Below are 68872 nucleotides of genomic sequence, written 5' to 3' on the forward strand. Positions count from 1 at the left end.
AGCCAGGCTTCTGGTTGTGACTCAGTGCTAGCCCTGCTGATTTACACCAGCAGTGGTGGCACTGGGACAGGGCACCCATATTTAAGGGATGGCAGTACTGCTGCCAGCAGCTCCCAGCCTTGAGCTTGGAAGAGGAGAAAGCAATTTGCCATTGGTGTCCCTGGGAGTTTCTCAGCTTGCAAACCAGGATGCTTTGGAGATAGATTGTTTGATGTTGCCTAAAGACAGGAAGCTGAACATGAGCCAGCAGTGTGCCCAGGTAGCCAAGAAGGCCAATGGCATCCTGGCCTGGATCAGGAACAATGTGGCCAGCAGGTCCAGGGAAGTGATTCTGCCCCTGTGCTCAGCCCTGGTGAGGCCACAGCTTGAGTCCTGTGTCCAGTTCTGGGCCCCTCAATTCAGGAAGGAGACTGAGGTGCTGGAGCAGGTCCAAAGGAGGCAACTGGGCTGGTGAAGGGACTCGAGCACAGATCCTATGAGGAGAGGCTGAGGGAACTGGAGGTGTTCAGGCTGGAGAAGAGGAGGCTCAGGGGAGACCTCATCACTCTCTCCAACTCCCTGAAAGGAGGTTGGAGCCAGGGGGGGGTTGGGCTCTTTTCCCAGGCAACTCTCAGCAAGACAAGAGGGCAGGGTCTCAAGTTGTGCCAGGGGAGGTTTAGGTTGGAGATTAGAAAGAATTTCTTTCTGGAGAGGGTGATCAGCCATTGGAATGGGCTGCCCAGGGAAGTAGTGGATTCTCCGTGTCTGGAGATATTTCAAAAGAGACTGGATGTGGCACTGAGTGCCATGGGCTGGGGACTGCAGCAGTAGTGGATCAAGGGTTGGACTTGGTGATCTCTGAGGTCCCTTCCAACCCAGTCGATTCTATGATTCTATGAAAGAGATCTTTGGGTTCTTCTTGAGAGCTGGGAGCAGCTCGGGGGCACTCAAGGAAATCAAGGGCTGGTGCTGGCAGAGGGTGGGTGCTGATGGGTGAGCAGGATTATGGTTTTCCATCTCTCTTAAGGTGGAGTTAGTGACAAGGAAAGAAGGGAGGTAAGGAACTGGGTTGAGCCATCCCAGGTCCTCACTAAGCTCCTCTGAGGGACACAGGAGGTTGGCTGGGACCTGTCCTGGGTGCCTGGGCTGGCAGCATCCTCCTCCTGCCTCCTTACTGCCAGCTTCTTCTTAACTTCCCCTGCTTCTTTGGAGGCCACAGCAGGAGGGTGAGGAAGAGGAGGGCGGAAGCAGAGGAAGAAGCGGAGGTCGTCATCATTTCAAGAGCCTGTTAATCATCCCCCCAGGGGCCCTCAGAAGTGGCCATTTACCACAGGGCCCTGTAAATCCTCTCCGGAGAGGGAACCCCAGGGAGTTCGGCCTGGGGAGGATGAGAACCCTTGATGGCTTTGAAAGAGACAGCAGAGAGCTGTAGCAGAGAGGAAAAATCCAGCCCCACCGTCAGTGAGAGGAGAAAATAGACCGAAACAGAGACAGTGAAAATGTGCTGAAGCAGCTGATGACAACCCAAACAGCAGGAGAAGGTTCCTGCCTGCCAATTAATGAGGCTCTGGTGCTAATTTGCCACCTTGACTGCACTTCTGAGCTTGTCAGGAGAAGGCAGTGAGGGGGGTGGGGGAAGACAAAGCTAAAAAGGAAAAAAAGACAGTGAGGTTTTGGCTATGCAAATGTCTCTGGGCTTCAGAGAGACAGGGAGAAGTGAGGGGGATCAGTGGCAGCACCCATCCCCCCAAAAAAACCCCAGACAAACAAAAAATGGGAATGGAAAGAATATATCAAGTCTCCTGGGCTTGTGTTGGCAAAGCAGCATGGTACTCCCCAACCTGGTTTCCCAGGGCTCACATTCCATGGACTGCTTGGTTAGTTGGGAGAGTAAATGGTGATGGAGAAGTGCCCAGGAGCAACACTGGTACCCCTGGTGAAACCGTGGTGTAAGGAAGGAGCCAGAGCAGCCCCATGCTGGTGCTGAGACATCTGCAGGCATCTTGCCATCACCTTCCTCCCCCAGAAATGCTGTCAAACAGCAAACCAGCTCTGCTGGCAGCTGCCTGGTGGTTAGGTGCAGCTAATGAAGCCGGAGAAGCCCTGAGCAAAACGCTCGGTGTGAAAATGCTTGCCAAGTGAAACATCTGATTTCCACTTCTTGTCTGTCCTGCAGCCTGAGCCATGAGGGCAGGGACCCACAGGGATAAATTTCAAACAGGAAAATCTGCACCAGCATGCTGCTTGCATGCAATGATGAGGAGTATCTGCCAGCAAAGCAGATACCTGGAACCCCTCCAGCCTTCCTCCTCCCCTGGGGATGTTTTCCCTTCTCCCCTGTGTATCCTCTAGTCCTTTCCTGAGCTGACACAGCATCATTTGAGGGGGGGAACAGGCAGGCTGAAGCAGGGATGCAGACTTAGCCTCACGGTCTCTCTCCATCCTGGTTCTTCACAGCAAAACTGTCTGTGCTATTTTTGCACAGCCTGATGGGGAGATGTGGTGGCCATGAGGCAAAAGGCATCCCTGTTCTGGGTTGACACGGTGCAGGGAAAGGGTCCCCTCTTCCAAGGATGGCTCATGTAAGTATCTTGAATAGCTCTCCCTGCTCCAAGGTGCCTGGCCTGGCTTAGGACATCAGTGAGCAAAAAAGGTGCACTTCTGCCATTAATGTATTCAAGAAGGAGAGATAGATGGTGGTTAAGAGCAGGGCAGAGGAGAAAGGGGAGGTGAGAGAAAGCAACACTTGGAGAAGGAGAGAGAGAGAGAACAGCACCAGAGGAGAGCAATGCTGGAGCAGAGAGACCAAGAGTGGTGAGGAAGGAGAGGGTGAAGGTTCCTGAAGAGATTTTTCTCCACATCCCATGGTGAGATGACAGCCTGACCCCTGCACACAGGGAGAATCCCCGTGGAGCAGACCCTGAAGGACCACGGTGGAGCAGACGTTATGGAGCTGCCCCCCATGTGGAATCCTGGTGGAAAAGCTGTGGACCTGCAGCCTGGGGAGGATCATGGAGCAGATGCCATGGAGCTGCAGGCATGGAGGGGATTGTTCCCAACACTCTGTGGCTCTGTGGGCTCTGTGTGCTGGAGCAGTTTGCTCCTGAGGAGCTGTGCCTGTCGGGAGGGACTCACATTGGAGGGGTTCCTGAAGGACTTTCTCCCATGGGAGGGACCTCACATTGGAGTGAGGAATCCTTCTCCCTGAGGAGGAAGGAGCAGCAGAGAACAATCTGTGATGTCTGGACTGTAAACCCCACTCCCTGTGCCCCTGTGCCCTGGGAGGTCAGAAGGGAGATTGGGAACAAAGAACTTTGGACTCAGGAAGAAGGGAGGGGTGGGGAGAAGTATTTATATAATCTGGTTTGTGTTTTCTCTTTGCCTGGTTTTGATTTGGTTAATGATGATCTGATTTTTCCCCAGGTTGAGTCTGGTTTGCTCGTGAACATAATTAATGAGTGAAAAATTCATAGCCCTTGTCTTGACCCATGAGGTTCCAGGTGGATTTCCTCCTCACCATCCCATAATGTCACAGAGGGTAAGAGCAGCCACGTGGTTCTTTGTTATCAGCCAGGATCAAACCACGATAACCCCCTCCTGTTATGGAGGGCTTGGAGGCTCAGACAGTGCTGTGGAAAAGGAGTGGAAACATAGGAGAGAAGAGGAGTGTAGGTCAGATAGCTGGAGCTGTGAGCTGCTGGGTTCCAGTGCTCAGCCCATCACCTTCTGTCTCAGTGCTACAAGATGGAGCTGTAACCAACCCCCACCTGGGAGCAGGGCTGCTGGGGGGAGCACTGTGGATGATAGCATCCTGCTGAGAGGGCTTGGGCCAAACCAGCCTGGCCTTTCCCCAGCCTCCTTCTCCCTGGCAGAGCTGCTGAAGAAATCTGACCGGAGCAAACCAAAGTGTCTGCAATCAAGTGAGTGAGCTCAGCTCCTTATTTAAGAGGCAGCTTTCTGGCTTTAGTGCTGTGGAGAATCTTCTATAAACTTCTCTTCTCCCTTGCAAACCAGAGTCCAGATAAACCCTAAAGTACCACTTTTTACAACCTAGCAGGGTTTGAAATCCTGGCTCAGGTGGCACACTAGGTTTTTGCATCCAGAGGCTGGGTACTGCCAGCACCAGGTGTGGTGGTGACTCTCCAGCCAGCCCCGTGTCTCTATTGAGGTTTTTTTCAGGGAAAAACACTGCAAGGTAATAAAATGCTGACCTCTGGTTATTTATTCTCTTCTTCTTAATCACCTCCACTGAGTGCTTTAATTGCTGAACAGGGATGGGATGAGTGGCTGCTTCCACCCCACGTGCAGCCTGGCATTGCCCTCCTGGGGGACAATGCTGTTGCTGCTCTTCCTTTAATTCATCCACTTACCCCCCTCCACCTCCCAAAAGGTAGAAGTGGTTCTTTCCCCAAAATACAGAAATTTAGCAGCAAAATTCAGGTAACTACCCCTGTCTTTTCCTCCACTCTGTTAAGAGGTGGTGTAGCCCTGCAGCAGGATTGCTGTTGATCACTGTCTGCCAGCTCCTGCTTTACTCCATGGGGTGTTTAGCCAAGAAGGCTCTGTGTCCACCTGCCCCTTTTACCTTTTTGTTTTGGCATAAAATTGAAATTAAACAACCATTAACTGCCTCTGTCACCACACAGGGGACTGTTCCTCTCAGGACCTCTGGAGCCAGCACTGTGATGGAGAAGCCTTGGGGTGAGTCCTCAGCTGGGTGGATGCTGCTCCATGTCTTGGGGACAAGTAGTTTGGTGGCCCAGCAAGATGTGTAGCAGGAAATAAGACAGAAACTAAGATGCTCTTTCTAGCTGGGAAGGCTCAGGAGCAGGCAGCATTGCTGGTCTTCCTGCCTACACCCCCCTAATCTCTGGGCAGATGTCTTCTGGCTTCCCCTGAGGAGCCCAGATGATGGCTTTGATTTCTCATTTCCTCCCAGTGTGTTTAATTGTCTGATTGATTTTTTTTTTTTAATTTATCTTTTTTTTTCCCTTCAGTAAAGGGAGAGAAGGGAGGAGATCTGTGCAAAGGAAGACAGATGCATGAAGACATCCAGGTGAGAGATTGAGAGCTGCTATAACCATAATAGCTGGCCTGATGGATTGATAGATTAGACAGGGAATATAAATAGCAAGCTAAGTTTATCTGCCTCCATTTTATTTTCCTCTCGTTTATCTCTTTATCTCTCCTGGTGTTATCTTCTTTCTCCTTATCTCTTTATCTGTCCAGCCTGTGGATGAGGAGAGCAGGGAACAGGTGGGTGACAGAAGCAGGACTGATGAGTTTGGGTTTCCAGTGTTTTCGCAGCACCCAGGCAGGCAAGTTTTGCCAGCCAAGGAGGGTTAGGAAGCAGACTTGGACATGCACACCAATACACATTTTTTCCCCCCTCATTTTTTCTTCCCCCCTCTCTGTCTCTTCCTTGCACACTGCCCATCCCTTCTGCCTGTACCTCCTCCTTTGAGGTGCTCCAAAGGGAGAGTGGGCTCCTTCCCCTCTCTATCCTGTCCTTGGCCAAGGAATGAGAGCTGGCACTCAGAGAGCTCTGCTTGTCCAGAGTTCCCACCTGACTGCAGGGCAGTGCTGCTCCTTGGCATCCCAGGCAGGTACTGAGCATGGTGGCAGCACCAACATCAGGGAAGGAAGGAAAGAAAGAAGGAGGGATGCCCAGCTCTTGGCTGAGCCATCAGCTGCCAGCTCACCTCTCCCTGCCAGCTCCTCACCAGACTGGGCTGAGCAGGCACTAAAGGTGCCACCAGCTCCCCAGTGGTGGGGCTACTGGACATGCAGGGTCTTGAGAAAATCTTCTACCCCTTGATGCCTGCGCTCAGGGTAGCAGAGTGAGGTGTCTGGGATGGGTTGTGCCTGGTTTGGGGCTGTTTCCAAAGAGGTGATGAATGAGAAAGCCTTGAGGAGGTCAATGGAGATATCAGAAGTATGGAGCATCTTATGCATAGGGACCAAGCCATGAAGCTGGGACACAGAGGTGACTGTCCTACTTGTCTGAACAATTGTAACCATATGGAAAGGGGGGCTGGGGTCAGTTGTCCCCCATCTCTTCCCCTACCAGAGCTAAGGGTCATCAAGTGATGCTCCCCAGGGTCTCATTTGACATGCCCAGAGAGGTGACATGTGCTACCAGCAGTCAGCCAAGCCCACCCTATGCTTACATAGGATAAGATGGGGGCTGGACATGAGATGTGGCTGATGCCACGTGGGTCCTTGTCCCCAGCTCAGGGGCCATCTGCTCCAGGCACCTTGCTGGGACCAAAGGTAAGAGCCAGGGGGGAGTGGGTAGGAACTGCCAGCTTCAGTGTCCCTCCCTGCCTCCAGGAATGTCTGATGGTCTTTAATGGGCCACCTCAGAGCCCATCACTCCAAGTTAACAAAGATGTGGACAGGAGACAAACGGCCAGCCCCTGTGGTGGCATCTCCCCTCCTTGGGAGGTTGCAGGACAGTGTGGAGACACACAGGGACATGGGAGCTGGACACACATGGGACCCTCTTGCAATCCCCTTCTGTCACACAGCATGGGAAAAGCCAGGGCCAGAGATAACAGTAATTGTTCTATTTTCTTTTTTTAATCTCAGTTGGATTTAGTTGCTGTTTTGCTCAAAAAAGGCATTTTTTAAAAAAATATATTAAACAGATACATTTTACTAAGTTGTCTCTTGGCTAGAGCCACTGACAAGAAATGACACTCCCCAAATAAATAGGCTTAAAAAAACCCCTCCCGAACAAAACAAACAAATAAATACATAAATAAAACATCTTTCTCCTTTTTCTTTCTTTCCTTTGTTTTAGGTTGCTTTCTTTTTCTTTTGCAGCCCAGAGGTGTCCGCTGGTCTCCGCGATGGCAGTGTCCACATGGCAGGTGCCAGGTCCTTTCCACCTAAGGGGTGCCAATGCCTTGGGACCAGCTCTAGTGTGAGATGCTTTGTGGAGAGGCCCCAGGGAAGATCTACCCAGTCTCAGGGGCTTGCACTGTGGTGCCCCCCACGCTGTCACCATATGTGAGGGCACAGCTGCAGTAAGGATGAGGAGGGATGAGAAAGCAAAGGCGCTGGTAGAAACCTCTCTTAAAAAGACTACAAAAGTTAGGGTGCTGAAGTGGCCACCACTAGATAGAAATCATAGCCAGTTGGTCATCTGCTCTGGTAGAACCAGCAGCTGTCTCTGGTCAGGAAACATCTCCCTGGCCATCAGCAAGTCCTCCAGGCCACAAAGGAGGTGGCCACGCTGACACCGTCCTTGCACTCAAAGCTGCTCTGTGCTGCATGAGCCATCCCTCCTCCACAGTCCCACTGGTGTTCTCCTTCTCCTCCAGCCCCGTGTCTCTTTGGCCAGTCGCTGGATGTACCATGAAAGCCTGTGGTTGGCACTAAGGTAAGGCCTTGATTTAGTTTTTTAGGGTGGTTCTTTGTTTTCCCCCCAAAGGGTCCTTTCTCCCAGCCCCCTTGCTCTGAGATCCGAGCAGCCCCAGCGTTAGCTGCACAACTTGCCTGTCTCCTGCTCCACTGTGTTGGGCAGCCTGGCACTGAAGGCCCTCAAGGAGGATTGGATCCTTGCCACCTCGTTGTTGGCCAACTTGAGCCTGTGGTGGAGCAAGCAAGTGAAGAGGTCAAGGCGGGTTTTGCCAGGGGGGGACAACCTGTTCACCCGGTCCCTGATCTCCAACAGCTGGAGCATGGCTGAGTCCTGGGAGCCCTGGGTGTAGGGATAGTCCAGCTGAAGGATCAGGTCACGAATAGCATCGGGTTCAAAGGGCAGGCTGTAGCCAAAGACTTGCAAACTGTTGATTTTCATGTAGCCCAGGTTCTTGGAGGGATCTGACATCTCCAGAGGTTCGTAGTAGATCGTCTCGTTGGAGCTGTCATCCAGAGACTTGATGCGGCTCCGCAAGTAGACGTGGACAGTTTCAAAGAACGTCTTCCACTTGTTCCCCAAGGTGAGCGTCCAGTTTTGGCACTGGGCAGAGGCATCTATGTTAGTCCTCTCCCAGTCTGGGAAGCTGCCTTCATTGACAGGCATGAACCAGCTCTCTGAGTGACTTCCCCCGAACGGGTTGACATAAATGGCCATGACGGGCTCCAGCGTGCTGTTCTTGGTGAGGCAGATCTGCAGGGAGAGGGCCAACATCACGTGAACCAACCCAGGCTTGTACTTGTTGCTTTTCAGGGTCAAGAGCATGCGTTTCCTCCAGGAGGGGTCAAACCAGCTCCCCAGGCGCAGGTCGTTGCTGATGAAGATGGAGTGCACCTCGATGCGGCTGTCCCGTTTCTGCAGGAGGTACTTGAGCTCCAAGTCCTGCAGGTCAGTCTCCAAACCCAGGTAGTGCTCCAGGGAATCGGCCACCTTGGGGCGGCAGAAGCCCTGGCTGAGGACAAAGCCGTGGTTGCAGGTCCCGCAGCGGGTGCTGTTGTCCTCGGCACAGCTGGCGCAGGCTGTCCCCTCACCCAAGGCACAGGGGATGGAGCCCTGGCAGGAGGGCTGCTCAGAGGGACACGTGCAGCTGTGGCTTTCCTCCAGGAAGGTCCCAGGCACGGCCGTCTCGCTGCAGTACAGCAGCGACTGTGCACGGCTCCACCAGTGAGGGAGGGACCTGGTGGGGAGAGATGGTTACAGAGCATCCTTAGCGCTATGACCAACCACCCTAAAAAACCTATGACCAACCACCCCTAAAACCAACCATCCCACAGGATCGAAAAGCTGCCACAACTTGTGTTTGGTTTCCTGCCCTGCCACCCATGAACCAACCCCCGTTTTCCACCTCCAGGCTCAGACCCAACCTCTCAGGGCCACATCCTTCCTGCCTGCTCACCCTCCAGCTCCTTCAAATTTCTCCAGTCCCAACCCTGGAGAGGCAGGGCCATGGGTCTGAGCTCTGAGAATCCAAGAGGCAGGGCCATAGGTCTGAGCTCTTGAGGCTCCAAGAGGTGCCCCAGAGTGGGAAGGGGTGCCATGGGACCCTACCTCTCCTTTGGCAGTTTGAAGCGAGGTTGGCGGTGGCAGCGCTTGCTGAGGTTGAAGAGCCTCTGGATGAGTCTGTGGGTTTTCCTGGAGAGCAGCTTCAGGCTGGTGCCCAGCTGCTGGTAGCGATGCTGGACATCCAGATCCATGGCCCAGAAGTGGGAGATGGCAGTTCTGTTCAGGAAACGGTCCCCAGGGAGCCTCTTCACCAGGGCCTGAAACTCCTCTGGGGTGGGAGAGACATGGCATCAGCAGACCCAAAAGAGGTAAAGGGAGGGTTGGAGGCAACCTTCCTCCACCCAGACTCTCAGTCCTTCATGGTGTGATGACCACCCTGCTCCCAAAGAAGGGGTTGCAGAGGAGGAGATGCTTTGTGGGTCTGCTGAAGGGTCAGAAGAAGAGCAGCTGAGAGAACTGGGGGTGTTCAGTCTGGAGAGGAAGAGAGTGAGGGGAGACCTTCTCACTCTCTACAAAGGGTGGTGGGAGGTGGGTGCTGGTCTCCCAAGTAACATGTGACTGGAAAAGAGGAAATGGCTCAAGTCTGTCAGGGGAGGTTTGGTTATTAGGAAAAATTTCTTTACTGAAAAAGTGGTGAAGCATTGAAACAGACTGCCCAGGGCAATGGTGGACTAACCATTCCTGAAGATATTGAAAAAACATGTAGATGTGGCACTTTGGGACATAGTTTAGTTGGCATGGTGGCACTGGGTTGATGGTTGGACTTGATGATCTTAGAGGTGTTTGACAATCTCAGTGATTCTATGATCTCACCTGACTCCTCAAACTGGTTGTGGTGGCTCTCCCAGGTTCTGCGGAGCTGGGCCAGGCTGTTCTCCAGTGCCTGGACATCAGCCTCAGGGCAGTTGCAGGAGGGAAAGTTGGGCTGGCACTGGCAGTGGCAGTCACTCTGGTGGCACACCAGCTCCCCGGCCGAGCTGCAGGCGATGTAGCTGAGGGCAGCTGCCACAAACCTCTCCCGCAGGTAGGAGGGGAGCACAGTCTGCAGGCCTGCGGGCAGGAGGCAGCCCCGAGCACTTCAGGGCATGTGGAGAGCCCCTCAAAAATATCCCCCCCCTCTCTTGGTGAGGAGGGAGTGGGTTTTTCCCCTCCCCAGGCTCCCACATTCACCTGACTTTCATATCAATTTGCTGGGGAGCCGCTTGTCTGGGCTCTGCATTGATCTCAGCTCCTCTTGGCAGGCAAGCAACAACCTCATCCTGCACAGCTTTGATTATTTTCATCCCTCCCCCCTCCATCCCAGCCCTTAAATCAAATGCAGCATCTCCAGGCAGCATCCTCCCCTGCAGCAAGCATCCCGGGGTGGCACAGCATCCACCACCATGTCCCCACTAGCCCAGCCCTACCTTGGAGCTGCACTTTGTTCTCTGGGCTCTGCACCAGGACAGAGCTCACCGAGTCCAGGTTGTCATAGTTGCTGCAGCCAAGTGGCCCTGTCCGTGTTTCAGTCACCTAGGGAGGGGTGACCCACAGGCAGTCAGGGCACAAAAAGTGCTGCAGATAACCCCCACCCAGCCAGGCTTGCCCTGTCCCACACCTAGTGGCAAGTGATGCTCAGCAACCTGCCTGCTAATTGGCTTGTGGACAGTTTGCAGCCCTGCCTGCAGCCCACTGAAAAAACTCACCCTCATTGGTGTGCCCAATTTCCCATAAATAATGTGGCTGTGACAACTCTGCCTTCTCCATCCCCCCTTTCCCAGGGCCTGATGCTGCTTTAGGGTCCCAGCCAGCCCTGAGGGGCTGATTTCTCCTCCTCCCACATCCCCCTCTCCCTCCCACTTACCTTGATGGCAGAGGTGGCAATCTGGATGTGGTGGAGGCGGCGCAGGGTGCTCTCCCTGTCGATGAAGTAGGATGCTGCCAGCTGGTGCAGGGTCTCCAGTGAGACCCCTGAGCTGTTCCCAGCACCCCCACTGGGCTCTGCCCTCCGGCTCAGCTTGCGCTTGTCCACAAAAATGGTCAAAGACTCCTCTCCTAAAGGAAAGGGGGGGGGATATATAGTGCTTTCAGCCCCCGTTCCTCTTCTTGGCTGTATTTTTTCCTCATTTTCCTTTCCTTCCCTCGTGTGAGGGGAAGGGAGCACCCAGCAGCACTCACCTCCCAGCGTTGCAGCCAACAAGAAGTGGGTGCCGTACTTCTTGATGAGGCTGTTGGTGATCTGCTGGGGGCTGGGCCGGCGTCCCAGCAGGCGGATGTTGCGGATGAATTCGGGGGCCAGGGGAAGGGGCAGGCTGAAGAAATCTTTCCTCTCCAAGGCCAAATTGTTTACTTTCCAACGAGCAAACTCCCTGCGGGAGGAAAGGGTTTTTCCAAGGTAGTGTGGCCATACCCCGCGCATCCCGTCCCCTTTTCTGTTCCCGATTTCCACCTCAGAGCAGGGAATCAGTAGGGGAAAAAGCTCCCACTGGAACCAGAAGCAGAGTGGGTGCTGCCTCTCCTCTTGCCTGTGTGCTCCTTGGGTGCTGGGATCCTAAGGTTGGGGGACCAGGAGCCCTGCACTGGGTTCCTCCACCCTGTCCCACAGACAAAGCAAGGCTTGGAGGAGGGACAAATCAGCTGCTGTGCCTATGGCTGCTCCTTCCAGTCCCACCACTGTCACCAGGAGCACCCCTGGAGCATGTGGGTCCCTCATTGTGGCAGTGCCAGCACACAGGATGGGGAGGAAGGAGGAGAAGAGCTCTCTGGGGGTGCTGGGCTGCCTAACAAGGTCCCCACATCATATCCCCTGGGAGGCAGCAGCCAGGCTGTTCTCTGGGGGCTTGGCACCATCAAAGGGAGGAAGGGAAAAGTCCTCATTAGCAGGAGGAGACAGCACCAATTAGTGCTGGAGGTGGTGGAGTGGGTTTCCTGTGCTGGCCCTTTGCTGGGGTCATGGCTGCCAAGCCTGGTTCTCCACCAGCAAGGAACTCCTCCACCCTTGTCCCCTACTCACGTAATGTCCCTCTGCTGTGGTTTGTGGGGTGACATCACTGGGGACCCTGGGACACTGCAGGGGGTTGGTCAGGAGGATATTTTGTGAGCTCCAGCAGCATCTCAGCTGGGGAGGGCTGGCAGTCCAGGCAGGCTCAGTAATCTGTCACCGAGATGTCTTTGTGCATAGCAGAAGGACAAAGAAGTGCCCATTTCGCTGTGCCTCCCACCATAAGTGCTGATCCCATGCCAGCCTATGCACCAAATCCCTCCTGGCTTAGGACAGATCCTGCCTGGAGCCCATTTTGGCCATGCCAGGAGCATCTTGTGGGGCTGCTGTTACATCCCCTGGGAGCGGTCACCTCTCTCCATGGGCAGCCTCCTCTCATGTAGTCTACTCCTGTAGACTAAAGCGAGTTCATCTCCCTTCTGCCATGTCCCCTGAAGCCCCCCCCACCCACCCATCCATCCCAGCTCACTCCCAGGGTGCCCATGGCCTCTCACCTGTAGATCCTGTACCTGGTGGTGAAACCCTGCCGGTAGCGCTCCATGAAATCCACATACTCTTGGGCACGGTAGAAGGGTCCCCGGTCAGTGAGGAGCCAGTCGAGGGGTGCCCGGCCAGAAGATGAGGATGAGGATGTTGAAGGGGTCGCAGGGGCAGCATGCTGCTGGGGCACAGTGCCCCCGGCCACCCCCCAGCAGCAGCAGACGCTCAGGGTCAGGAGGGCCAATGGCCACGGGAGCATCGGTGGGGGTCTGTCAGGGCGCGGGAGGTCCTGCCACCCCATCCTGCTGCTGCCCAGCCAGCTGCTTCATTCTCTCACCCTGGGGGGATCCTCTGCGATGGCCCTGCCCTGCAACAGCACCGTGGGGAGTGTGTGAGGCCAGCAGGACCAGGCAAGGTGGCAGGGTGGGGACGATTCCACGTGGGTGTAACCCAGGTGCACACACAAAGTAAAGGGAAGCGGGGTTTGCCTTGGGAGGGGGGAAACTGCTGGGATACTGGTGAAGAGAATCATTTGGGGAAAGCTTTAGGAAGGGGATTCTCCTCCCCTACTCTGCTTTGCAGTGCTGGGTGTAGTTCTGGGGTCCCTAACACAGGAAGTGAGTCCAGAGGGAGCCACAAAGATGCTCAGAGGGATGGAGCACCTGCTATGGAGACAGGCTGAGAGTTGGAGTTGTTCAGCCTGGAGCTCCAAGGAGACCTTAAGAGCACCTTCCAGTATCTGAGGGGGCTAAAGAAAATCTGGGGAGGGACTTCGTGGTTTTAAACTGAAAGAGAGAAGGTTTAGGTTAGGCATTAGGAAGAAATTGTTGACTGTAAGGGTGGTAAGACCCTGGCCCAGGTTGCCCAGCGAAGCTGTGGCTGCCCCATCCCTGGCTGTTTTCAAGGCCAGGTGGGATGGGGCTGGGAGCAACCTGGTCTAGTGGAGGCACCTCTGTCCATGCAGAGGTGTTGGAACTAGAGTGTCACTGAGGTCCCTTCCAACCCAAACCACTCTGTGCTTCTATGAGAGCCACATGTCCACATGCAGTTGATGTTAGGCTTCCCTTTTTGTCCTGCTGAATTGGTGGGTGGTTGGATATCTATCCCCAGGCTGGCTGGGCTAATCACAGTGATGTTTTGAATGCAATCAGCATTTATCTCAAGACCTTCCTGCTCTCATTCCAGTCTGGCACTATCTGTGGTAGCACCGAGGCAGCTTTGCTGGGAGCAACAGCCCTGGAGCCAGAGCCTGAATTTGCAAATGAAGACAGGAGACACAGAACTGCAAGGTACAGCAGAGCTGAGGAGAGATGTCCTGCCTGAGAGATGTTTGCCTGAAAATCAGGACCCCATCAGCTGCAGTGCTTCCAGGGGAGGTGATTTTTATTCTGGGAAGGTGTCTGGCAGGGCTGGGAGCCCAAACACTCGCCCCTGCCAGGCACACGCCAGCCTTGCACTCTCCCAGACAGGGCTTTGCCAGATGAATCATTATGCTTTAACACATTATTTTATTTTTTTTTCCTCCCTTTCTTCTATTTTTAAGCCCTGAGGGATACACTTTGATTACACTTTCTCACCTTCTTGCTTAGCCCTTGAGGCTGGGGCCCTTTTCATTTTAAAGAAAAGCTGAGATTTTTGCATCACCAGATTAGGGGTGCCTGGGCAGTGGAACAGGCAGGAGCAGCAGACAGGGTCTTTCTCTGTCCTCCCTCACTCTATCTTTCCAGTTGTCACCCTGGTTTCTCCCAGCCTTGCAAGCAGCTGCATAACTCCCTGGTCATTGTCCCCTCCTCCTCCCAGCACATGGTGTCCTCCTTGCCTGTGATGAGCTCAAATCCTGGCCCCAGCAAACAGTTCAGTTTGTTCTGGTGGGTCTCCTGAGGTGAGAACACTCCTTTGAGGAGCATCTGTTTAAATCTTGCTTGTGAAAATGCTCTGCTTTTAGCATTAAATATGTGCCAACAAAACACCTTGCTTAAATCTCTGGCTTGCAAGGTAACCTGACCACTGCCCCACAAAACAGGCTTAGCACTGCCACTCTCCTTGGCCTTTGTCCTTGTCTGTGGCTCTTAGCTGGTTCCTGAGCACTCCAGCCAAAGGAGGACTTTCATGGTATAAGCCAGGAGGATGAAGGAACATCCTTCCTTTGATCTGAAAGAACAGAAGGGATTTTTTTTCAGGGGATGGGGGGGTGTACCAGGCAGAGCAGTGGCTTTTCCATCAAACTATCCTGGATGCTAACAGCATTCCCCCAGCACTGACCAGCCCCTTGCCACCATCACCATGTGCCTTCTCTAAGAGGAGTTCCCCTTTCCCTTCACATCTCCTCTCCACCTCCTTTCCCAGAACAGAAACTCAAGGTTAAACCTCTTCTGGGTGACCACCATGGGGACAGATATTAAGGAAGGAGCAACCTGGGGCCACCTCTTCCCTTGGGCTGCTGTTCCCAGACCAGCTAGAAACCATTTCAACCTTCTCTGCCTTCCCCCAGGGAGCTCAAGGCTGGGCTTGGGATGTTTCCCTGTGGCTATCTGATGTTTTACTGCAGAGTAGCAAAATTTACTCAGAACTGGGTATTCCCAGGGCTTGGCTAGTGCAAATCCAGCACAAATCCCCTCCTGATGCTCAGAGTCCCTTCAAGCAACACACTTTCTTTCCATCCTTGCTAAATGAGCTGTTATTTACACCCTCACTGCTGGCACCTGGGGACAGGTGCTGACGCACACCAGCATCCTTGCCAACAGAAACTTGAAGCTTCAGGTCAGGAAGGCTCAGGGAACTCACAGTGGGCAGAAAAAACCTGCACTGGGACTGAGTTACCCAGAAAGCAGCTTTTGGTTACCAGGGCCATTTGCTCATATCAATCAGGGGCTGTGGAAAACATGTATGGACAGAAGTTGCTACAGCTCCATGTAGTTCTTAGCCCACGCAGATGGGGGTGGGTGGTTCTGGTTTGTGTTCAGTGTTGGGGGCAGTGCTTAGTGGGGAGGTGTGGAGCACCTTCACTTGCTCACACCAGCATCCTCCAGTGACCCTGGGAAGAGCAATGCTCTCTGGAAATGAGTACACCCCTTGGCCTTACTACTAGAACTGAAAATAGATTTCTATTCCCTTTCTGTTGATCCAAAAGAATGAAGATTTGATGAGAAGTATCTGACTACCTTTTTTTTTTTTTTTTTTAGGCTTTGCATCACAAAAGCTGGAAAACTTCCAGCTCGCTAATATATTTTTTCCCTTCCCCTTTCTGTAAAAACCCTAAAGTCAGGGGAGAACAAGAGTGCCAATGCAAATATTCTTGGCAAATTATGCCAGGTAGAGCTGTAGCTGCTGGTGACAGAGATGTGGGATGTGCCCAGCCACTGGGGCTGGTCCCTGAGGCACAGTGGGAGCAAAGGTGCATTCATGTGGGAACAGGGAGCAATGGGGATGGGTCTCAAGCTGCCTGCAGATGCTTTTTAGTGAGAATGGATGGCAACCAAGTCACCTTCTTGTTAAACAGAGGAAAGCTTTATCAAATTATGGTCATGTAAGAGGGTCCAGGCATAGGCTAAATGCAGTTTAGTTCCTGAAGAGGATTGACTCAGCTGAGCCACCCGTGCCCATGAGAATTCACTTTTTTTTTTCTTTTCATTCCTAGGGAGAGATAACTCCAAAGGGCTCAATCCCACAGGATGCTCAGCTCCTTACTCCAGAGCCACTAACCTCCTCTGGGGCTTCGTGGACCTCTCAAACACAGCTCTAGCTGCTTCCTCTGCCCTCCCTGCCCTGTGACAAACATCTCTGAGCAGCACCCGGCCACGCTGGGCTGGCATCCTCACACTCCCAAGGAAGCACCGGGGCCTCATTGATCTGCTGGGGTAATTAAGGGAGCGAGCCAGGCACTGCCGGAGCTCCAGCAGCACCGTAATCACCGGCAAAGAGGGCACGGCAGGGAGCTGTCAGCCGCCTGGCACACAGCCTGCAAACACAGAGCTCCAAGCATGAGGACAGCCACCTCGGAGCCTGCCCGTGCAGAGATGTTAACCGTGGCAATGGGGTTCTTGCTGAGCTCTTGCAAACCCCCCCAGTAGCCCATTATAAATAACTTTTAAAGGCAGACCTCAGGCTGATGAGGCTGGCTTAAAAACTGGTGAGGCTTGATGAACTGGGGACCCTTTATTAGCTTTTCTTCACATCCTTAAGAGCAGGGTACTTGAAAATGAGAGTAAAGGAAAATAGCAGAAAATCCCAGGGCTCGAGGAGCTAAGGCTTTGCATAAGACATCAAATGAGATGAAGACTGGGCTGCCATGGGAGGAGGCAGCAGCTGCCTGCACCGTGTCACACCAGTGCCATGTGTTCTGCCCTCCAGCTTTGCTCACCCGAGACTCTCACACCCACGGGCAGAAAGCCTCTTAAAAGAGCAATGTGCCAAATACACACACCCCACCACCACCCCAGAGGGGGGACAGCAGTGATGGATTCCCCCCCCTCCCCCCTTCCTTTGCCTCGTACAGAGCTCTCAGCTCAAAGCATCCCTGCGGATGGGTCTCTGGGACCGAGGAAGAACATCCCTGCACATGGGAGCCAGAGAACAGCCACACGAGAGCCAGGGAAGAGCTTCCTGCAGCCCCTTCTCTGGAGATGACAGCCCACCCGTCCCGATGGACCCTGCTGTCAGAGGGAGCCGAGCATCAGCCTTATGCAGCAACTGGAGGCAGCGTAAGGTAAGGATTCCTCCTTTGCCATCACACAGGTGACAAGTGTCACGGGTGGACAGTGATGTGGGGTGGCAGCTCAGTGTTAGTGGCACGGGGTAAATAAAATGCTAGGCAAAGAGAGGGAGGAGAGCTGGGATGTCAGAGTGGGGCCAACCCCCCTGGATCTCCAAACTGTCCCTGAGCTCCTGACCAAAGCAAGCTCCTCTTGGAGGAAAAAAAAAAAAAGTGCTGAGGGCTCTCTGCCACATCCCCGGCGCTGGCAGCGACCCTCCTGGCTCTGACAGCGAGGGGACACTGACACCTGCTGGCAGGTACCCCCGGCCCCGCAGAACCCGGAGCTCCCCCGCCCGGCCCCGGGACCCACCGGCCTTGTTGGCGGCAGCTCCGGGGTGCGGGTCAGCGGGTTTCCCCAGAGAAGGGGCAGGACAAGGAAGGCATCACTGCCAAGAGATGATGCTCCCAGACCCGGGGCTTTAAATATCCAGAGTTCTGGTTTCTACTGAAAAAATTACAGTTTAGTGAAGGGGATTGAGCCCCGCATCTTGGGGGGAAGGGAGGAGGAAGTGAAGTGGAGGGAATGAGGTGGAGGAGAGGTCTGCAGCCGGGACACCGCTCCCTCAGCGATGGAAGGGAGCAAACATCTTCCGACCTGTCACCCCTCGCCTCGGGCCGGTGCTCCCCGGGAGAATCGGTGTCCCCGGGGCCCTGCATGGCATCACGGGGGACAGAAGACCTCTGCTGTGGATTCACAGCCACCTGACGGTGAAGGAGGTACCCGAGTATCTCGGGGAGCATCTCCCTTACCTCTGCGGTCCCAGAGCATCTCCCTCCGGGACCCTCTCGGAGGAGGCAGAAGGTCTCCGGCCTCAGGGGCAGTACGGTTACCACGGTGTCCCCGAACCGACGGCAGCCCCGGGATTCCCTGGGTCCCATCCGGGGGTGGCTCTCTCCCGGGAAAGGCTCGGTACCTTCTTCTGCTCTCCTCCTCACCGGGAGAGCCGAGAAGCCAGCCCGGTGGCAGCTTGACCAAGGTCACCGAGGGAGCCGGCTGCGACCGAGCCGCGTCTCCGCGACGGTACCCGGGATTTCCGCGCCGGTACCGGGGATCTCCGGGGGCTCAGATCCATCCCACTGCCGAGGTCCTCCCACCCCCCAACCTCGCAGACTTACCCTAGGCTCAACGTCGGATGGGCACCGGCCGCCTCTCTACCCCATCCCGATCCTCCTCAGCTCTCCCGGCAGGGACCCCTCCGCCATCCCCCGGCCACTCCATAGCCCGGCGGGCACAGCTCGGTCCCGCCGCGATCCGATCGGTTCCGATCCCTTCCCGGCTGCCGCGGGCCGCCGCGCTCCGTCTCTGCCGCCGACCGATAATATATGCAGCGGGAGCAGCCAATCAGAAGCGCCGCCGGCCTCTCAGCGCCTTCCCATTGGTGGGCTTGGGTAGAGGGGGCGGGGCGGCCTTGGCCTCTGGGTCCCGGTGGTCCCGCGGAGGGACCGAGGGAGCGGCCGTGGGACCGAGGGGTGTCCCCGGGTGTCCCCCCTGCTCCTCCCCGAACCCCAGAGCTGCGGAGACCCCCGGAAGGGCCTGGTGGGATCCCCACGGTGGTAGTACCGGGGTGTGGGGGGGGGAGTGTGGGGGTAGTCGCGGCCTCAAAGCCCCGATGGGGCACGGGCATCAGTTCCGTCCAACATAGCCCTGATTATGTCCGATTACAGCGTAAATCGTTAACGGGGTTCGGTAGGGCGTGTGTGGGGTGACACCGGGATGTCATGCGTGGGGTTTTACTAAGATGTCGTATATGGGGTGCTAGTAGTGATGAGGATGCTATCAGTGACACCATGGGTGATGCCATTAGCTGACCCCGGATTTACCGTTTTCTGTTGTTTTCTTTTAAAAGCTTTTGCTTATCTTAGTTGCTCTCCCCCGGTGAAAGAATAGGAGGAAGAGGGCCTGGTAGGGACCCTCCAAAGTGATTCCCTTTGCCCCTCAAAGGCAGGGTCATGTCCTGGGCTACAGAACACCCAGTGCCCATTGTTTTCTGATTGTTTTCCTGAAAACACCTGCAGTGATAGTGCTCAGCTGCAATCGTTAATGAGGCTGCTGTGGAAACTGGGAAATTTCTGGTGAGCCTGGTTTTAGCTCTTCCAAATGTGATGGATAACTGGGAGGGTTGTTATAAAGCAGAGACAGGGATGGAGAAAGATTGCAGCTCCTCTGCTTGGTATCTTTGGTGTCCCCACATGAAGCCCATGCTTGGGGACTTCACAGGTGGCACTTGAGGAATCTGGGGATACCTCTGCACCCCTCGGCTTTCCTCCTGGTGGAAAATCAAACAGGTGTGGCCGTGTGTTCCTCCTGGGATGTGGCCATACTGGGAGAGAACAGAGAATTTTGGCTGCAGAACCTGGTGCCAAAAGAACCAGCAGTTTTGGGTCTGAGGTTTTGCAGGTTCATGACTTATGAGATTTTTGAGATCTGGGGTTTTGGAGGTTCTGGGGCTTTGGAGGTGCACGAGTTCTGTTAGGATTTCGGAAGTCCGTGACTCTGGGGGTTTTGGAAGTCTGGGGTTTTGAAGGTCTGTGACTTCTGCTGAGATTTTTGAGATCTTGCACTTCAAAGGTCCCTGATTTCTCCCGAGGGGGTACTTGTAAGTTTTGTAGAGAAGGAGGCAAAGGCAGCCGAGCCGGGCCAGGCAGCATCAGCACCAGCACCTTTCCTGCTCCGGCAGCCCTCCCGTTTTTCCCTGGATGCGTGAAAAAATGGGAAAAGCGAAAAGCTTGGGGGGAACGGGGATGCGGGGCCGTAAAAACCGATCCGATCCGAGTGGAGCCGAATGGAGCCGAGCAATGCCGAACCTCGCCGAGCGGAGCCGAGTGGGCCGAGCGAACGGCGTCGAACCCAGGCGAGCGTTCCCTGCCGGCTCCTCACGGGGAGGTGCCGGGCCCCGTCCCCACCCCTCGCCGCCGCCACCCCCCTCCTGCCCGCCCGCCCGCCCGGCGCTGGGAGCGGGGAGCGGGGGCTCCAAGATGGCCTTGGCCGGGCTGTGCGCCCTGCTCGCCGGCTGCTGCCTGGCAGCGGGGAGCGGCCCCGCCGAGGCGGCGGCGGAGTCGGCGGCCAAGGAGCTGGAGTGCAAGCTGAAGAGCATCACGGTGTCGGCGCTGCCCTTCCTGCGGGAGAACGACCTCAGCATCATGCACGGCCCCTCGGCCGCCGAGCCCAAGCTGCTCTTCTCCGTCCGCAACGATTTCCCCGGAGAGATGGTGGTGGTGGATGACCTGGAGAATACGGAGCTGCCTTACTTCGTGCTGGGTGAGGCTGCGGATGGGCCCGCGGGCAGCGGCGGGGCGCGGCGGGTCCCCCCCTCCCCTCCTTATCAGCCGGTCCCGAGCATCCCCGGCCGCGGGGCTCCTCCCTGCGGCACCGGCGTGAGGCTGCCCTGCAGCATCCCGGTACCGGGGCATCCCCTGCAGCATCCCGGCACCGGTTCACCCCCCTTCAGCATCCCGGTACTGGGGCATCCCCTGCAGCATCCCGGTACCGGGGTATCCCTTCAGAATCTCGGCACCGGGGCATCTCCTGCGGCATCCCGGGACCGGTTCACCCCCCTCCAGCGTATGGTCCCGGTGCTGGGTCACCCCGGGCAGCATCCCTGCACATCCGGCTCACCCCTCGCATGCTCTGGGCCCCGGTGCTGGTCCGTCCCCCCCCGCCGTGTATTATCTCGGTACCGGCTGCAGCTGGATGCTGTGGAGATGCTGCAGGCCTGGGGTGCTCGTTGCATACCTGGGGTTGTCATCCAGCTCGGTACATGGTCACTGGTGGGAGGCCCACGGTCTGCTTCCAGAGTGGCTGCCTGGAGGTGTGGGTTTCTGCTTTGCCTGCCCCCCAAACATCTTCACCTTTCCTGCAGCCTGATGGAAAAAGACTTCAGAGCCCAGCATTTCCCATCCTACCCACTGCTCCTGCCCTCAGGTTCTAGGTTTTGGCCTGCTCACATGGTGGAGGTTGTTCCCACCAGATTCACTCACTGAGTGAGACACATCTGCCCCAACCTGATGGATTTCTTCAGTTTTCATCCACTGCAAAAGCCAGCAGTTTGCTTCTTTGATCATGCTGGGATAAGAGTAAGACCTGTGCCACTTATGTGTAGGGACCTGTTTCCCTCCACATCACCTGGAATAATTAATCAAAATTATTAATGATCAGCAATATTTGTGCAGAATACTGATTTCTTATCACCCTAGAAGCCCATAGGAGCTGTGCCCACCTTTTGCAAGCCTTGTCCCTCCATCACTACTTCAGTAGCACCATGAAGTTTTTAAAATGCCACCCTTCTCTGTTGTCCCAAAAATGAGGCACTGGCTTGTCCCTTTGCCTGGCATTGCCCCTCTGTGCCACCAGTGCATGGTGGCACCCATATCTTGTTTTTTTCCCCCATCTTTTCCTCACCTCCCTTGCACGCATCTGTGCTGCAAAAAAAAGCCCCTGGTTCTGGGTGCTGTGGGGCTTGGGGGCTACATGGGCATCCCCCTTTCTGCCATGACAAGGGTGGGGGCCGTGGATGCCATGCTGGGGGTTCTGTAGGGACACCCACAGGTTGTTTGCTCCAGGCTGGGGGGGGCTGTTTGGGATTGGGGCAGTCAGCTGTGCTGATCCTCTCCTGTCTGAGCTCTGTGCTGCGGGATGCTGAGCTCTGGATGCTGCAGCAGAGGCCGGAGAGCGTTGCTGTGGCAACAGGGCGACGGTGCAGCTGATGCTGAGGGATGTACAGGCATGGCTGCCAGCCCCACGTCACCTTGACACCCCAAAGGCCACCCAGGGTGGGCACTTGTCCTCTCCTTCCCCTTGGACCTGCTGCTGGGCGAGCCAGACCCTGCTGCACCATGGGGGCTGGGGTGCTGCCAGCCCCCCCTCCCATCTAGCTGGGGATGTGGGTGCTGCTGGGGCAGAAGTCCTCTGGGGTTTGATTTTCTTTCCTGTTTACTGTCACCAAGGCCAGGATGCTGGGAATAGGGCTGGCTGGAAGGGGCAGCTCACAGCCCCCCTCCTTGTCAGGGTTTGAGCTTGGTGACTCCTGGGAAATGGCACATTCCATCTCCCTCTCTCCCTCCTGGGAGAAGGACTTGCTTGGAAGGTGGCAGAGCCACTTTGCCCTGCGTCGGTATTATACAGAATTATTGCTGTTGCTGCTTTGCCATGTGTGGGTGTTGTTATTTTTATTAATTTTTATAGTTTTAGTATTTTAAATACTCTTAGCCTGGCCCTGTTTTTGCATGGCAGAAGCCCTGAAGTGCACAAAGTTCTTGCAAGACCCAAATTTGGTAACTTAGAGGTTGCATCCTCTGGAGCTGGAGACCCCCTAGCTCAAGGCATCTCACTTCTTGGGAATGCTCTTACCTTGGGTTGTTGTGTAGAGCTGGTGTGGGTGGCTGTTTGTATCTCCATGAGCCCTGGAGGGTGTTTTTGAGCATCCTTCCAGGAATCAGGCATCATGCAGAGCTGGTTGCACCATCCCTAGCAAACCCCAGATCCATGACTTGTGCCCAAACTTGCTGGGTATGGAGGGACAGAAAGGTGCTGGAGTGGTGGGTTACCCCCACAGCCACAGCTGTGGTTCTTAGCCAGGTCTGGTTTGGGGGATCTCTACAGGGAAAGGAGCTGGGTGGGTGCTTTTGCTCCTCTTAGTGGTTTTTAGATCCAAGGCCTGTACAAGGAAGGGGTCCTCGAGGGGAGGGGGCCTGGTCTGCTGGTTCCCAGGGGCTTAGGTAGAACCCCTGGGTCAGGGAGGGCCTGGGTTTGGAGCTCCATGAAGGGCAGAGGGCATTGCATGGCTGCTGCTGGCACATGGACTCTTAGAACAACTCTCTTAAGGTTATACCGTGCCTCAGTTTCCCCAGGAAGAGAATCAGAGCACACAGGGAGGTGGCTGCAGCAGGCTGGGACTGCAGGGATGGTGTCCCAAGGTGTCCCAAGTCCCAGGGGACAGGTTTGAGTAGCTCACAGCTCTCTGGTGGGTGTCATTACCAATGGGTACATAGGTGAAGGTTTCTCCCCCAGCTGAGGTTTTTGGAGAGCCATGTGTGTCCCTTGCCAAAAAACTAAGGTTGCAGGGGTATGTGTGGAACTGTGTGTCCCCAAACTGTGTGTCCCCAAGCTGACTGTCACTCCCAGCCACTGAGGAGATGCTTTGTTAACATCATCAACTTCAGGAGGAGTGTGGAGGTTGTGGGCATCCTCTTGCTGCTGCTCAGTGGTGTGGCACTTGGATGGACCCCTGGTTTAGTTTCATCTCCACCTGAGAGGAGATGTCATCCCTGTTTCCTGTCTGCTTTCCAGGGAACATTTTGGGGTCCCACCCCCCTCCGTGGCCATCCTGGTGGGTTTGTTCAGTGCTCAGCCTTCCCCAAACCAAGACTCTGATTTCTCACACGTTCCTCTGAGAGCAGAGGGATCGTTCATGGGATGATTACCCCTGCTTTATGGTGTGGAGAGCTAGGATGCAGGGCTGTCGGATGCTTCCTAGCACCCTTTGCTAATGAACAGAGTGTGTTATAATTGCACTCGTGCTGCCCCACTGCCCACATTTGCTCAGGAGCTGCTCAGTGTGTGCAGTCCCCACGTGCCTCACTTTTCATGCTCCTGTCCCCAAAAAACCCACACGGGTTTTATAGCCATGACCTCAGAGAGACTCTGACACCAGAATCCCACTTTGGCTGCAGGTTTTTTCCCACCTCAGGAATTGTCAGGAAGTGAGAGCAGGGATGGCTTTACATTTAAAACCACCCAGTTGCATCCTGCTTTAAATCAAGGAAAGCTCCATATGGCCTGGTGTTGCCTTCCACCTCTTCTGTGGTTTTTGCACCCGCTGTGTTTATTCCTAAGGTGAGGCTGAGTCTCACTGCTCCGTGGCCATTAAGAAATGCTAATTAGCAGCTCAATATTCCCTGTCTGCTAACCTTCACTCTCCTCTTCTTCCTTGGTGCCTGGCTCTGCAGCATCCAGACGTGTTTCAGATGTCATTAATGGGCTTCACACTCCTGCTAGCTGCTAATTTTTTTATCAGACCCCATCCCTCCTGGGTTAGAACCCGGTGAGCAGGGTATTTATTAGCATCCTGGCTTCCCCAGGGCTCAGCAGAGGGTTGAAGTGCAATTAAAAACTGCCAAAGATGGTGTCTTTGACTCCTTTGCCCAAGTGAAACACCAGAAATTTGAAAAGCAAAGTCTTGAAATGTGGGTTTGGGTAGAAACTGGTCTTGAGGGGTGAGAAAGCAGAGCCAGTGGCTTGAACCTGTGCTGCATAATTCAAGATCTTGAAATCCTGGATGGTTTCTTTTGTCCTGTTTTTCTGTTTGGTTTTTTTGTTTGCTTTTTTTTACTTCCCCTGAGTGTGAAGGAGCTTTTTCTGCCTCCCTGGTTTCCAGCCCAGCTGCTGTGCCCTGAAACAGGGCCAGCTCAGCCCCTCACCCCCCACTTTCCCCCCCTTTCCATTGCCCTCATGGAAGCCTTGGCAGCAGGGAATGGGAGAAGGTCCTTAACTTCAGTTGCTTTAATAGATTATCATACACTTGGACCTTAACACAAGCTGTCATGATTTCAAATTATCTTACTTTTAAATTAAATAGATTCCTTTTTAAATAAAAAATCAATTCTAATTTTTTAGAGGTGTGACATTTTTCAAAGGTGCCTCTGAGCTGGACATATTTAACTGCTCTTGAATATTTCCCTGAAGTTTTTAACCTTATTTTATTTGTTGTTGTTGTTAAATCTCTGCTAGGATCTTGGCTGTGCTGGTGGATGACTCCCCTGGGTTACAGACCCAGGGAGGTGGCAGGGATGTGAGAGGGATGGCTCTGGGAATGGGGGAGTCATGGGCTGTCTGCTCGCCCTGCTTCTCCTTCCTGGCAGCCAGATGTGACACCCCTCAGCTCTCATCCTCATCCCATGCCTCTCCTGCCACCACAGATGACAGGGAGTGATGTGTCCCCCCCCCTCATTTGCCTTCCATCCCTAGCTCCTAAGTGGCTCCAGAGGAGAGAAGCAGGAGTCAAGGAGCTGTGGGGCTGCATGTGTCTTTAAACATAAAACATAAATTCATGGCCAGCTGGAAGAGCATCCCATGGGGTTTTGGCTTTGGGGGGGGGGTTGCTTGATCCTGCTTCTCTTGCATGGATGGGGATGCCTGTGGTGGGTCCCAAAGCTGGTGGCATGCAGGGTGACTCTGGTCCCAGCAGTCCACAGTAGGAAAGGGGGCTTAAGGGGGTCTTGGTGTCTTGGGGTGCTGGTCCCTGGCTCAACTTCATTCCCGTCACCACTAGAGCTCTTTGTCACACATCTCCATCCCATGAAGCTGGTGGAAGAGCATCCCATGGGGTTTTGGCTTTGGGGGGGGTGTTGCTTGATCCTGCTTCTCTTGCATGGATGGGGATGCCTGTGCTGGGTCCCAAAGCTGGTGGCATGCAGGGTGTCTCTGGTCCCAGCAGAAGGAAAGAGGTAGGAAAGAGGGTCTAAGGGGGTCTTGGTGTCTTGGGGTGCTGGTCCCTGGCTCAACTTCATTCCCATCACCACTGGAGCTCTTTGTCACACATCTCCGTCCCATGAAGCTGGCTCCCCTGGGGCTGGTCCCACTGCCAGCCCCACAGCATGGTTCTGCTCTGGTTCAGATCTTGCACTTGGAAAAGGGGGTAATGGCAAAATAATGGAGCGAATATTAAGAAATTCTTGAGTACCTAGAGAATAACCAAGTTAAATTATACCATAGGAGCTCAATTGCCTTGCTTAGATTGACTGAATTACTAAATGAGCCTGGCTAATGGAATGGAGTGGATGTATTGGACTTTCATTCAAGATCCTGAAATAATTTCTCTAATAAGATTGTGAGCCATTAATTGAACTTGGCTTTGATCCTGGACACTGTCGTGTGCACTGAAACCTGGCAGTGTGAGCTATGCTCCTGCTTGCGTGGCCAAGGGGGGGCCTGCCAGCATCTCCCCACTGGGATGCTTGGAGGGCAGCCAAGGGGTTTGCTGGGAGGAGTCCCAACCTCCCCATGCTGGGACCTGCAGTGGGGAAGGAACCCTGAAAAACCCCTTGGCCAAACCCACCCTGGCAGTGGGATGCACTCCCTTCCCTTCTGCTGCCAGCTGCTGAGGGTCTGGCTGGGGTCCTAACTCTCATCCTCAGCTCCATAGGGTGGATTTGAGATGGATGTTTTGGTGTTTCCATCTCCTGGAAATCCTGGGCTGCCACCTTCTTCCTAAGTGCTCCTGGAGTGGTTGGTGCTAGTGGTGGTCTCTTGTCTGTAGCATCCAGATGCTTCCTTCCCCATCACCTTCCTCCTCTCTCCATCACCTTCCTCCTTCTTTCTCCATCACCTTCCTCCTTCTTTCTCCATCACCTTCCTCCTCCTTTCTCCATCAAACCCATCCCTGAGAGGTCAGTGCTGCTGCACCTCCTCTCTCCTCAGGTGCTTTGGTACTTGCTTCTCATGCTGGGGTTGTCCTCTTGGGTGCTGGCAACAGAGCACCCAAGGGTGCTACCATCTGCAGAGCTTCCAGCAGAGCAGAGAGGGACCTGCTGAGGGGATGCAGCCTGCCCTGGACCTGCACCTGGTGGGACAGGACATGCTTATCTGATAGGGTTTGAGTGCAAACTGCTGGTGGGACCCTGGTCCTGACCTTTCTTTTGGTGATGCAATGTAAACCTTGACCTCTCCACATCCCTTTTTCAGCTGAAGAATGGGGACAGAGTGGGGAAGGTGACTTCCTGAGAGCCACCAAGTGCACACCCACACCTGGCCACGTGCTTTCATGGCTTAGCAATAGAGCCAAGCGCCAGTCTCAGCTACAAAAAGCCCAACAAAAAGAGTAGGAAAAGCTGCAGGGCAGTGGGCAGCAGTCCTGGGGGGAGCACACAGGGGTCCCTGTAGACAAATTGAGGGTGGTTGGATCTCAGGGTGCTTATTTCCATCGCCTTCTCTTCATGCCATGCCAATTGCCTCCCTGCTCTCTTACTGGGAGCCCAGGTTTTGGTGGCAGGGGGGGATGTACAGGGTCTGTTGGATATTTTTTTCTCAACTGAGAAAAAAAAAAAAAGAAAAAAAAAAAAAGAAAAGAATAAATCGGGATTTCATCTCTGGGAACCCGTTGCTATGGCAACAGCACATCCAGCCAGCTCCAGCAGCAGTGGGGATGGGAGAGAGGATCTCACTGACCCAGAAAGCAGTGGGGGGAGTGGGCTGTGGGGCCCTTGGCATTTTGATGGGGGTACCAAGCTCTGGCAGCACCCAGCAGGATGGGCAGAGGACTGATGTACAGGTAGGGAGGCTGTGGGGGTGCCTGTGTCCCTGTTTTGGGGGTGCAGGGCAATGCTTCTGGCTCCCTTTAATCACTCCCAGCTGTAAATACTCAGACCTCATCCTGGCAGGGATGCTCAGGCTCACCCCTGTTCCCACCCTCAGACCTGTCTCAGCTTTGGGGGCTGTGCTGCTCATGTGGACACCCCTCAAAAACTCCCAAAGCTTTGCAGATGTGCTTTATCTCCCAAACTGGCCATAGCCCCAGTAGTGGAGAGCACCCTGAGGTAGCTACACATCTCCCTGATGCCACTCTGTCATCTCTGCCCTGATCTTCCCACACCAATGGCATCTGGTCCTGAGCCACATCCCATTTCCCACATTTTATTTTATTTTATTTTATTTTACTTTATTTTATTTTATTTTATTTTTTTTTATTTTTATTTTTCTAATGGTTTCTTAGCCAGTTACATGGAGGCTCTGAAATCACCTCCTTTTGAGCCTTGCTGGCCTTTCAAATGAAGGCATTTTTGCCTGCCAGGATTAGGGCAGCATCAGGATGATGATGGCTCTGTCATTTAAGTCTGGTTGTCCCCTTTTGCAGATTTCCAGCCTCTGGCTTCTCTGCAGCCAGCCTGGCTCTGGCCCGTGGCTCACCCCAAGCCACAGCATGGGGAGGTTTGAGGATTTGTCCAGATAAGGGAAGATTTTTGATTGCCAGGTCCTAGCTGCTGCTCTACAGCTTAATATTGCAGAAGAGCCCAGAGGGGAGCACCCCAACTCCTGCACCTTGCCTTGGTTTTTCTCTGATCCTGCTTTGCTGCCCTGAGCTAAGGGATGCTCGGGATGGATGGATGGAAGCTTGGGATGGGTGCTCAGGATGGCTACCTTTCAAAAGAGGTTTTTAACCTCTCAGCTGTGGTTTTGAACTCCTCAGCCATTTTTTCCACAGCTGAGACAAGGGGTTAGAGACACTGGCTTTGGACTGTATTAGCTGGCTAACAAAGTCACTGACAGTCAGTGGTTTCATCATCTCCCCCCAAAGACCCTTTCCCCCCAAAAGGTGGGAGTACACAGCAGGGGCACTCTGTGTGAGCTTTTTAACCAGAGGCCACCTCCTCAGGATCTTCAGGTGTTTCCCCATCAGGAAATGACCTCCTGAACTTCCAGCTCCCTCAAAGCCCACAGGTACCACTTTCCTCCCTGTTACCTTATCAGTGCCCCCACTTCTGGCTGATGATCCCAGCTGCCTCCTCTCTGCCCTCCAGCTCTCCCCTATCTGCTCCCCTGTCCCAGCACCCAAGCAGTCAGTAATTCACCTTCATCTCCACCATAATCCTTTTTAAAATTTCCTGTCTCTTTCAGGGACACAGATGGGACAATTATCTCAGGTTCCAAATCACAGTCCTGTGTCTTTCCTGCCTCTCTCACTGATCAGGGTTTTCTCTTCTCTCTGAATCATCACCATCACCCCTCACCAGACTTCTTTAGATACTTTCTATGTGTTGTGACAAGGGTGACAAGGTCTGGATCAGAACCAGTGGGGGAGTTGACCCTGGCAGCAGCGGAGGGACTGGTGGAAGCCGGGGCAGTTTTCCTGCTGGAAACATTGAACCACCCCTGGAAGTTTATTAGGGATAAACCAAAACAGGTAACACCAACCATCCAAACTCTGGCAAGTCACAGAAAGGAGCAGAATCACTTTGCACAGTGAACAGATTCATCAGAGAGCCCCCAAACTCCCCAAATTCCCAACCACATTCATTCCCACAGAAATCACTTTTTGAACAGCATAGAAAAGTTGGGAGATGGGACCCTAGGCAGCAGCCTGCACGGATGAGTAAACCCAAAAAGGCAGTGTATAACAAGTCTTTCACCCATGTCATTTTGAAACCCATTTTTCTTTTTTCAATTTCCAACTTTCCAATATTTTCAATTAATAGAAAAATTTAACATCGAGCCCCGTGTTGGATGCCAATTATTCTGGCACAGCTTTAGCAGTTTGGGCAGACTACAAAGCTAAGGAGAGCATTCCCTCCCCTCACCCTCCACAAAAGGAAGCTAAAAGGGGAATAAAGACCTGAGACTTTGAGTTGGATCCTGGAAACAATTTGATACAGATTTGTTAACACAGGGAAAAGGTATTAACATAAGGGATAAAGTAAAAAATAATACAAATATATATGTATATATACACACAGCACAACTACTGGCTCTGACAAGCATGTGGTGAGCTGGTGGTAAAGAGAGGCAGGGGAAGAGCAGCACAGCCAGCAGTGAGTGGAAAGAAAAAGAGGGAGGAGTTGTTGGCTTTCCCTGTTTTTACACAGGGTGGCAGGAAATAGGAGGGAATAACTCCTTTGCATTCCACCCATCTCAGCATCCAAAATCCCCCCTTCGGCTCCTGACATGTGGGGTGGCTACAGGAAGCCTTTGGGATGGAGGTCTGCTTGCTGGGTAGGGGAAATCTGGCAGAGGCAGGATCTTGGCTTTGTTTTTTGGGAGCAGCACCTCCTGTTCCTCTCTCCTGCACTTCCTCCCTTCCCAAAAATCCCAGCTCCAATGTCACTGTCACGATGGTGACTGCCTGGGAAAGCAGATATTAGCAACCCTGAAATATCCCAGGGACAGGCTCTTGTGTGATGGGAGACAGTTACCATGGAAACCTTCAATTTAAAAAACAAAAAAACCCCAAAACAAACAAACAAAAAAAGCCAACCCCAAACCCACAAAGCAAACAAAAAGCCCCCAACAACTAGAAAGAAAGAAACCCAAAATTTAAAGCAGCCCTTGTAGCTCAGAGGAACTGGAGACCTTAGAGAGATCTTGGCAGCCCTCTCCTTTTTCTTTTATCCCAGCTGAAAGCTCCAGGAGCCAAGGCAATTAATTTGAGGATCCTAAAGGGAGGAAGAGTGAGAGGGCAGTGCTGGGAATCTGCTGCCTGGGCTGGTGGGTCCTGGGGGGGTCCTGGTGGGGTTCAGTGCTCCCAAATGTCCTCCTGTAATGGGGCTGCTTTGTCACAGAGGAAGAAACCTGTTGTTTTCTTAAGGGAGGTGGCTTAAGGCTAAACCTCCCCTTCTTGGCTCCCTGTGTGGAGGGTTTATGGGGACCTTTGGTGGGAATGAAGGATTCAGAGCTGGTTGGCTCTGGTGGACAAGGGGAGATGCTTGGGAGGACCCTTCATTCTTAAGGTATGGAAAACTTATAGCTCACTTCTCACCTTGATTTAATGGTGTTTGCTTACCAAAGCACTGCTTATTTCCTAACATGCAAGCAAATAACTACATTTTCCTCCTTTATTTTATTTTTTTTCTTTTCCATGCAAGCACGAGGGAACTTTCTGCCTGTGGTTCTGACACTGGGTCTCCCTTTCAGGCACGAGCCCTGCCTGAAAAGCCCATCAGGTGTCTGCAGGCAGAGCTTTACCACCATGCTGGCTCATTGAAGCTGATGGGTGCTGACACCTTACATAATTTTGGACTGCAATGCAGAAGCTCTTGTTTAATTTTTAATTATCCAATTGCCTCACGTATGTAGCACTTGGCCTGGGAAGTGGAGCCAACCTGTAGGCATGTGTGAGGAGGTCTGGCTGGCAAAGGGGTTGAGAAAACCTCTCCTGTCCCCATCCTTCCTGGGAATGTGTCCCCTTGGCATCAGCACATCAGGAGTGGGGCTGAGCCACAGTGTCAGGGCAGAATTCTCTGCACCCACTTTGGGGACTGAGGGGTGTTCCCTGGAGTGGTGGGAGAAGGGATAAAGGTCTGCAAAGGGCTTGGATGTTTCCCTGCATGATGGTGTTAGAGAAATGGAAGGCACTGTGGTTGCTTTGCACCCAGATTTCATGTACTTGCTGCTAAAAGAGTCCTGGATGTGTCCCTGAGTGGGTTTGTTGTGGATGTGGGAGGAACAGGGAAGGAGCTGCTGTAGACCTCAGCTGTGAAGCACCATTGCTTCCCACCCCCTTTTTTTTTTCCCCTGTCTCACACCCCTGCTCTGGGCTTTCTGTTCTTTCCTACAAAGGCACCTTTAGGCTTCAAAGTTCCCAAAATAACAAAGGTTAAAAAATAATTCTTAAAAAAGCAAAAATATAAAAAGTGTTGCTAGAAGAGCAAGTTGGTGCCCTACTTGTACCTGGGCTTGGAACTTCAAAGCAGCTGCCAAGAGCCCCCAGCAGTGTTTCTGGTGAGATGTTCTAATGCTTGGGCTCCCATCCCCATCCTCCTGAAGTCCCAGGAAATGTGGCAGAAGGCAGGATGAGACAGTGGGCATTGCATCCATTGAAAGCATCATGAGGGGATTGCTGCTTCTTCTGCCTGTGAGAGGCAGACAGGAAGGGTTTTGGTGGAGGAGAGAGGTGTAATGATACATAATGGTCCATACTGGTGAGATGAGTTTCCCCAGGGCTCTGCCCTGTCCTCACTGGCCCTGTCCCCTGGCCAGGCAGGTGGACAATCAGCTCTTGGCAGGGAGGCTCCATCCTCATTGTGTAGTGCTTTGTGTCTCTGCTTGCTCTCCTGATTTATACAGATCATCAATATGACAATTATACACACCTGTAGATTTAATTACCTTCATTTTTGTCAGCCAGGGACAGATTTATGCCTCTATTCAATTCCTGTAAATCTGAAACAAGCTTGACTGGACCCAAAAGTCCTCCCATTGATCATTGGGCCCTGGCTGGTCTCTCTCTGGCCTTCTTGACAAGCTCTTCTTTCAAGAGTGATAAATTCAAGATGCACAGTCAACTTTTTTCCCTCCCAAATCTTCCTTCTGCAGCACTATTGGGGGGGTCCTTTCCCTGCTTCTAGGGGTTTCTCCAGCTGAGATTTTTCCACTGGTCTTCCCTAAGTTTCATTCCTTTCTTGGTACATTCATACTTCATATGAATGGATACTTTAGATGGTGGATAGAACAGAACCTTGTGTTAGTTTTTACACTCCTGATTCTTTCAAAGTGAGAAATAGCAAAGAATTGTTGCCCTGCCCTCTGCTCCACTCCCTTGGTGACCTTCCTGGCTTTTATCTCTGCTCAGGTATTTGTTTCCTTGCTGAAGGACCCTAAAGCAGTTGGTTTCTCCTCTCCCCAGAGCTGTTGTGACTCCCCATCTTCCTGGTACCCTCCTCCCAGTTTTCTGAGCTCTGCCTCCTCCCTGGTGCCATGTCTGACTCCAATACTGGCAGTACTGGGGACCTGCTTGCTTTCACCAAAGCTGAATATCACCTGCCCACTTCTTCACCCTGTTTCCTTCAGCACTTCACAGCTTCAGTTTTGTGGAGACTAAATTTAGGGTTAGTGACCAACTTTGGCACTCACCTCTTCTTCCAGAGTGTTTCTGAACAGCCAAGGTCCTGACAGAGATCTCAGTGGGTCTTCTTGGTAACCTCTTCTCATTATTAAAACTAACCTTGTGTTCCTCCCCAGCCTGGTGGGCTTCAAGAGGACTTTCCCTCTGATCCCAGCATCTCTTCAGCACTTCATGAAACTTTGAGGGTGGGTTTTGACTCTTTGAAATGAGTCCATCAAACTGGATCACCCTTATCTGCAACCTTAGTGTTGAGTGACCCATATTTACCCACACACCTCCCACAAATGGTCCAGGGCAGAAATAGTACTTACTGCTCCATCATTTCCATGATGCACAAGAGCTTTTTTAAGAGATTAGGATCTCCTCTGCCAAATCCTCCAGTTTCTCACCCTTCCTGAGTGATAGCTGGGGTGTGGGTGTCCACCTACACTGCTTGTGTGTGAGGACTCTCAGGGATGAGGGGTTCATGTCCTCCATCTCACCAGCTTGCTGGGAGGTGAAATCAGGGCAGTGATTTTTCACTGCTAACTGGGAGCTTCTCTGTCATTTAGGCTCTTTCCATGGAGACTTAGGCTTCCTTCTGGAAGAGGTGATGTGATGGGTGGGCTATCAACTTATAAATGTGGTCCTTTGTGGGATTTAAATATCAACCTTGAATCTCATAAGTTATTGTCACTATTTGCTTTTGCTCACTGTGGTTGTGTGGGGTTCTGGATTGGTTTTGTTGTGTGACTGTGTCAGTGGTGGTCCAGAAGGTGGATTTGTCCCACATCTTCTCTAGGGTTCACATCAATGACAGATGGGACCAAGCTAGCAAAACAGAAGTAAAAAATGAACCACCAGTGAATGTCCCAGCCTGCTTGTTGCAGCTGTGTGCATTAGCCATGTTTTTCCCAGGTTTTAATACAAAATGACAAATGAGATAAAAAATAACCTTTGGTGGGGACGTGGGGCAGGTGAGGTGGGGCATGTCCCCTCTACAAGGAATAGTGGGGCAAAGGGACATGGCATGTTGTAAGGTCATCAGCTGCAGAGCAAACCTGCTTGACTCTGACCCATTAATGATGAATCTGTGTCCTTCACACAATGTCCCTTGACAAGTGATGAAGGGGCACGTTATGCAAGGAAGAGATGAATTGAGACTGTGGCATATTTGGGACAAAACCCCCTTGTTCAAGGCTAACACCTGGCTATGGCTTTGCATTGTAACTCCTTGATGACCTTCCCAAAAGCAAAGGCACCCTGTGTTTCACAAAGAAACCTGGTTAGACAATGCTGCTGTGGCTGATGGCTTCATGAACACCAGCCCCATGTCTGCAGCTCACAGTGGGGTCATCTCTCTGACCTCCCTGGAGAGTGGCTCCAGATCCAGCAGGTGGCTTTCCCTTGAGTCTTCTGGTTCTCTCCTGTCTCTGGGTCTTTTGGAAATTTTGCCCAAGGTGACCTGTGAAGCAGCTTCCTAATAGATCAAGTGAGGTTTGTGTTTGCTGGAAAAGCTGGATTGGCTTGGAAAGACAGATTGACCTCCAGAATGAGCTGGTTGTCCTACCTGAGGCTGGAGGTGGGATAAAAAATGCAGATAATATATAGATAGTCAGTGATGAATGTGATTTTTTTTTTAAAATGAGCCCATAAAACCATGGAAGATGAGTCACTAAAACCTTGAAATAAAAACAAGTTAAATATCAGGTACGTGTTTTGAGATCTGAATTGATAAGGATAAAGTCTTGGGGTCCCCATGCAGAATGTGGGTGGCTCATGGAGGGGGGGAGGTCTCCTGAGTTACCTTAGATATTGGATACCCTTGGAGGACCTTCCAAGGCCAGGGCTTGATTAATTTAGTCAGAGCCCTTTAAAGGATGTGTGCAGTCTAGACATGAAGCAAAAGCCTTTGCTAATGGGGAATTTAAATAAAAACACAGTCAGGTTCCGGGTGGAAAATAAGGCAGGTTTAAATGTTAATGAGGAAATATAAGTCCAAGTCAAAATCTGCTGTATGAAGTGTATCTGCAGAGATTGGCATTATGCTGAGTTCATTTGGCTAAATGGAGATGTCTATTAATGCAAAATGCTTCCAAATGGAAAGGAACATTGTGTTTATGTTTTGGTTTTTTTTTCCCCATCAAAATGTTGGTGTGTGTTTTGGAGGAGAGTTGCTCTTGTGTGTTCTCCCTCCTGCCATGAGGGAAGGCAAGGTTATGGGGATGTGTCCATGCAGGCTGTGGGCTCAGGGACTGCCATTTTCATGCCAAACCAGTCACACCAGTTTGAGTGTGGCTAAATTGGGCTACAGAGGAGCTGCTGCATCCCAAAATCTAGAGATGCAGAGGTGCTGCTTCCAGGAGTACTGGGTTTGCTTTGTGTTGGACAGCTGTCCTCAGGATAATTTGGGGTGGTCAGTAATGAAGCAGGTATAAATCCACTCACCCACAGCAACTTCATCTGGACTTTCCTCTTCTCTTCTCCTTGGTTTGCTCCTCTCCAACCTTCCCTTCCTCCTCCCTCCCCGTGCAGATGGTCTGGGAGGGGAGCAACTGAGGCCCTTATGTTGAAAGCATCATCTGGGGGCTTTGGAGGCTGCTGCTCCTATAGATACAAAGGACCTGTGCCACCTTTGATAGCAGGCAAACGAAGCCCAGCCTAATTAGTGGTCTCCTACTGTAATTAACCCCTGACTCAAGCAGACTATATTTTAACAGAGGTGCAAGAAGTTAATACCAGTGCTAATGGTTTCATATCCCAGGCTTTAATGAAAGCCATGCAGGCACCAGGCCTATCATCAATGTCTTTCAGAATTTGAACTTGAAAATATCTTCCTGTCTTTTTTTTTTTCCTCTTTTTTTGGGCTTTCCACCCACTTCCCCACCTCCTCTGGGTTCTCCTGGCTGCATGGGACAACCTTGCTGAGAGGTTTGGCACCATCCAGCTGAGCCCTAACAGCACCCAACTCCATGGCCCCAGCTGGCTACATGGGTCACTGCAGTGTCCCCTACCAGGTGAGGTTTTCTTGGAGAGTAAAGATCCAAGTGGAACACACTGGAATGTGATAAGAGAGAGCAAAGAGAGGCTGGGTTAGGGAGGAAAGCTTGGGCTTGGTCCTGATCCTGATCCTGGTCCTGGTCCTGGTCTTGGTCTTCTTGAACCAAACTCCAGGAGAACTTCACAAGCACACAGGAAACCTTTTATTTTTTATTTTATTTTATTTTTTCAAGTCAAAATGGAGTTGGCTGGGGTAGCTGGAGTGTTGCTTGAGGAGGGGAGAAGGAGGTTCAAGGATGAAGCTCTCTCATCTGGGTACACCCTGAAGAGCCCAGAGGAGGAGCAGAGCCAACAGAGCAGCCTTGCCCAGAGGTGTGATGGAAGTGTCACAGCCTGCTGGTTTGGGGTGACAAGGGCTGATTTCTGCAGTGGTTTTCTCTGTTTCTAGCACTGGGGACATCTGTGTGAGGCAGCTCTAGGGTCATATCCTGGTGGCAGGGGTTATGTGGAAACAAGAATCCATTTTTTTGTTGAAATGTATTTTTCATTTTCAAAATAAGCCTGTTTAAGTAAATTTGAAATTATGACAACCTATTTTAAGGATTACATTTACTATAATCTATTAATCATTTAAATAACTTCCATCAAGGAGTCCTCCTCAAATATTAATGAACTGAAGGGTGCTGCTTTTTGAATGATGTGTCAGAGAAGGGGTAAACATCTTTAACTCCAGCTTTCTAAATGTCACAGTGTTGTATGCTCAGTATCTATTATTTTCACTCTTTTCAATGGGGCAAACACCGATATTTACATTTTTCCAAATGTCAGTATGTTGAGTTCCTGTTGTGCATAAAAGCTCCTGCCATAATTACTCTTAATTTCATGATAGCAGGCAGGTGCAGGAAGGATGTTTTCTTCCATATGAACTGGTTGATGTGAAGTTGAGATGCCGTGGGGAGTTGGGGAAGCAGGAAAACTTCTTTTCCCTTTTTTCAGCCCATGAATAAAGACCAGGTGGGAGAGGAGGAGTTCTGCTTCTTCAAACCCTCCTGGCCTCCAGAACCCACTTTTCAAAGAGTCTCTGTGTTCCTAAACCTGCATCTCTGGTTAGAGGGAATTTCAGAAGTGCTTCTGGCTTCCTGGATGCTTTAACTCCCCTCAGTTTTGCTTCCCAGTGGCATTCACAAGAGCTCAGCATCTCTCTCCTTGGGATGCTCCATGTGTGCCAGTTGCCACCAGAAATACAGTGCTGAGCAGGAAAAAATCTGCCTATTGGCAACTGTCTTGATTAATCAAAAGAAACATTAGCCCAAATCAGTTTGGGAGGACAAACTTGGTCTCCCCCTCCCCTGAAGCTAGCTCACTTGAGGCAGCCTAATGAAATTAATTAACAGTAAATATAATTTTTTTTTCACTGTAATTGAATTTCAGTTTTCATCTAGAGGCAGCATGAAATGAGATAAGATGATGATTTCCAAAGTGAGCTGAGTGCTTTCCCCCCTGCCATGGGGAAAATGGGACAGAGCAGAAGGGTCAGACCAGACTGTCCCCACAGAACAGGGACAGGAGGAAAAGCTGCATCTCCCCAGGAAGCTCTGCCTGGTCATTCCAATAAATGCAGCTGGAGCTTGTGTTGCCATGAAAAATAGCTACCAGGCAAGTGGGAGGCTCAAAGTGATAGCTGGGATCAAGGTGACACCAGAAGGTGGTTAAGATGACCTGGTCTGTGCTGGAGATGGTGGTTAAAGCAGTGTCTGTCTCTCCTGGGCATTTGCTGAGGTGACCCTCCCTTTTGCTAAGACCCAGCCGTAGGATGTCTCTGGAATGTTGGAGTCAGGCAAGTGAATGTGGTTGGATTTGGTGTTTAGTGCCCTGCAGCACATGTTGTGTCCCCATCCTCAGCTGTTGATGCTACTTGGGTGTCCTCAGCTGCCAGAACTCCTCAGCCCAGCCCTGGCTTCTGTCCCACTACTCCCAAACCCTGAGGTTAAAGTGGAAAGTTGGGATTTAGGGGCAGAAGGTGCAGGGATATCTGCAGATCTCAGGGCTGAGTCCTGTGAAAAATAGGTTGAAGACTGAAAACCTCTGAATGCACTTCAGTCAGAGCCAGAGCTGCAGGTGCCATCACAGCCACCTACGTATTTCTCTGCTCACAAAGGATGGAAAATATTTTCTGTCTGCACTGATTCAGTGCTGTGATCCCAATGATCCTGTTAGCACTGCCAGGAAGTTGTCTTATACCCTCAGCTTCCCATGTTATGTGCCATGTTTAACATGAAGCACAGAAGTGAAACCTGGGCTGGAAATATGTCAGGAATGGAAGGATCTTGCCAGCCTCTAAGATGCTGTCAGGAAATGCTCTGTTTCTGCAGCACATCTGGATTTTTGCAGGGATCTGGATTTTGCTCAGAAATATAAATTTTTACTCTGTTTTCATTACCCCCTGAGGTTTTGGGTCTTGTAGGGGCAGCCGCGGCGCTGACAGGAGGTGACAGGAGAGAGCCTGCTGTGTGTGTCCCTTTATCCCTCCAGCCATTTTTTTGGGAAGAGGTGAATGTTCCCCATCACCCCTGTGCTCTGACACATTTCCCACCTGGCTGGCTTTACTTTTGCAGAGATCTCAGGCAACACAGATGACATCCCTCTGGTGCGCTGGCGGCAGCAGTGGCTGGAGAATGGGACGTTGCTCTTCCACATCCATCACCAAGATGGGGCCCCTGTCCTGCCTGGCTTTGACCCCACGGATGAGCCCCAGACTGAATCAGCAGAGGAAGAACTGAGGATCCTCCACATCTCTGTCATGGTACGTGATGGGAAGGCAGCCTGACTTCAGGTATTGTGAAACCTGCAGGAGGTTTCTGAAAAGCTGTGTTATTTCATAGGATTTTAGGATCACAGAAGGGTTTGGGCTGGAAGGCACCTTAAAGACCATCAAGTTCTAACCCCCTGCTGTGGCAAGAACATCTCCCACTAGACCAGGTTGCTCTAGCCCCATCCAACCTGGCCTCGGACACTTGGGGCAGCCACAGCTTCTGTGGGAAACCTCAGCACCCTCACAGGAAAAAATTTCTTCTTAATGTAGGATCTAAATCTCCCCTTTTCAGTTTAAGAAGAAAGGAGGGTGAGGCAGAGATTTGCATGTTGGAGGAGGTGGGGTTTGTGGGGTTGGTTGGGTTTTTTTATATGTTGGAAAAAATCTGAAGAACCTGACAATTTTTTTGCTGCTGGAAGAAGATAATTAGCTGGAGACAGTGTGTTGCTGAGGCTGTGAACAGGCTGTTTAATGGTGCCTACCCTAACGAGAGCATCCATAGCTCTTCCAGATTGCAGCCCCAGGCCAGGTTTCTCCTCTGTCATTTCTGCTTGATTAGTCTCAAGGAAAAAAAAAAAAAAAAAAAAGCACTGGCAAAAACCACCTTCCAAAAACAACAAAAAAAAGCACTTCAGACTGTTTCCCTGTTTTGTTTTTTTTTATTGTCTGCTCCCAGCTGCTCCTGAGAAGGTGCATGACCTCCAGAGAGGCTGGGCCCTGCTTTGCTACCATGGTTGTGATGTTCATGGGTACCACTGAGTAGAGATGGCTTAAAGATGGAATAGAGATGGCTTATTCCTGAGCTGATGAAAAGGTTGTCTGCAGCTCGTCAGTCTTGTACCAAAATGTGTGAATAGAGATTGAATCCTCCCTCTCCCTCTTTTCCCCCATCACTTGCAGCTCTGCTCCAGCAGGATCCTTATGCCCTGACAAATTGAGGTTGTCTTTTGTGCCAGGAGTCAGGATGATGTGGAGGTTTCAAGGCTGTTTTTCTTCTTTTTTCCAAGTTGTTGCCAGGAAGAGAAGCATGAGGGAGAGGCTGTGTCCATAGTGCTGGCAGTCAGCACATAGACCATGCAAGAAGTCCTCCTCTTCCTGCTCTGGAAGACACTTAGTGCTGCTTTGCTTCCTCCCTTCAGAGCCTCTGGAAATCTCAGTTGGCCACAGGCTGCTTTTCCTCAGGGACAGTTTGACATCCAAGACTGTCAGGGCAGAAGAAACTCAGTTTTGGTTCAGCAATTTTTGGAACTTTCTGGCAGACCCATAATCCCTGTCTTAAACAAACAGCCATCCACCAGAATCAAGGTTCAGCTTGGTCTCCCTTGTTTCCCAATTATCCCTGGTGTTTCTGTGGGATCTAATGTCCATACAGGAGTCAGCAAAGGAAGGCTGGGAATGCCCTGGTGTTACTCCCACCTGCTTGTCACCCCATCTGCAGGAGGACCCTTTCCTGGGGTTATGGAGAGCTGTGACATGAGGGGCCAGTGGGGTTGGGGATAGCTCTAATTATTTGTGGATCAAAGGGATTTTAACATGATAGAGAATTAGGCCCTGACTTTACCACTAAGAAACTCTTGGCACCAGTTTTCAGCCCTTGCAAGAGATTTTCCAGCCTCCTGGCTGCAGATCCTTTTTTTTTTTTTTTTTTTAAGGAAAGTGTGGAAGCAGGGCTGGGAGTATGCAGAGCAGCTCCATTATCCTGGCAATGAAAGAGGATTAAAACCCACTAGAGCTTCTTTTCCAGCTGCCTCTCCTGCATCTCATTCAATAATCCCCTTAATGTTTTGTCCTAATGGAGCAGATTATCACAATTATTTTATCAAGATCACCTGTTGCATAGAAAAGAGGAAGGGGACTGGAGCTGTGGATGGACACTGAGCTCTTAGCTGGCTCCTGCTCTTTATTCTTCTTCTCTCCACACTCTTTCTTCTTATCTTGCTCTTATCCTCTGCTTTAAACACTTCTTGATGCCTAGGGGGTGACTTCAAAGCTGGCTCAGCTCCAGGCAGGCTTTGGCCAGCAATCCTTCACCAATGCCAGGCACTCCCTGTGCCACCACCCTCTTATGGGTTGCCACCAGGCTTCTCGTGCCATTGCCTTGGCCTTGGTCACCCTGGAGCATCCATGTAGAGCAATTCTTATGATGAGCACCTGGAGGGACCAGCCTGGAGGAAAGGAGGCTGAGGGGAGACCTCTTTGCTCTTTTGCAACCACCTGAAAGGAGGTTGGAGCGAAGAGGGTCGGTCTCTTCTCCCAGGTGACAAGAGAACAAACTTCTTCACTGAAAGGATAATTCAACACCAGAACAGGCTGCCCAGAGGGGTGGTTGAATCACTATCCCTGGAGGTTTTTAAAAGCTGTGGTGCTGAGGGGCATGGTTTAAGCACTGGAATTGGTGGGAGTTCCATTAGCAGCATTAGGTTAACAGCCGGTAGAGCTGGGTTAGTGGTTGAATTAGATGATCTTAAAGGTCTTTTCCAAGAGGGATGATTCTGTGATTATTTTGCATCCCTGGGTGTGGTGCCAGCCCCTGCCTGAGCCACCCCTCTCCTTTGTGCCCTCAGGGAGGGATGATTGCCCTGCTGCTCTCCATCCTCTGCCTGGTGATGATCCTCTACACCCGCCGGCGATGGTGCAAGCGGCGCCGGGTGCCACAGCCCCAGAAGAGCGCTAGCGCTGAGGCTGCCAACGAGATCCACTACATCCCCTCGGTGCTGATCGGGGGCCACGGGAGGGAGAGCCTGCGAAACGCCCGGGTGCAGGGCCACAACTCCAGCGGGACCCTCAGCATCAGGGAGACCCCCATCCTGGATGGCTACGAGTACGACATCACCGACCTGCGGCACCACCTCCAGCGTGAGTGCATGAACGGCGGCGAGGACTTTGCCAGCCAGGTCACCCGCACCCTGGACTCACTGCAGGGCTGCAATGAGAAGGCCAGCATGGACCTCACACCAGGTGGGGCTGAGCTCATCCTTTCCAATTCATATATAATTCCATATGTGTTTTTCCCTTGAGCATTTTCCCCCTTTCTTTGGGGTTTTGTGGTGGGTGAGGTGTTGGTAGCTGTCAGCAATAGTTGGTAGCTGGCCCAGTGATTAAACCAAATAACAGATGCCCTTTACTAATCCCCCTCCCTGATAAAGGAGACACAATAAGGGAAACTAAACTGCACAGCTTTAATGAAGCAGGAATGATGAAAAGGAAAAATTACTAAATATATACAAATATACAGGAAAATTGATACCACTTTCCTCCCCCCTTTCCCCAATAATGCTCACATCATTCCCGAGGCTGCAGGGCAGCCCTGGGAAAGTCCAGGCTGGAATCCTGGAGTCAGTAACAGTAGGGAGCTGGAGGCAGGAACCACACAGATTCAGGCTGGCATGGATCAGGAGCACAGGCAGAGGAATGGATGGAATCCTCCCAGGATGCCAAAGCAAAGCAGGGACAGGTGAAGAAAGAAGAAGCAGGAAGAGTTTGACCCTTGTGATCAATCCCTCAAATTTACACTGAGTATGACTTGTATGGGATGGAATACTCTGGTCAATTTTAGTCATTTATCTTGTCTGCTCCTCCCTAAGGGATGGTTTGCAGGTGTGACCTTTTTACTCTTTTTCTCTCTCTGGAGCACAAGATGTTCCTCAGAACTGAGCAGTGGCCTTGGTTCTGCAGATCATTCTCCAGCAGTAACTGTAAACATCAGTGTTATCAGTCCCAGAAGCAGACACTGACTGAGAAACTTGCTGTTAATTTCAGCAAGTGCAGCTACTTCCAAGAAACTTAGCTGAAAGCAAAAGTACAAGACAGAAAGTTGCCTCTATCCTAGCCCAAACCAAGACAGTGGCACTCTGAAGAGACCTTGCAGTCCTTGTTGAGTGGGATGTGGCTGGGACAATGCAGTGTGGAGTGTAGAGGGTGGAGAACCAGAATGGTGTCCTCTCTGAGCTACCCTATGATGAGCCCCTAAATTCCCTACTATATCCCAAGATTTCTGTTGTCTTCTTCAGCTGAGGTTTTTATTAGCAAAATTATATTTACCATCAGTAGGATTCAGAGTTAACGATGTCTTCTGATCACCAGCAGGGATTCTTTAAGGCTTGTAACTTGCTCATTGGTTGTATTACTAACCCAGTGACCCAGCTGGAGCCTTCTCAATGAGACATGGTTTAGGGAATGCTGTGCTGTGGCTCCTAAAGCTCTCCAGGGGGTTTCATTACAGACCTGTGTGTGCAAAAGTGCCCTGAGAGGCTAAATGTTAAATCTTAGCTTTTGGCTACTTCAGTGGAGGTCCCTGTCCCCTTTAGGCATTGAGGAGCTCCTGAGGGTACACTGGGGACAGCTCAGCCCATGGGCCATGGCACCCTGGTTGCTTCAGGCAGATGCTGGGCATGGCTCCAAGGCAACTCCTTCTTGCCTCCCTCCTTTTCTGAAATCTATATCCCTGAAAGATTTTTGCCTTCGATTCTTCCTGCTCAGGGAGTGACAACGCCAAGCTGTCTCTGATGAACAAGTACAAGGACAACATCATTGCCACCAGCCCTGTGGACTCAAACCACCAGCAGGCCACCCTGCTGTCCCACACTTCCAGCAGCCAGCGCAAGCGCATCAACAACAAGGCACGAGGTATGGGGTCAGGGGCTTGTTCCCAGGATGGATATAGGATGCTCTTACCAGCCACCACTCTCTTAGTATGGAGAAATAGGGCCCATAGCATGGAAATGAGGGCTTAGGTGGTCTCTGCAAGGAAATAAACGATGTTGAGTTGGTTGCTTGCAAAGATGCAGAAGGGGTTGGTTGTGGAAACTGTTTCCTGAGACCAGTGTGGCTGTGGGGAAAAGTTGCAAGGTAATGGGAGCCACAGGAAGGGGCTGCATGTGGTGGGAAGGGAAGATGCTGTCCTCACTGCATGTGGTAGAAGGGGCTCCTGATCTCCAAGGGAAGGCTTGCATCCTGTCCTTGCCTCCAGAATCATTTTGGTTGGAAAAGACCTTCAAGACCATCAAGTATAACTGTTAACCCAGCACTGCCCCTGCCACAAAACTCTCTCTCTCAGCACCAACATCTACACAGCTTTTCAATCCCTCCAGGGATGGTGACCCCACCACTGTTCTGAGCAGCCCATGCCAGGGCATGACAACCCTTTGGGTGAAGGAATAGTTCCTAATATCAAATCTAAGCCTCCCTGGCAAAACTTGATGCCCTTTCCTCTTGTCCTGTCACTTGTTACTTGGGAGAAGAGAGTAAGAGACCAACCTTCACTCCAGCTTTTCTTTCAGGGAGATACACAGAGCCAGAAGGTCTCCCCACAGCTTCCTTTTCTCTAGGCTAAACACCCTTGTTTCCCTCAGTTGCTCCTTGCTCTAGACCTTTCCCCAGCTCCATTCCCCTTCTCTAGACATGCTTCAGCCCCTCAATGTCCTTTTTGTTGTGAGGGATGCAGAAATGAACCCCAGGGCTTCACAGAGGGATGGTCCCTGATCTGGTGTTTCTTGGCCACCTGGGCAGACGCTGGTTCATACTCAGCCTCTTGTCTCTGTGGGGTGATGTAGGATGTGGCTGGTTGGGGTGGCATGGTGCCAGCCCCACTGTGACCACCCTCGGTGTCCCCTGCAGCTGGCTCAGCATTTCTCAACCCCGAGGGGGACTCGGGGACAGAGGCAGACACCGACCCCCAGCTGACCTTCTACACAGACCCCTCACGGAGCCGGAGGCGCAGCCGAGGTGGGTGACAAAGGGTTGGGGACCTTGTTTGCCATCACCTCGCTGGTTTAGGAGACTTCTGTCAGGAAAACATGGAACTCCAGGCATAATCCGGGCTTCTCTAGGCAGGTGCCAGCCCATGCTTCTGCTGCTGCTCCTCAGTGGAGTTTCTCAGCTGAGCCTGGAGTATATTGTGGGTTTTGCTGGAGGCTCCTGCTGGGCTCTGGTGTGGAATTTTGAGCAGCATCCTTCAAAGGCTGCCCTGACATCTCCTGTGCCATGGGTTTGCTCTGGCACTGGGAGCCTGCCAGCTGTATGTGCTATGGAGGATGGAGTCTGGCTTGATCCCTAGGCAAGGGGACCATCCCTTTGGGAGGTTTCCTTCCCCCTGGAGGATGTTTCTGCCTGTTTTCTCTCTTTTTGTGGATTATACTTCGTTTTTCTGGGGCCTAGAAGCCATCTCCTTCCCTCCTTGTGCCAGTGCTGGGAGACTCCTTTGGGCTCTGTTTCTGCTCAGCTCCCAACCAGCTTTTTCCACTCAGCTACGTCAGTTGAGAGGTGGGAAAGCCAAAGACCAGTGTGCCCTGAGTTATGAGGGCTCTCCAGTGCTTTATCCAAGGCATCCAGGAGGCTGTTGTCATGGCAAAATTAACCTGAGAGAATTGCTGAGATGAAAAAGGGGGGGAAAAAAGTGATATCATGTTTACCTTTCTCCTCTTCAATATCTCTGCTCTGCTTTGACATCCTGCTGCCAAGGTCTTGGTGTGCAGAGGTAGAGGGGTACAGGAAAGCCTGGGCTTCAGGGGCTCAGGGAGACCAGGATAGAGGCTGCCACCCCCAAGGTGGCTCCATGTTCTTGAAAACCCAAAATTTCCCAGGGGGGTGGGCAGGGTCTCTGCATGCCAAGATCCTCCCAAGATCTTTGTGGCTCTCAGGTGTGACAATACTTTTGTGTTCTGCAGTGGGGTCCCCCCGGAGCCCCGTCAACAAGACTACCCTGACCCTCATCAGCCTGACGAGCTGTGTCATCAGCCTAGTCTGCTCCTCACACATGAGCTGTCCCTTGGTTGTCAAGATCACCCTCCACGTCCCTGAGCACCTCATCGCTGATGGTAAGTGCCCCAGGGTCCTACCTGCCCCCTCCCACCATCTTCTGTGAGCTGTGATGGAGGGAATAAGGGAGGGCATGGATGCAGGGTGGGCACAGGATGGGATGGAGGGTGTGACTGTAGTACAGGGTTCAGGTTGGAGGAGATGGACACAGGACAGAGAGGACAGAAGATGCAGGGTGGAGGTGGCTGTCGTGGGATGGAGGTGATGGATGCAGGATGGAGGAGACTGGTGTGGGATGGTGGGTATTAGCATGGGATATAGGATGGGTGGGGAATGGAGGGTACAAGTGTGGGATATAGGATGGGTGTGGAATGGAAGGGATGGACACGGGACAGAGAGGACAGATGCAGGATGGAGGTGGCTGTCATGGGATGGAGGTGATGGATGCAGGATGGAGGAGACTGGTGTGGAATGGAGGGTACTAGTGTGGGATATAGGGTGGGTGTGGACTGGAGGAGATGGACACAGGACTGAGGGGGGCCATTGTGGGATGGAGGGATAGGCATAGGATGGAGAAGAGAGGCATGTGATGGAGGGGACCATCACAGAGCAGAAGGACAGAGGAATTTGTTGTGGGACAGAAGGGGCTGTTGTGGGATAAAGAGCACTGGCTTGGGATGGGCAGGGATGAAAGAGTCAATCACAGGATGATGGGGACAATCAGGAGATGAGGGGACCATAAGAGGATGCAGGATGGAGGGGTCCTTCATCGGATAGAGGGTCCAGCAGCAGCTGAGCATGGCTGACTCCCCTCTCCATGGCAGGGAGCCGGTTCATCCTGCTGGAAGGGAGCCAGCTGGATGCCAGTGACTGGCTGAACCCGGCGCAGGTTGTCCTCTTCTCCCAACAAAACTCCAGTGGGCCCTGGACCTTGGACCTCTGCGCCCGGCGCCTCCTGGATCCCTGCGAGCACCAGTGCGATCCCGAGACCGGTGTGTGGTCTGGCAGTAAGGGTAGCTGCTCACCTCTGCCTCCTCATCCCAGCTTTTGGGGTGGTCAGGACAGAGCTTCTGGGTGGGAATATGTCCCTAATGTCCCCTTTCCCCCCATCTCCATAGGTGAATGTCTCTGCTATGAAGGTTACATGAAGGACCCCGTACATAAGCACCTCTGCATCCGGAACGAGTGGGGAACAAACCAAGGGTGAGTGCTCTTGCTACAGTGTGCCCAGGCTTTGACCAGCCTTGCACAAGCTTCTGGGCTTCAACAGCAGCATTTTAGGGCTGTTACTCTTGGGTGAAAGAGTTAGAGGCACCTTGGTGAACTGTAAAGTCAATGCATGGCTGGGTTCTGCAGTAGGTTTGCAAGAGGAGAGGGGTTTATTTTCTTTGAAATAATCAGACATGATACAGAAGAAGCCATAGGTAGGGTTCAGGCTGAATGCCCCCTGGAGAAGATGGAGACTGCTCCTCTTCCCCTTGTGGACACTCTCATTGGCATCCTGCTCTTGTGGGGCTTTTGGTTTGGGTGTGTGGGGTGTTGGAGTAGGGCTGAGGTGGGGATGCATTTGTTGTCATCTCCACAGCTTTACACCCCTAAAAATGCAAAGGGAATTTTTTCTGATGGTTCAGCATCCATTTGATGAGGGATTCCAAACCTTCCTGTCTCCTTGTGAGCCTCTAGGGATGAGCTGTCTTGTCCTTAACCCTCATGGCTCTGTGACAAGCAGGAGGGAACTTCCTGGAATGGCTGAAGGTAGTGTGCAGAAAGCCCAGACACCCCAAAAAACAGAGGCCCACTGTGCACTGGTATCTCCAACCCCCTTTTTCCTCCCCTCATCTCAAGCTGGGTGGTGAGTCAGTCCCTGGAGAATCACAGAATCATGGAATAATCATGGTTGGAAAAGACCTTCAGGATCATTGAGTCCAACCATCAGTCCTACACCACTTAACCACTAAGTCATCTCCTGAAGCTCCACATTTACCTCAGGGATGGCAACTCTACCACCTCCCTGGGCAATATCACCACTCTTGGTGAAGAAATTTTTCCTAATATCTAATCTGAACCTCCCCTAACACAATTTGAACCCATTTCCTCTTCTATTACTAGACACTAGGGAGAAGAGACCAACATCAGCCTCACTACAAGCTGCTTTAAGGTAGTTGTAGAGAACAGTAAGGTCCCCCATCAACTTTCTCCAGGCTGAGCAGCTTCAGCCACATTGGCTCTTAGCAAAGGAGAGGTCAGCAAAGCTCTGGCACTGCCAGATCCCTCACCAGCTTCAGAATGGTGTGGTCTGGCTGTGACTTTTGTGGCATTTTTATCAGAAATCTCATTTCAACCCTCTGGTTTAAGTAAGTTTGCTTTTGTTTGCAGTGATTACAGGTTGTCTCAGTGTCTAATCACTCAGCAGCATCTAATTTTGCTCCTGGAGATGAGCTCATCTTGAAATTCACTGGTGATGGCAGAGGTGTTGTGTGTTGTGTACATTTTGGGTACCATGCTGAGACCTGCACTGTCGCAGTTCATTATTTACCCATTGCATCTGGACTCTAAATCTTCATCACTTTTTCCAAAAAATCAGATCTTTTAGATCGTGGGAAGCAGATAAATTTGATCAGCTGGGTTTTTATTTGTGCTGCTCTTCAGCTCTTTGAAACAAATCCTTTGATAAGCATTGTTAATTAGTGGCTTTTTGGCTCCTAATGGAACACTTCATGAACAGGATTCAGTTTCCAGGAATTCAACCAACCCTGTTTTATCTTTGCTCATCAAACCAAATTCCTGTGGTTGGTTGCTGATATGACTTGACCAAAAATCACATCAGCTGCCTTTAGATAAGAAATTAACCTGCATTTGCACTTCTTCATCTCAGCCCTCAGGTTTGTCACGCGATGGCCTCTGGCTTTCCCATCCCCATGTGCTCCTCTTGCCTGGGTGGCCTTTCCAGACACCCCAATGAGCTTTAAGATGGTCTGCATTTAAGGGATATTTATCAATGTGCCCTTCTCAACTTGTAATGGGATTTGCCCCAATGTGTATGAGGGTTTAGGCCAGTTTAAGGTAATTTGGCTTTGAAATCCCTCCTGGGATGGCGACTCTACCACTACCCTGGGCAGCCTGTTCTAAGGCCTGAGAACCCTTTTAGGGTTCCCTTTTAGGGAAGAAATTGCTCCTAATATCCAATCTAAACCTCCCATGGCACAACTTGAGGCCATTTGCTTTTGTTCTCTCACTTGTTACTTGGAACAAGAGCAGAATGGTCAGCCATGTGCTGCTTTCTGGGTGGAAAGCCAACATGAAGTCACCTATTCCAGTGCATAAGAACTGACCACCTTCTCCTCCAGTGCCCTAAGTAAAGGCAAAGTAAGGAAGGCTGGGGAGATGCCACATGGTCCCTCACCAGAGCAGGGAGACCTCTTCCTTGGCTCAAAGCCACTATCACATAAAATTTGGAATTGAACCCTTGGGTGGATGTAACCCAAGCAGATCCAAACCCACTGGCTGCGTATCCTGGACATGTTGGCATCCAAGGGCTCCTGGATGTGCTGTCCAGCCCACTGTTCTTCCCAACTGCTTTTCCTGATGCAGTCCCTCATCTGCTTTTTTTTTTTTTTTTTCATACCTGGTGTGCTCCCAGGCTGCTAGATTAAAAGCTGAGGTGGAGGCATGAAGCATTCCAGACATCCAGGAGAACCCATTCATTACTTTCAAGCCTGAGGTGACCTTGTTCTGGGCAACAGGATATGCAGGCTGAGTGTAATTCCCTGGTCCTGGCCGGGAAAGTGGCATTGTATCCCAGTGAGGAAATGAGGCTGCACCCTCTTAATCCTGCAATCAATATATTTTTTTTTTATCCTTGCTGAAATGACTTCAGATTAGGAACTGAAGGCCTCGGGCAGGAGAGCTGTAATTGTCTCAGGAGAAAATCCCTGGGCTTGTCAGTGGCACCCAATGCTCTCAGCCTGAATTTTAACAGCAGCCATGCAACGGGGTGGAAGAAATCTGTTCCTTTCCTCAGCTCTTGCAAAGGGGATTTGGAGCTTTAGGGTTTAGTGGTTCCTGAAAGGATGCACATCCTGAGGTGTTGCTGCTGCAGGCATCCTACTGAAGGGCACTGGTCACTGAGTCCTAGTCACACTTCACCCTATGCTTTATAGGGCAGCAGGGTTGAAAAGATTGGGTCATCAGCTCCCCAGCGTCCTGCTTGGCTTCAAACTTCCAGCTTGTCTTCCAGATCCCTCCACAATGCCACCTGAAACACTGAAACCCAAGGGGAGTAAGGCAGGAATAAAAAATAAGTCCCAGATCCCAACATGTTCCCTTTCACAGGGAGCAGGGTCAGCTGCCTTTTGGTTTTGGGTTTTTTTTTAGCATTTTGGTGGCTGCAACACCAACCCCTAAAATGGGAGCTGTGTTGGGGGTACCCAGGGGTGGTTGAGGTCAGTTGAACCATGCCAGACAGGAGCATGGTGTACTCCAAAATGAAGGATGTGATGTACCACTACCTGCTGGTGGGTTTGGGCTGAGGTGAGGAGCTGTGGTAACCTCAAAATAAAAATCTTGGCTGTGAGGCTGTTTTATCGACTTGTCCTGGCTTGGTTTCAGCTGTCTCATCCCAGGACCTCTTTGCATGTAGTCTGGGAGCAAAGGAAACATTTTAGATGATGGGGATGTGATGCTGACTTGATGCTTCTGGGTTTCTCTTCCAGACCTTGGCCATACACCATCTTCCAGCGTGGTTTTGACTTGGTGCTGGGTGAGCAGCCATCTGACAAGATTTTTCGGTAAGCAGTAAAGGCAACCCCACGTTTTTGGGGCTCAGAAATCTGACTCAACACAACAGCTGGTCCCTCAGCTGGCAAAGCTGTCCTGTGCCACCTCCTGGGGGCACGCATGCATGGCTGGGAAGGTCCTACCACAGATGCTACGTGGGATGATGCTGGATACCCAGCAGCTGGTTTCTCCATGATGAAAGAGAAGCTTAGGTTCTGAAGGAGGTTTTGTCCTGAAAACAAAACTGTATGCCTGTTGTTTTTCATTCATTACCTAAATCACGTGTGGGTTTTGGAGTCATTTTGATGCATTTGGAGGAGCTGCCCCAGTTCACCCTGACCAGGCTGGGCTGGCATCCCTGCTGCGCACCAGGGAGGTTCAAGGGCTTGGTTTTGGGTAGAGGCAACTCTCTGGGCTCGGTGTTTCTCTCCATGCCAGCCTTCCCTGCTCTCCCTGCCAGGTTCACCTACACCCTGGGGGAAGGCATGTGGCTGCCACTGAGCAAGAGCTTCGTCATCCCACCAGCTGAGCTGGCCATCAACCCCTCAGCCAAGTGCAAGACTGACATGACAGTGATGGAGGACGCGGTGGAGGTCAGGTGGGTGTAATGGTGGGGTAAGGGCCTTTTGGAGGCCTTTCAGACCTTCTGTCAGCCTTCTAGTACCTGAAGAGGCTGCAAGGAAGCTGGAGAGGGACTTTTTACAAGGGCATGTAGTGATAAGATGAGAGGGGGGATGGGTTTAAGGTGAAAGAGAGAGGATTTAGATTAGGCTTGAGGGAGAAACTCTTCACTATGAAGGTGGTGAGAAACTGGCACAGGTTGCCCAGAGAAGTGGTGTTCAAGCACAAGTCAGATGAGGTTTGGAACTTGGACTTTTGGGAGGTGTCCCTGTCCATGGCAGGGGGTTGAGTAGGTGATCTTTAAGGTCCCTTCCAACCCAACCTGTTCTATGCTTCTATGAAGTTTCCTGGCAGTGCAGCCCTGCAGCAATAGGACTGACCCAAAGCACATGGGGGTTGATGAGAGCAGGGGCCCCTGCTGACCATTTTGCAAGTGGAGATTAGTACATCCATTAAGCTGCCCTTCTTTAGTGCCTTTGGAAGTAGCTCTCATCATCTCAGTAGCTCCTTCATCCCTCTAAAAGCTTGGCTGCTGCTCAGTTCACTCTCAGCCCAAGGGAAACCTGAGCTCCAGAAAAACCCAGCTTGGCAGCTGTGCTCACGCACACGTTCATGTTGTCACCTTTGAGCAGTGACACACCTCCTCCTCCTCCTCCTCACAGGGAAGAGCTGATGACCTCCTCCTCCTTCGACAGCCTGGAAGTCCTCCTTGACTCCTTTGGCCCTGTCCGTGACTGCTCCCGGGACAACGGGGGCTGCAGCAAGAATTTCCGCTGCATCTCCGACCGCAAGCTGGACTCCACGGGCTGTGTGGTGCGTGGGGACCTGCACAGCTCCCTTTGTTGTGAGCAAGGAGGGGGAGGGTCAGAGGGGATGGGCTGTGGCCTTCCTCCCTTCCCATCATCTGGGGATGGAGATTTTGGAGTTGGTTTTGCAGTGGGAAGAGGTGTTTTCTGGCTGGCATCTGCGTCTCTCCCCTTGCTGCATGCACACATGGGGAGGTGAGAGCCCTCCTGCTTGCTGGCTCTCCAGAAGGTCCCATGTCCCTCACACAGGTTCCCCATCACCCCTGCTGCTGCTTTGCTCTGTGTACCCTGGAGCAGAGGGGGTGTGTAGGGCTGGGATGTCCTGGTGCCATGCCACCAGAGCTGGAGAGATGGCTCAGGCTGCAATTTCCAAGATTTCTTCTTCAGGGGCTTCACTTCTTACTTCCCCCCACCCCTGCCAGTGCCCAACAGGACTGAGTCCCATGAAGGATGGAACTGGGTGCTACGACCGTCACGTTGGTGTGGACTGCTCTGATGGCTTCAATGGGGGCTGTGAGCAGCTCTGCCTGCAGCAGATGGTCCCACTGCCCGAGGAGCCCCTGCTCTACAACATCCTCATGTTCTGTGGGTGAGTGACCCATCACCAGCCCAGCCACGGGGACAGCCCTGAGGTGCTACTGCCACCCTGAGCTCCTCGGGTTGGGTGGGAGGCTCCTATCTTCCCAGTGTCCCCTCTGGGGTGGCCTTGGTGGCCTCGGTCCCCAACACTGGGGGCTGTGGCTGACGGTGGGCACCATGCTGGCCTCCCAGGTGCATTGAGGACTACAAGCTGGGCACAGATGGGAGGTCATGCCAGCTCATCTCAGAGTCATGCCCTGAGGCAGGGGACTGTGGGGAGCCCCATGAGCTGCCCATGAACCAGACACTCTTCGGGGAGATCTTCTATGGCTACAACAACCACTCCAAGGAGGTGGCACCAGGGCAGGTGCTCAAAGGGACTTTCAGGTGAGCTGGGGATGTGGGGAGGTGACCTTACCAGGGTCAGAGCTCACCATCCTCTTCAAGGAGATGGCAGGCTGGGGTCAGAACAGACTGCCTGGTCTATCCACATCTTGGCCAAACTTGGCAGGACATGGCAGGCCTGGTGGGGAGGGCACATCTGAGGCTTTCCATCAAGAGAAAAATGTAACCTGTGCCTAAAGGAAGAGCGTGGTGCTGGGGGGTTCTTTGGGATGTGTCACCCTCTGGTGGGTACTATACCAGACAGTTTCTCTGTCCCCCAGCCCTGCCTTCCTCTGTGCAATTCACTTCCAGGCAGAACAACTTTGCCCGGGGACTGGAGCAGCAGCTGCCAGATGGACTGGTGGTGGCCACAGTGCCTCTGGAGAACCAGTGCCAAGAGGAGCTCTCTGACCCCGTGCCAGACCCTGAGTTCCTCACTGGTGAGTGAGTCTGGCTGGACCTGCTCCTGTCCCAGCAGAGCAGCTGCCAGCATGCCCAGCTTTGGCACCTAACCCTTGCAGGGCTGTATCTACCATGGGATATATCTAGTCTGGCTTTAGCATCTCATGCTCACTGGCAGCAGCAGAGGAAGGCATTAAAAATGAAAGAGAGGCTGTAAATTTAATTGTGTGGTGTAAAAGTTCAAGCATTCGTTGTGTATTTGGGGTCTGTGCAAAAAGAATTTTATTTATTCAAGGCAAAAAAAAGTTTTTCAAATACCTTTAATTCGATTTCCAAATCAGAGATCCTTTGCCAATTCAACAAAGTGTTCAAAGCCTGCTGCAACCAAACCAAAATATTTTGATTTGTCCTGCCAAAGCCCTATAGGCAATGAGTGATGGGGTTGTCATGGATTCCTAGACAACCTCCAAGGATTTACTTTCCCTTCCCCAAGTTCCCAGCACCCTTAAAGAGCCTTTGTGTCCCTGGTGCTTGTTGCAGTTGTCTGAAAGGGCCGAGGAGTGATGAAAGGAAAATATTTTAGGTGTCTGCAGAGAGGTTTCATCAGAGACCTTGTACATTTGGTTTGTTTGACAGAGTTTTGTTTGCAGAGCACCCATGGGCTGGTTGCCCCAGGGTTTGTGGCATTGGAGATGGGTGTGCAGGCAGATGCAGGCATGGAGCAGGGTCCTGGCAGGTCACCCCTGCACCCATGGGGATGCTCAGCCCTGCCTGGAGGACCCCTGCCCTCCTGATGGGGCTCTGCTGCCCTGGATATGGTTCCAAGGATAGAAGGCAGGAATGGGACTGGGACTCTGCTGGCAATTATGCTGGGGAGGCAGGAGGCAGGAAATGCTCCTATTTGTTTCCCATGGCTCTGCTGTCTCTTTGTGGCTGATTAAGGGGAATAAAAAAAAAAAGAAAAGAAGTAAAATTGTCTCTGCTTGTCAGCAAGCAGATCTGGATCTGGCTGTGAACACCCCAGAGGCAGAGCTGCTGAGCAGGGAAGGGCTGTTTTCACATCAACACTTTGTGGGGAAGAGCAAGGCTTTGAAGCTGTTGGTAGGAGCCAGCACCAAAGGGAGAGGCACTGGAAGGCAAAGGATCTTTTCCAGCTTATCCTACACTTTCATTTCTTGTTTCAGAGGGGGGGATTCCTGTTGTTGTCCTCCTGAGCTCCTGCTGAGAGGGAGGATGCTCAGCACTGGTTTGCTGCTTCGCTCCTGCTGCACAGCATGGGATGTGCTGGTCACCAAAAACAGGGCTGTGAGAACTGTTTAGTTGAATTTCTGGGGCTTTGTCCAGGCTTTGTGGCCTCTCTGTCCCTCTGCTCATGGAAGCTGAAGTGCTACATGCCTTGGGCAGGATGAAGTGGCTGCCCAGCCCTGGTCTCCATGGATTTCTGGCTCCTATAAGGCACAGCTAAATGGCTGGAGAATGGGGTGTCTTTCATAGAATCATGGAATGGTCTGGGTTGGGAGGCACCTTAAAGATGATCTAGCTTCTAACCCCATGCCAGGGGGCAGAGACACCCTCCACTAGACCAGGATTCTTTTCTTAAAGAGAGAGAATGTCCCCTTCTTAAGAGGGACATTATTGCCATAATGGAATTGGGAACATCAGAGGAAGTTGTGGTTTCTCCCATATGTGTGCATCCTGCTCAGCTCAGTCCTGGCTGAAGAGCACTCCAGGGCCTCTTGTTTGGCTGCATCCAGGCACACATAGTGTGATGGTGACTGTTCCCAGGCCTGCAAACAGCTCATTTAAAAGCACAACTCTCGTTAGTAAAATAATTAGCATACCTGAGCATGTCGTGGAAGCAGACACTGGGAAGGAGGCAGGAGAGGATGCAAGAGGGGATGAAATGAGCCCACATGTTTGCCTTTAAAGCCACAATTTTAATTGCCAGGGGGTGGGTGACCCTCAGCTCCAAATCCCTCCCTGGGGATGGGGACAGTGTGTGCACAATTCGTACCCTCAGCACTTCCCACCCCACAGGGCCTGGCCTGAGGGGTTGTGACCACCCTGGCAGAGGCACTGATCTCCCACATCCTCTCTCCAACAGGAATGGTCAATTTCAGTGAGGTGTCTGGGTACCCCCTCTTGCAGCACTGGAAGGTCCAGTCTGTCATGTACCACGTCCGACTCAACCAGCTGACCATCTCCCAGTGTAAGTGTGCAGGGCTGGAGGGAAGGAGAGGTGGGGAGGGGATACACAGCCTTTTTCTGGCAGGCTTAGAGGTTGCTTGCCCATCACAAGTATGTAGGAAGGTGGCCAAGGGCTTTTGGGTCCTCTGGGATCTGAGCATCTCCTCCCATCTCCTCCCTAGCCTTCAGCAACGCTCTTCACTCTCTGGATGGGGCCACCTCCCGGGGAGATTTTGTGGCACTGCTGGACCAGTTTGGCAACCACTACATCCAGGAGGCAGTGTATGGCTTCGAGGAGTCCTGCTCCATCTGGTATCCTAACAGGCAGGTCCAGAGGCAGCTCTGGCTGGAGTATGAGGACATCAGCAAAGGTAGGAGCCCTTCTCAGCTCCAGGATGGGTCCCCAGAGCCACCCCATGGAGAAGGAACCTGGGGTTGCTTTCAACACAGCAGGGAAAGTGCTCAGCCCATGTCAGGGCTGTTTCCCATCTCATATTTTTATTTAACCCTTGGTCTCAAAGCTGACTGAAGGACTCCCTTGGACTGCAGCAGGACTTAGTCCAGGCCAGGAAGGAAGATAAATCCATGCACCCTCAGGGAAATGAAAGATGAAGGCATTAATCCCACCAAGCTATCCTGCCTGATTCTGGACTTAGCTTTTATTTGTCTTTAATCCTGTTCCTTCCGTCCTTTTGTCCCCACTCTATCTCCTTTCTTCCACTCACATCCTGCAGCCAGGCTTTACCCTCTTTAATGTGCTTTCTTCTCCCAGGGCTCTCAGCACTGGGCTTTTCATGGCTGGAAAGAAGAAACATAGAAAGATAGAATGGTTTAGGTTTGAAAAGACCTTAAAGATCATCTAGTTCTACACCCCTGCCCTCAGACCATCTTCATAACCTCCTCTGGATTCACTCCAACAGCTCCATGTCCTTGCTCTGCTGGGGATTCCAGAACTGGACACAGTACTCCAGGTAGTTCTGGGAGGTCCATCATGGTGCAGAGGGCAATGCCTGCTTGGGACATGAGCTTTCTAAAAGCAGAAGCAGCCGAGTGTCTGCCTGACACGGTGGTCACCAGGATCATGGCATCTCCTCCCATACTGGGGATGTTGGGTTTTGTTGGCTCTGCTCTGGCTGTGCCTTGGACACAGAGATCTTTGTTTTCTCTCTGAGGCTCTTTTGTGGGAAAGGCTTCTTTTTGGGAAGGACTTTTTTCTGAGCCTGAGTTTGGATCCTGCAGGCTCAGCTTTCCAAAGCCTGAGCTTCTTCCCAAGCCAACCTCTGAGGGTACAGACCCCATTGCTGGTTTTGCTGTGGGGTGTCTCTAGATGTACTATCTCTTGATGGTAAGTACTGAGGCCTTACTTTAATCCTGCATTTTCCTCTTCTTTGATTTTCCTGCTTGGAGGCTTCTCAGGTCTGGCAGCCTCTTTCCACCCACACCCTCATATAGTGGATTTGCTCTGGCACCTGCCATCTTTTCCTTCCTTCACTTTCCTTGTTTGCAAACATCAGGAGCTGAAGATCAATTGAGAAACTGCAAGAGACAAACCATTCCCCAGCTCCTCTTGCCTTCCCTAGGTTCCTGCTGAGCTGCAATTCACAGCCAGCCCAAAACAATCAATTTCCAGCTCACTGGGGGACTGAAGTGACAGTTTTGTACCCCAAGTTGTGGTTTACAGCCACAGGAGTCTCAAGGACAGATGAGCTCTGGATGAGCTTGCAGTAGGAAGCTGGAGAAGGGTCTGAAGAACAAATCTTTTGTGGAGCAGCTGAAGGAATTGGGGGTGTTTAGCCTGGAGAAAAGAAGGCTGAGAGGTAACCTGATTTTATACAGCTCCTGAAAGGAGGCTGGAGTGTGTGTGGAGTCAGTCTCTCCTCCCAAGGTAACAAGCAATAGAAGCAGAGAAAATGGGCCTCAAGTTGCTCCAGGGCAGGTTTAGATGGGATATTAGGAACAATTTCTTCACCCAAAATGTCGTCAGGTTCTGGGACTGACAGCCCAGGACAGTGGTGGAGTCACCAGCCCTGGGGGGATTTAAAAGATGTGGTGTTAAGGGACAAGTTTTAGGGGTGGCCTTGGCAGTGCTGGGTTAATAGTTGGACCTGATGATCTTGAAGGTCTTTTCCAACCAAGACGATTCCATGATTCTGTGGGAAAGAGGGCAAAAGAGCTGGCTGGGTGTCTGCAGTTCCACTCTACATATCTGCTGCCATCTCACCCTTTTGTTTTGCTCCATGATGGTGCTCTGTAAGATAAGTTTTTAGGGAAAGACTATTCCCCCACCTGGTTGCAGCTTTGGCCACCTCTGTTATGGCCCAGGGCAGGGCAAAGAGCCAGGCAGAGCCAGGTTTGAGCCAGCTCCTGAAAGGGTCCTTTCTCCCATGTTCTTTCACATGTGTAGGGAGGGGTTTTGTGGCTTTGCAGCCATCCTGGGAGCTTTCTGGGTATGGTGAAGCACTGTCAAGTCTTCCCTGCTCATTTTGAGCTCTTTAGACCTGGTCTGGGATTCTCCCAAGACTTCTTCATCATTGCTGTTCACCCTGGTCTGACACTCATTCTCTCTGGTGTCCCCCATGTTGGGTCACATCAGCTTCAATGGGGATCCTTGGGGACTGAGGGAGTCCAGGGAAGAAATCAGTTGTTGGGACAGGAGGGCTTTTGCTGTTTGGGGGCTTTGGTGGAGCATCAGCATGAGGTGAAGGTGCCCAGGCAGATCCTTAATGATTCTTCAGCCACATGAAGAAGGGTCCCTCTTGTGGGGACCTGCTACAAGGGTGGCTTGTCCCAGTGCCAGGTGAAAACTTGAGGAAACTGAGGCACGGGAAAACCAAAAAGCTGTCAGGGTAAAGACTAGGGTGGACTTCCCAGTCTTTTTCTGAAGACCAGCTGAACATTTCATCCCTAGAGCAGGGAGCTCTGGAGGATACCCTGGAGGCTTTCTGGGCACCACTGCCTCTCTCCTGGCTGCATGTACTCCCCTTCCATCCCCTTGTTGGTGGTTCAGAGCCTACCCTGATGCCCCTTTTTTCCCTCTTCCTCAAGGCAACTCCCCCTCAGATGAATCAGAGGAACAGGAGAGGGATCCCAAGGTGCTGACCTTCCCAGAGTACATCGCCAGTCTCTCCGAGTCGGGCACCAAGCGCATGGCAGCGGGGGTGAGGATGGAGTGCCAGAGCCGTGGGCACTGCCCTTCCTCCTGCCCACTCTGCCACCTCACCTCTGCTCCTGATATGCCAGCTGAGCCCATCCTGCTGGAGGTCACCAAAGCTGCCCCCATCTATGAGCTGGTCACCAACAACCAGACCCAACGGGTGAGGAGCTGCTGGACACGGGAAGGGGGTGGTGGTAGGACAGCATCTAGGTGGGTTTCACCTAGGCTGTGTGCTGCCTGGTGTGACAGCAGCATGGGAGCTCTCCTGCTTGGTGCTCACTCCTTTCTCCTGTCCCCCAGCTTTTGCAGGAGGCCACCATGAGCTCCCTGTGGTGCTCAGGCAGTGGAGATGTGATCGAGGATTGGTGCCGCTGTGACTCCAGTGCCTTTGGGGCTGATGGGCTGCCCACCTGTGCCCCTCTGCCACACCCCATGTAGGTTTCCACCCGTGCCCAGCCTAGTGTCTTGGTGTGGTGGGTCTGGGAGGAGATGGTGATGGTCACCAGCACAGTCACAGGAGGTGCCGGGACTTCTGTGGGTCCATGGGGACCAGTTGATGGGGTTATCCTCAGCAGCTCCCCCACACCTCAGCCTGGTGGTTTTGCTGCCTTTTTATGGCAGAGAGGAGCAACAAGATGGGGACTGACACAGCTGAGGGTGAGACTGGGTGGGGAGTAGCTGTGTCTGCTGGACCTTGTCCCCCCAAGATGCTGACCAGGCAGTGTTGTCCCCCTCACAGCCTGCGTCTCTCCACTGCTCATGAGCCCAGCAGCACACTGGTGGTGCTGGAGTGGGGGCACTCAGAGCCCCCCATTGGAGTGCAGATTGTTGACTACCTCCTCCGTCAAGAGAAGGTGACTGACAGGATGGACCATTCCAAGGTGGAGACCGGTGAGTGGGGAATCTGATGGTTCTTTCTCGGGATGGTGGGATGGAGGCTCTGGAGGGAAACCTGCCTCTCCCTCTTTGCAAGAGGGTGCTGCAATGTATCCACCCTTCTGTGGAAGAGAGCAGCCCCTCTCCTGCCCACCACACTGCAGAGGTGGGAGCTCCATGATGACAGGGATGAGCTTTGCTGGAAAAGCTGTGGGTCCAGGTCTGTACCAACCTCGTGTGCGAGCCTTGGCACCAGGCACAGACCTCAGCAGCTCTCCTGTGTGACAGGCATCTTCTGTGTCCTCCCCCATGGTGTGTCCTCACCTCTTTCTTTAGAGACAGTGCTGAGCTTCGTGGATGACATAATTTCTGGTGCCAAGTCACCCTGTGCCATGCCCGCCCAGGTGCCAGATAGACTTTCCTCCACCATCTCCCTCATCGTTCGCTGCCTGGAGCCCGATACCACCTACATGTGAGTCACTGTCCCTGTGCCATGCCTGTGACAGTGCTGTCACTCTGAGCGTGGTGATCCTGTCTGATGCTGCCTGAGTTTGTGTGAGGGCTTGGGAGTCAATTTTTTTCCCTTCTGGGCCAGGTTCACGCTCTGGGGAGTAGATAACACAGGAAGACGCTCAAGGTCCAGTGATGTGATGGTCAAGACCCCCTGCCCTGTGGTAGATGATGTGAAAGCTCAAGGTGAGAAGGGAGGAGCTACAGGACTGTGGTGTTTGGGAACAGTAACAGGGAGTTCCCCCTTCCAGCATGTCTCATGTCCTGGCTGTAACATCCCCTCCACCCATGGTGGCCACATGGTGCTGAGGGTTGGTGAGATTGGACCAAAGACCAAACTATGGGAACCTAACCCTAGACTGAGCCTGGGGAATGCCATCTCTTCTCTTGATCCTCCACTGGAACCTTGTCATAACTCAGGAACAAATCTTGGCTCTGGTCTTGGTTTCCCTGGAGCTGAGCTTTGGCCTGGTATGCTTTGTTCCTGCCTATCCTTGCCCCTGACTGCACACCTCCTCTCTTTCTGCCCAGAAATAGCAGACAAGATCTACAACCTCTTCAATGGCTACACCAGTGGCAAGGAGCAGCAAACAGCCTACAACACCCTGCTGGACCTGGGTTCCCCCAGCCTGCACCGTGTCCTGTACCACTACAACCAGCACTATGAGAGCTTTGGGGAGTTCACCTGGCGTTGTGAAGATGAACTGGGGCCCAGGTAGGCTTGGAACCTGGCTTGGCTCAGCAGACAAAGTGTCACCCACCAACAGGCTGATCACTTGTAAATGCTGGTCCCCAGGATGGTGTCTGTCCAGCAAATCTCTATTTCTTTGATGATAAAGCTTCAGGTCACATAGTGGGCTTCCCATTTTGCTGGATGCTGAGCATATGTTTGGGGTCCAGCCATCTCCTTTGAAGGACCATAAACATAGGACAGGGTGGATGATGGTTCACCATCATCCTTATCAGTCCCTCTGGTCCTACACTGCCTCTGGAGTTTTCCTTAGTTCATTCATGCCATGCAGAGTGAGAAGGGAATCGGATTCTCTTTATCCCACAAGAAAAAAAGAAAAATAGGTCCTGGAAAAATAGGACATTTTTGAGATCTGGAGGTTGTTGTGGGTGAGATGGGGAGGGAGTGTGATTGGAGGACATTGCTAGAGAAGGGTCCTGGGCATTGATGGAGTGAACAAGGTGCAAGGAGGTGATTAAACCTTCAAGCCTGCTGGAGAAGGGGACATAGAAGAGCTTGGTTGTGGAAGATGCTGGAAGAAGTGCCTGCAAACACACATACGTGTGCCAGGCCATGCCAAGGTCAGACTTGGCTTTCCAAGCCTTCTTCTGGGCTTCTGGTTGAGTTGAATGCCTCTCTGTGCCTGGGACTTACCATGACTTGTGGTCCAAAGCAGGCAGTGGATTCAGCTTGGCCCTGAACTATACATGTGTTCCCTTCTTTTGGTCCATGTCTGCAATCCTGTGGGCTGATCTCAGGGACATGAGTTCTTTTTGGTGCCCAGGCAGTGCCAAGCTGCACGGCAGGTTATGAGGATGTTCCCACTTGAGACAGTCCCTTTATGCCTCAGTGAGCACCATGTCCTCTCTCAGAGCTTCTCCAGTTCACTGCAGCTCCCTGGGGATGGGATGCCTCCTGCCCCAGGCTCATGGAGACAGTCAGATGTGCCTTTCTCCCCTTATCCTTTGATGTCTGAGTGGTTTCTCAGTTAACATGGGTGTTTCCTCAGTTGAGCAATCTGGGCTGGGAGATTGTGTGGGCTGTAGTGGTGTTTCATAGCATCTGGAGTCTTGAGCCCATCCTGAAGTCAGAATTACTTCAAACACACACCAGCCACAGCTCATGTCTGTGAAATGCATGGCCTCCACCTTATCCCTGCCCCACACCTCCTCTTACTGCTCTCGTCACTGTCTTCCAGCCCTGCTTCTCCTGGCAATCACTTCTGGTTCTCTAGCAGGGGACTGTGTGCCTTCTCTGTCCTCCAAACCTCTGGCAGGTGATCAGAAAGGCTCAAAAAGTAGCTGGTGGCTGTCTTGCTCTTAGGCATCTCTCCCACTTCAGTTTTGGTGGGAAACTCCCAAGAGATCTTCTGCTCCCTGGGGCAAAGCTGGGATCTCTCCTCTTTCCCCTGTTCCCGTTTCTGTATTGAGAACTGTGAGCTCTCAGTGTTCATATCCCAACATGTGGAGCCTTGGTGAGAGCCTCAGCCTCAACAACAGCTCCTCTGCCCAGGAATGCTTCATTCCCACAGCACCAGTTATAGGATTGTCAGGCTTGGCTTTGGCCTCACCTCTGTCTTGAGCTGTGGTGATGCCTCCCTCTTCCCGTTTCCAGCTGTGAAACCCAGCCCTGGTCTGCACAGACCATCTGACATCTCTTGCAGTGCTTTGCATGAGGAGCACAGGAAATTCCCTGCATGACAGACCAGGGTCATCACAGCCACTGTCACCACCAGAGCTCAGTGAGGAGACCCAGGACCTCAAGCCCCAGGGATGCATTGGTGTGGAACAGCTACAAAAGCCACTGAACTGCCCAACTGTTACACTTTGCTGCTTGAATCTACCAGCCAAAGGGTTAATTTCACCATCTGGGAACGCTGGAGGGCTTGGGATGGGATGACACAAGCTGCTGAAAGTGTTTGCAGCTCAAGCTACTTGGGAAGAGATGCTCATGCAGCTGCAGAGGGCTCTGGCAATGACAAACCTTTGAAGGCAGACCTCCTCTTTGCTTGCCAGCATCCAGATGGATGGTGACAGGAAAAATCCCTTGCAGAAGGCATGGTTTAGCCAGCAGACAGAGCATTTGTTTGCCTGATGCTGATGCTCCTTTGAAGTCCTGCATGTGGACCCAGGTGACTGATTCCATCCTGTCCATCCTTCTCCAGCAAGCCATGGCACCTTCTGGTTCTGCTCACCTGGGGCATGCTGGCTTCCCTGCTTGGCAGCTCTGGGCCAGAGGAAGCCAGGGAGTGTAAGAGGCTACAAAAACCAAGTTGCTTCCTCCCAGCCCAAGAGGTGCTGCAGAGAGCCTGGATATCAGGAGAAGAACTAGAGGGAAAGGCAAGTGATTTCCTAGGAAATTAAGGGGAAATGGTGAAACCCGGTGGTGTTTATGGGCTTTGAGCCAAAATCTGTGGGATCATATTCAATGTTCTTGTTAGGGAGATGCAATTGAGGCACCTTGCTTAGATGTCTGGGTGTGGGGACCAAGAGTATTGAGAGAGCTGCCACCTTCCCAAGGGCTGGAAGACTTGACCAGGTTGGATGGCTGTCTGATCTTCATCGACACCACACTGAGGGCCTTCATCTCTCTGCTCTGGTCTGGATATGAACCCCAGGGATTCAGGTGTCACACAGCTGCAGAGCTGGACAACATTCTTGGTGGCTTTGGACTGTCCCTTTGGAACTGAAGCCACCTGAAGCTGTCTAGCAAGGAGTCAGTTGAGTGTAACCATCTGCACCGTGATGGACCTCTTGGGAATATCCTCTCCAGAAAAGCCAAGGTTGGCTCTGGCTGGGCCTGAGGTAAATTGATTCCTCTCCAAGTGGCTTTCCCATGGTGGTCCTGGCCTGGAAGAAGTTTTGGTGGAGCTCTGGATGTTTCTTCACAGTTGTTTCAAACAAGAAGGTGAAAAAGGACATCAGGATTTGTGCCACCTGCTCCATGCTGACTCACAGCCACCAACAGGGTTGTATCATCTTTTCCCTGTCTATACCAACCCACAGACTGCCCTGGAAGCTGGCGAGGACTCTTCTCCCAGCTGCTGAGACACCTCAGCTTTTGTCTGGGTTTCCAGGCACGTGCAAGACCCTTCATTTAAATCCATGACCTCCACATTCGCCAGATTCCCTGGAGATCACCCAGATTGCTAGACAAGGTTCAGATAAAGATAAGGTGTTTTATCTGCACAAGCTGGTTTTGTTGACAGAAGTATTAGAAGCACAACTTGAAGAGGAAAATTAGAAAGATGAGAACACAACTGAGGTCATTTTTTGGCCAAGATTATTTGCACTCCTCCTATAGCTCATCCAACAGGAGGAGATTGTAACTTAGCACTTTCTCACTGTCACAACAAGCCCATGCCAAGGCTGTGTTGCTCCAGGGGTGCTGCCTGATTTACTCCTGAACCTCCTGATCATCTCTCCTGGTTTCCTTGGTGGGGTTTGAAGCTCTTTCCCATATGTGACTGGTTTAGTGGAAGACTCAAAATGAACAACACAAAGAGCTGGGGAACTCCACTGCATCCCTTGCTCCTTCAGAGCACTTTTCAGTACTTGAAGAGGCTGCAGGAAAGCTGAAGAGGGACTTCTGACAAGGGCATGGAGTGTTAGGGTGGAGGGGAATAATTTCAAGCCGGGAGAGGGGAGATTAGGAAGAAATTCTTTCTTGTGAGGGTGGTGAGACACTGACCAGAGAAGCTGTGGCTGTCCCATCCCTGGCAATGTTCAAGGAAAAGCTGGATGGGGATAGGAGCAGCCTGGTCTAGTAGGGGGTGTCCCTGCCCATGCACGGGGGTCAGAACTAGATGGCCTTTAAGGTCCTTTCCAACCCAAACCAATCTGTGATTCCTTCCCTTCTTTGGGTAGCCCAGCTCTGCTGGTTTGGGCAGTCATTGCCTGCCTTATCCCACACTCCCCTCTGTGTCCTACATGCATTTTGGATCACAGCCTTAAGCTGCTCTGGATGTACTTGTGTCCAGTGATGTCTCTGCATGCTGGTCCCCAAACCCACACATTTACTCTCTCTCCATCACATCCCACTTAGCCAGATGACAGCAAGGGAGTGATGTTCCCAGCATGCCTACCTTTTCCCTAACCCTGCTGCATCAGTGAAGGTGTCCTACACCGAGTGACCAGCACAGCTCCCAGACATGGGGAGGTGTATCCTGGTGACAGTGGCCTCACATATCATACTTAACACCTTCTAACATTTTTCCCCACTGCCTGTGGTGCTGTTGGCTCCCACTTTTCCATCCCATTACATCTGGGGTCCAGCAGCTGCAGCAATGACCAGTGATGCCATTTGAGTCAGTGATGTCCATCCCAAGGGGTGTTGGGATTTTTGTTGGGATTTGTTTTTCCCTACCACTATCCCTTTACCCTCAGCAGATCTGACCTTGTTGGGAGAATGTTGCAGAGCTGGAGAAGAAGTGTGGATGTGGCAGGAAAGTGTAAGGCAAGTCCCATGACCAGTGTGTGCCATGGTGGTGGTGTGGGCACCTCTGACCCAGGCAAAGGCTTCTCCTGCACACATTTAGACTTTGTCATAGGGCTCCTGTGCCACCCTCAGCCCAGAGCCCCACCAGCCCTCCTCAGCCTGCCAGCCACTCTCCACCCTGCCCATTTCTTGTGTTCTTTATTCCCCATCCAGGAGCTGCTGTGGTGTTTTTAACCATCTTTGCTTTTGTCTCCACACACTCTCCTTCCAACCCCTCCCCACCATCTCCCTGTGGTGTCTCCATGGCCCCCTCACTCTCCGTCTTCCCCGGCATCTCCCTCCCACCTCCTTGCAGGAAAGCTGGCCTCATCCTCTCACAGCTGGGGGACCTCAGCAACTGGTGCCATGGCCTTCTTCAGGAGCCCAAGATCAGCCTCCAACGTTCATCCCTCAAGTACCTTTCCTGTCGCTACAGTGAGATCAAACCCTATGGGCTCAACTGGGGGGAGCTCAGCCGGGACCTCAAGAAGACGTGCGAGGAGCAGACCTTGAGCGTCCTTTACAATGACTATGGTGACAAGGACTACTGAGGGCCAGGGGCCCCTGCTCTCACGCTGGCCTCCCCAGGGGTGTTGGTGAGGATTTTGTACACAGACCCACAGGAGGGAGAGTGTCACTGCTGTTTCTGGAGGCGAAAATACGGACTGAGGGAAATCAGCTGCTCCGTGCGGGACTGACTCGGTATTAGTTTCTTCTTCAACTTGGCCAAAAGCCTTTCTAGTTAGAAGTCTTGTGGGACCCAGTTTTCTTGGTTTTGTTTTTCTTCATTTTGCCAAGAGGTTCCTCAGCTCATGGATGTGAGGGAAGTAGTGGAGAGAGCTTAGTCAGGAGCCCTCAGACCTGCCCCATCTCTGCCCTGGCTGTGGGGACCGTCTCCAGGGTGAACATGGGTCATGGGGCCACTAAGGGAGAGCTGGTAATGCAGGGTTGGAGAAACTGAGGCAGGGCATGAAGGTGCTAATAATTCTGGCTGAGCAAAACAGCCACTGGGCAGCCAAGAGGGTTGGGTTTGGTTTCTTTTTGCAGTTGTAAAGCACGAGATCTGGATGGAACCCAACCAAGTGATGGTGTCACTGCAGAGGGAGGTGGGAGCAAAAAGAGAGGGGCAAGGGGGCTCCATCTCCTTAAGCTCTTCTGTGAGGATCAAAGCTGATGTTTGCTCTAAAATGCAGAGTCCTCCAGAGCAAAGGCAGCTTGGCCTCAGGGCCAGTGGTGAGCTGGACATCCTGATCTTCTTGTGGGACCAAATTCCTAGGAAGTCTGCTTAAAAATCCCATCCATTATGGTTTTTGGTTTTTTTTTTACCAACCATAATAAAGACTTTGAGGCAGTAACAAATGGCTGCTGAGGAGAGGCAAGAGAGCAGCACCCAGACAACCAGACAAGGTTGTCTTCTGCACTGGCCACCCTGCAGCTGTGGCACAGCCCACGGGTTCCTGCAGGTCCTGGTCCTGGAGGGTGATTTGGTGACACAGTGTGATGGGTGGAGGGCTGGAGATGTTGCTTGCCCATGTTCAGGCCCATACCTACAGATCTCACTGGTGACTCTTCTTTTTACTAAACCAGAGAACTGGGTTTGTTCTGGGACACTGAGCTCAGCTGGGAGCAAACTGTTCTCCAAAGCCCTGTTACCTCTGATGGTGCTGGCAGCAGCAAACAGTTTCATTTATCCTCAGCTTCCAGCCTGCTGGGCAGAGGAGACATCTCTGGACTTGCCAGCTGTGTACCTTTGATCTGGACAAACCAAGAGCCCTTCAGTGGGATTTTTGTGATGCCTCTTCAGAGAGAAAAATTTCCTTCTATTTTTCCTTTTTTTTTTTTCTTTTTTTTTTTTCTTTTTTTTTTCCAGCCTTGGCAGGAGCAATCTTCAAGCTGTCTCTTATGATTTTTTGCCTCATTACTCTTGCCAAGGATGTGGCTCCAAGGTGTGCACGGTGCTGAGAAGAAAGTGGCTGGGGTTGAGCAAATGCTCCACAGCAGCTCAGGATCTTCCTGCAGGACCACACACTGGTTTGCTCTTCCCTTCTCACAGGCAGACCTCTCCTCCAGGGATGTCTGGCCTGGGCTGGGGAGCTGCTGGGGCCCAGTGGCATTTCTGTCATGAGTGTGTCTGGCAGGGCTCTTCAGGCAAACACTTGGTGCTAGCAAGAAGGAAGTCTACTGGATCCTTTGTGGCTTTTTCTCACATGTTTCTCCTTGGATTTCTGTATGCCTGATGATGCCAAGAGTTTGGGACTCAGAGCAAGCCCAGCACCATCTCCAGATGCAGGTAGATGTGGGCAGGTGATCCATCCCTGGAAGTGCAAGGCCAGGCTGGACAAGACTTTGAGCAACCTGGTCCAGGGGTAGGTGTCCCTGCCCATGTCAAGGAGGTTGTGTTTAGATGATCCTTAAGCTCCTTTCCAACCTGTGATGGTTATATGATGATGATGATGAGGATCCATACTGAGCCATTCCTCCTTTTCCTGTCAACAACTGGCAACCTTGGCCAAGGGGCTTGGGTTCATCCTTTTCCTTTTCCCAGCAGATACTGAATTCCCAGCCAGGCACCCATCCAGGGATGGGCACAGGGCACTTCTGCTCAGTGTCCCAGAGGGATGTTTGGGTGAAGGCTGCTCTGGTCCAGGTGCAAGTTGGTTGCTCACCAAGTCGTGGCCTTTATACAGAACACAGCCTATTTCCCTGGAGGTAATAGACTCTTTTATTGCTCCCTGGGTGCAGCAGCAGGGACAGGAGCAGTGCAGCCTGCTGGCCACTGCTGCTAGGGAAAAACCCAGACACCCCCTTGTGTTCATACCCCTTTGGGTCACTTTTCTTCATCTGGCCCAAATGGATGCTCTGAGGTTCTGCAGCTATTGCCATGCTGCTTATGCACTCACCATTTCAAAGCTTGGTCAACAAAACTGATCTCCTCCAGCAGCATCAGCTGGCTGGGCTGGATTCTGCTTTCCCATGGGCTGGGTTATCAAGAGGATGAGGGGAAAAAAACCCCACCAGTCTGAGGTCCTTTGGTGGCAGCTTTGCAGAGCTGGTGGGGCTCTGCTCCATGGGGTTGATTGCCACAGTTTTGCTGTACCTGCTGCACCAGTCCTGCCATCCCTTGGGCCATGCTCATGGTGGCCCTGGCTTTCAGAAGGCTTCCTTCTTGGTTCTTCAGGTTTGCAACTGAGAATTTTGCCCAAACTTGGATTTTCTTGCCCAAATCCCTCAAATAAAACGTGAGCTCTTCTCCCCCCATGGAAGCCCAGACTCAAGCAGGGGGGGGTTGCACCAAACCTGGCCTTGGTGAGATGTGTTGCATGGGGCTGACCCCAAAGATCCATGGGGCTGACCCCCATCCCCTCTGCTGTGGGGTCTGTCTGTGGGCTCTGCACAGAAATATCTCTCTTGGTTCTTCCCACACTGCCAACCACACAAAAGCTGGAGAAAACAACATTTTCTGTCCATTCCTGCAACCCCCCCCCCCCCTCACCTCCCTGCCCTGCTTTTAATTTCTGAATCAATGAGCAATCATTTGCCTGAGAAGAACCTCTGGGTTGTTACTACTTCTTTGCTGCACCCATCCCCTTGTAGTACCTTTTACTTGTCGTGGAGTTATTTAACATATAAAGATGATTACGTCCTTTTCTTTACAAAGATGGCAACAATTCATGTTTCTTGATGTTCTATTAAAACTCTAATGTGAAGTTTTATTACTGTAGACTGAAAGTAGGGTGCTTTAGGGTGAGATAGCCACGTGGCAAGAAACACAAAACCCTTCTATATTACTTAAAAAAAAATAATAATAATAATAATAATAATTAAAAAAAAAAAAGGTTTTAAACAACAGCAGCAACAACAACAAAAACTAAATCATTGTAAGACTCTGTGAAAACTCCAGATGATCATTTAACTGACTATTAAATGGAGCTGGTAGTAATCTGTGGCTCTGGCAAACTGGAGTGTTTGTTTACACTTTTGGTCCCCTGGATGTCACCTCTTGGTAGTGGATGAAACAGTCCTTGCCTTGGAGCTTGGGTGTTTCTTCACAGCAATCTAAAATAGTCCTCTTAGCCTGTTGTTTTGCTTTATTTTTATTTTTTTTTTAGAATTTAAGGTGGATGGGATGGTGAGGTCCAGAAGTCAGCCACCCCC

At 52.0% G+C, this 68872-nt stretch overlaps 2 protein-coding genes across 2 annotated transcripts; one reads left to right on the top strand and one right to left on the bottom strand.

Moving 5' to 3' along the window:
• Positions 1-7465: 7465 nt before the first annotated feature.
• Positions 7466-12669, bottom strand: BRINP2 (BMP/retinoic acid inducible neural specific 2). Its single transcript, XM_008494858.2, has 7 exons — positions 12383-12669; positions 11066-11256; positions 10752-10942; positions 10315-10420; positions 9722-9958; positions 8954-9176; positions 7466-8582 (listed from the first exon to the last, which is right to left on the bottom strand). Exons 1-7 carry the CDS (start codon positions 12667-12669, stop codon positions 7466-7468), a joined length of 2352 nt encoding a protein of 783 aa, XP_008493080.2.
• A 7428-nt stretch (positions 12670-20097) lies between these two features.
• Positions 20098-60230, top strand: ASTN1 (astrotactin 1). Its single transcript, XM_030455150.1, has 22 exons — positions 20098-20380; positions 38264-38451; positions 41025-41418; positions 42940-43086; positions 44077-44184; positions 45126-45275; positions 46041-46208; positions 46335-46419; positions 49929-50003; positions 50453-50590; positions 51276-51426; positions 51842-52008; positions 52191-52385; positions 52695-52822; positions 54889-54993; positions 55154-55342; positions 58017-58285; positions 58426-58559; positions 58865-59016; positions 59338-59473; positions 59597-59697; positions 60043-60230. The coding sequence occupies exons 1-22, from the start codon at positions 20098-20100 to the stop codon at positions 60228-60230; spliced, it is 3651 nt and encodes a 1216-aa protein (XP_030311010.1).
• Positions 60231-68872: the final 8642 nt, after the last annotated feature.

Source organism: Calypte anna, chromosome 8 (assembly GCF_003957555.1).
Source record: "Calypte anna isolate BGI_N300 chromosome 8, bCalAnn1_v1.p, whole genome shotgun sequence".
Classification (NCBI taxonomy): Eukaryota; Metazoa; Chordata; class Aves; order Apodiformes; family Trochilidae; genus Calypte; species Calypte anna.

Coding starts and splice junctions, on each gene's coding strand:
- ASTN1 (XM_030455150.1), top strand. CDS start 20,098: ATGGCCTTGGCCGGGCTGTGCGCCCTGCTCGCCGGCTGCTGCCTGGCA. Junction 46,420..49,928: donor GAGTGGGGAACAAACCAAGG/GTGAGTGCTCTT, acceptor TTTCTCTTCCAG/ACCTTGGCCATACACCATCT. Junction 58,560..58,864: donor GCCCCTCTGCCACACCCCAT/GTAGGTTTCCAC, acceptor TCCCCCTCACAG/CCTGCGTCTCTCCACTGCTC.
- BRINP2 (XM_008494858.2), bottom strand. CDS start 12,669: ATGGGGTGGCAGGACCTCCCGCGCCCTGACAGACCCCCACCGATGCTC. Junction 10,943..11,065: donor GTTGGCTGCAACGCTGGGAG/GTGAGTGCTGCT, acceptor CCTTTCCTTTAG/GAGAGGAGTCTTTGACCATT. Junction 10,421..10,751: donor TTGCCACCTCTGCCATCAAG/GTAAGTGGGAGG, acceptor ACCCCTCCCTAG/GTGACTGAAACACGGACAGG.